The 72,089-nt window shown below is 37.9% G+C and overlaps 2 protein-coding genes across 5 annotated transcripts; one reads left to right on the forward strand and one right to left on the reverse strand.

Moving 5' to 3' along the window:
- The first annotated feature begins 10,383 nt into the window (after positions 1 to 10,383).
- SGCG (sarcoglycan gamma) lies at positions 10,384 to 31,114 on the forward strand. 4 transcript variants are annotated; one of them, XM_083361932.1, is made up of 8 exons: positions 10,384 to 10,971; positions 19,565 to 19,762; positions 21,046 to 21,147; positions 21,758 to 21,845; positions 22,758 to 22,883; positions 26,236 to 26,320; positions 28,747 to 28,870; positions 30,742 to 31,113. In XM_083361932.1, the coding sequence occupies exons 2-8, from the start codon at positions 19,568 to 19,570 to the stop codon at positions 30,910 to 30,912; spliced, it is 891 nt and encodes a 296-aa protein (XP_083218058.1). In that variant the 5' UTR covers positions 10,384 to 10,971; positions 19,565 to 19,567; the 3' UTR covers positions 30,913 to 31,113. The 4 variants fall into 4 exon arrangements, with proteins under 4 accessions (XP_083218058.1, XP_083218060.1, XP_083218057.1 ...); XM_083361934.1 differs by having other exon boundaries at positions 10,813 to 10,971; positions 19,568 to 19,762; positions 30,742 to 31,114; XM_083361931.1 differs by lacking the exon at positions 10,384 to 10,971 and adding an exon at positions 17,553 to 17,655 and having other exon boundaries at positions 30,742 to 31,112.
- A 3,488-nt stretch (positions 31,115 to 34,602) lies between these two features.
- Positions 34,603 to 59,043, reverse strand: SACS (sacsin molecular chaperone). Its single transcript, XM_083362796.1, has 7 exons — positions 59,031 to 59,043; positions 57,741 to 57,826; positions 55,599 to 55,710; positions 54,949 to 55,095; positions 52,020 to 53,502; positions 50,416 to 50,507; positions 34,603 to 48,097 (listed from the first exon to the last, which is right to left on the reverse strand). Exons 3-7 carry the CDS (start codon positions 55,612 to 55,614, stop codon positions 36,540 to 36,542), a joined length of 13,296 nt encoding a protein of 4,431 aa, XP_083218922.1. The 5' UTR covers positions 55,615 to 55,710; positions 57,741 to 57,826; positions 59,031 to 59,043; the 3' UTR covers positions 34,603 to 36,539.
- Positions 59,044 to 72,089: the final 13,046 nt, after the last annotated feature.

A 72,089-nucleotide genomic window follows, 5' to 3' on the forward strand; every position in this document is an offset into this window, starting at 1 on the left:
CGCCATGCCTGATACCGAGTCAATTTAATTAGATTAATGGAAGTGATAAAATTGCTGTTATCCTAAAATGTTTTATTGATCAAATCTGAGCATATAACTCAAGTATGCTGCAATCTGACTTCTTTCAGTGGCAGAAGATGCATCCTTTCCAACTCCAGGTTAAAAGTAAAGAACTATAAGTCTCTAAGGGCCAGAAAGCTCATCAGTGGTATCAACTCTTTTGGGAATAAACTATTCTGGACATAGTAATCTTACTTTTGAGTAGACATCTGTGGGCTAAACAGTAAATGTTTCTGATAGTACTTAAAACAATATTATGAGGGTCTCTATATTTGAGACACTCAGATCTGTATCACAAGAAGCTAATTATTCTCTTTATTGGTCCACTGTCCATTTTACTCATTATCTCTTCTGTTATATGGCTAAAAGCACTATGCACACCGTGCAGATAGATTTATTTAATGTTATTCCATAAATAGCTTTCTGCTGAGTTATTCAATATGCACATAAGTATATAATGTTCCCTAGCTTTTTTCTTTTAGAACATCTTATTTTTTTGCCGCAAAATGCTGCTCTTTATTTTGTGCTAATTGATGCATTCTATCTATTCCTGCAATATCTTTCAAGAGCTTTTAAAGTTATAATGTTAAATATAAAAAGACATTAATGAGTGCAGAATAGGCACATTAAACATTGTAGAAAAGAAAAAGAAATATATAAAATGATGAATAGGATTTTTCTTAATAATGCCGAAACATTATTAATTTTATTAGTAATGCATGTGGAAAAAATGTATAAAGATAGATTAGTTGTAAATTTCAGCATTCATGATAGCCTATAAAATTGAGTTTTGTCATAGAAACCTCATATCTTGTTAGCATATAAAATAGAAAAATGAATTAATACAGAAATTCATGTCTTGATACTACACAAGCTCAAACTTTACACAGGCAGGCAAATTGGTTTCTAACTTTCTTGCAGGCCATCTCTAAACGGATGATCACATTTGATTTTCTCATCATTTATATGATTCCCTGGTGGCCCAGTGATTAAGCATGGTATTGTAAGTTAACTCTGCCCACAGCCAGTAGTTTGATTCTGACCGGCTCAAAAATGACTCAGCCTTCCATCCTTCTAAAGTTGGTAAAATGAGAACCCAGATTGTTGGTGCAACATGCAAATAAGGCTTTGAATTGTAAACTGCCTGGAGAATGCTTTAAAGCGCTAAGGGGTGGTATATATTGTAAGCTTAAATGCTATTGCTACTGCTAATCAATTGATAAATTATGTGCCATCAAGTCATTTTCAATTCCTAGCAGGCAAATAGATAGATTTTCTCCATCTGTCCCTAACTTGGACTTTCAGGTCCTCCAAGAGTTTCCTCCTTACCACTGCAACTGAGCCCGTCCACCTTGCTGTTGGTTGTTCTCTCCTTTCTTTCCTTCTACCCTTTCCAGAATAAGAGCCTTTTCCAGGAGCTAGGTCTTCAGATAATGAATCCCAAACAGGATAATTTGAGACTGATTATTTGTGTCTTGTGTGAGAATTCTGGGTTAATATGTGCAATGGTTCATCTGTTTTCATGGCTATCCTTTGTATTCTCAGAAGTCTTCACCAAAAACAAAGTTCGAAAGTGTCAATCCCCTTCCTGTCCTGCTTCTTCTAAGTTGACCTTTTGCTTCCATAGGGTGTCACAAGGAATATCGTCGCTTACATGATCCTGATTTTTATAGGTACAGATACATCATAGAGTCATAGGGCTGGAAAGGACCTTGGAGGTCTTCTAGTCCAAACCCCCTGCCCAAGGCAGGAATCCTCATTCCACCCCAGACAAATGGTTATCCAGTCTTTTCTTGAAAGTCTCCAGCAATGGAACACACACACCTTCAGGAGGCAAGCTCTTCAATCAGGAAATTTTTGTTTAGTTTCAGGTTAGATCTCCCTCTGACAAGCTTCTACCCATGCTTCTTGTCCTGACCTCAGGTACTTGAGGGAATAAATTGACAGCCTCTTCCCTGTGGCAACCTTCCAAATATTGGAAGATGGCTATCATGTCACCCCTAGGCCTCTTTATTAGGCTAAACATACCTAGTTCCCTTAGCCATTCATTATACAATTTAGCTTCCAGACCCCTTTGTTGTCCTTCTCTGCACTCTTTCTAGGGCCTCAGGATCTTTCTGGTATTGTGGTGACCAGAACTTGGTTGTTTTGCCTGTTGTCATTATTTTGAACATGAGACAATTACACCTGCTTAATTGCTTATCCACTGTAACCCCTGACTATCTAAACATTCTTGTACAGTCTCTGATTGCCAGGTTTGTTCCACATACTCTAAGACTTATCTTTGTCCTAGAAAAAAGGTGCCACACAAATTATTTCACACTGCCAGCCTCTTCCTTTTCTCACAGGAAATGACCTTGCTGAAACAGTGGATACTGTACTGCTGGGAAATCTTTTGCAGATGCTCATCTTGTTTGTAAAAAAAGAATAACCTTTCATCTTGCCACGCTTCTCTGCTTGAGTGACAGAAATCAGGAGTAAGAAATAGTGGAGTATGTAAAAATGATGGATTCTATTAATACTTTATTCAAATTCCTAAATTAAAATGTAATCTCAAGAGTTCTTTCACTATTTTAATTCCCTCAGATGCTCCAGTTTGTTGAGTTGACTGCAGGATGCTGTGAAAAGAAAGGGCAGATGAGAACTTCATAGCAGCCATAGGTTGACTTTAACATCTAGTCCAGCTATAAAAAATAATTGCCTCATTTTACTATGGCTTTCTCTTACAATTCTGTTTTTCCTTTTAATGATATAAATTTTCCAAAGAACTCAAACTTCAGGCTAGTAATAGAATGTTTCTCTTTCTCTTTCTCCTCTATCATCTCAAGGAGACAAAAGTCAAACCCTGAAAGAATCTTTCCTCTTAATATAATTATCAGCATCATACCTAAGAGTACTGAGGCTCCTAATGATAGGTTTTTTACTTAATTTGATTGATTAATGGAGTATTTTTTTTCTTTTATAGATCTCTGTCCATCCTCACTCTTTTTCTGTGTTATTTCTTTACAAAAGACTGGTCTTTCCTATCAGAAATTCAGTTTTAGCTACATGATAAAACTTGAAGAATATTTATGCAAAGCCTAGAAATAAATAAGGCAAGGAAACACCATATGCCACTTTACAAATAGTTTTCCTCCAAAGAGACTAACATTATGCTACAATCAAATAATGAAATAGTTTGTTGAGATTCTATTAAATGTATTGTTACATCACTGAGGTTGACATGCTCTTTCTGCATTTGAACAATTAACAATTGATGTTTGCAGAGAAAGTGTAATCATCTATGCAATTTTATGTATTTATAATTAATACATTTAGAGAAACCAACTTTGTTGATTTTTAAATCTTTAACTCTGTTCCAGAAGTAGCTGACTCCATACAGTAATCTTACTTGGACAAATTAAAGCGTATTGTTGGTGGAAATGATTCTTTGTTGAAATTTAATTAAAGCACCTGCATGTTCACTTTTTACCAATATCCAGATTCAAAATAGTTTATGATCAATAAAACATACCACAATTGTTTTGTACTGAATAAGGACATGCGGCATATCTATAATCAAGACCAGGGCTTTTTTGTCATAAGAACGCACTGGAACGGAGTTCCGGCACCTTTTTTTGATGGATTTTCTAGAGTTGCATTCTTTTCCTATTGTTGCCCTTCCTATCCTTGTTTGCTTTTGAAAATGCCCCACTGGCAGTATGGTGTAAGCGGGATCCCCTCTGGTGCTGTCTGCCTCCTCTAGGGGGAGCCATGAGGCACTGGAGCACCACAGCCAGAGCGTGGCTTGATTGGCTGGGTCAGACCATGTGGTGTGGAAGCCTATGGTGGAGCTGGGGGACACATAAACATGGAGGCCATCTTTCACGAGAGGGTGAATGAGCTTTTTGCCTTCCCTTACAGAAGGTGGAGTGTGAGGTTAAAAAGAGGCAAAGTGAGAGGAAAGAAAGACGGCTGGCGAGGAAGCTTGCCCGACAGCGAAAGTTTGCTGTTTCAGTTCCTTGGGTAGTTCAAAAGCTGGGATGTCTACAAAAATCTGTTTTTAGTCTTTTATGCTTTATATTCAAACTGCAGGGGGGAAGAATAAGAATAAAGCCAATGTCTTGTGATTTGGAGGTTTTGTTAATAATAATAATATATATTAATTATGTATTGGTCAGGTGTAAAGGTAGACCTACAGTATGAGGTTTAATCAGATCTATTTATTAAATTGGGTTTAACTTAAAGGTAAATTAAAAGTAATCTGTTCACTGATAAAGTTTCAACTTTAATTTGTTTCAAGTCAATATCCATATTAAACTCCAAACCTAAATTTTTCCACCTTGTTTGACAACTTCTTAAAAATAATTCAATCTTTTACAAGCAACCAAATTTTGTTTTATTTGGCCAATTTCACTCCACATAGAAAGCTGACATTTCCACTCATTAAACTAAATGGGTATGCCAGTGGTAAATGTCCCAAAAGTTTAATAAAATGCCTTCTTGTAATTTAAAGCCACACAGTGCATGGTAACATTAATACTAGTATTAACTTAAATTGAACAAAATCCTAGTTTTTTATATACACTAAAAGTTGAAAGGGTTTTTTTCAACTACAAAGGTAAACCTTGTAGGGTAGGCAAGGCAGGTTGTATGATATGCATAAGTTCTGGCACCTTTCTTTCTTTCTTTCTTTCTTTTTTTCAAAAAAAGCACTGATCAAGACTTACTTTATTTATTTATTTATTTATTTATTTATTTATTTATTTATTTATTTATTTATGTATGTATGTATTTATTTATCATTTATTATTGGTCTATAATTTCTGACGTCTTAAAAAACAACCAAAAGCAGTATGGAAGATAAACAATTTAGACTGCAGTATGGAATTGTCCTTAGGCTGCAATCCTGCATGTCAAACACTCCATTCCAGATGAAGTGCAGCTGTTGAAGTGGGCTGGAGCTGACAAAAGCTTATTCCTTTTAATAAAATTATTTATGCAGAAAAGGGCCCAGATTTCCCCTATACTGTAGATAGTTTTGCAGAAGATGGGCCAATGCTTCAAACTTCTGTAAACTGAATCTGATTGAGCTACACTTTTATTATTAATAGCATAATAATGAATAAAGCATTCAATATTTAAAAGTTCTAAGAGTACAGATGGTCCTTGACTTAAGTTCATAATTGACCTGCCCAAGTCAGCACCCCCAGTAGATCCGCTGTAACTTCAAATGGTTGCTAAGTGACTGGTAAGTCAAGATCTACTTATGCCTCAGATATATGAAAGATGTACATAAAGCACCTCTATGTCCTGGCTGAATTCTTTATACAGTGGAAGTTTTTGTGGCAACCAATTTTGAATGACAACACTGCATTTAGTCGCCTCTTTGAAAGTCATAAATTAGTTATTTCTGTGCTTTCTGGGGTATTCCCCCCCTTTTGATCAATCATGTCTGATTCTTGGAGTCTGCCTGGACAAACCCATGCAGTTTTCTTGGCAAGGTTTTTCAGAAGGGGTTTGCTATTCCTTCCTTCCTTCCTTCCTTCCTTCCTTCCTTCCTTCCTTCCTTCCTTCCTTCCTTCATTCCTCCATTCCTCCTGTTGAGAGTAACTGAGTCAAGATCACCCAACTGGTTTTATTTCTAAGCAGGAACTAGAACTCATAGTTTTCCAGTTTCTAGCCTGGTGTATTAACCATTACATCAAACTGGGTCTTGCTTTCTGTTTAAATGGCAGTAATAAAATTGATGATGGTTTCATTACGTTCAGCACTGGATAACTGCATAGTACAGTTGCAACGAGAAATTATCTGCAATACTGAGTAGTTGTTAAGTATGAATTCTGCCCGGATCTTCAAGAAAAGTTGGTAGTCAGAACTAATAGTTTCCACGAATTACTACTGAATTGAAGCAGAAAGTCAGCAGAAGAGTGCACTCAAGAGAAAAATTAATATTGCTTCAAATAAAAATTGAAACTTCTGTGCCCAATGAGAGATCATTTTATACAAAGAGGGAGGGGAATTTCACATTCCTGTTACTATCTGCAGGTTTCCACTTGAAATCCTACAGTATTTTGTGCAGAATAAAATTAAACTGATAACAGATACTACATTTGATCTTAAGACCAGAGAGCGATGAAGATTAATTAAGTTCAAAATTTGGTTCCTGAATAGAATATAAAATAATTTAAGGGTCCTTTGAGCACAGCATTTCCCTTTATGAAAAAGAGATTGTGGTACAGGCTGTGAATGTTTCAAAGTAGAAAGAACAAAAATATTTTGTCAATTTCAATGGCTTCAAACCTCAGGAACTGATGACACAAGTCTCAGAGAAGGTGAAGTTAACAGCAGCAGGAATACTTGAACTGCATTTGAAAACCTGCAGAGGTCAGTACAGTAAAAATAAAAATCTCCAAGAACCTAAACAAAAAACATCTATAAGGGAATCCCAAAAAAGTGCTTTTTTCAAAAAGCAACTGGACTTCGTTTTTTCCTTGAAAATGTTTTGCTACCCATCCAAGAAGTTTCTTCAGCTCTTCACTGAAGAAGCTTCTTGGATGAGAAGCAAGATGTCTTCAAGGAAAAAACAAAGTCCAGTTGCCTTTTGAAAAAAAAAACACTTTGGGGACAGCCGTGACCTGGATGACTGAGAATCTCCAGACATCTATGAGGGAAGATTCTGGAATTCACAGAGCAGTGAACAAATAAGACTGGGTGGGCAACTACGGCCCCTTTACAACCTGTGGACATCAACTCACTAAATTCCTGAGCCAGCACAGGTAGTAAAGGAGCCATAGTTGCCCACCCCTAATCTAGAAAATATATTGAAAACATTTAACAAGGAATAATGTCTAGCAATGAAACTGGTGGTCATAACAAATTTAGTTTCGTTGCCTTGAACAGGGCCAGTAAATAAGTTTGACAAAAAATAACTGCTCTGCTCATGTGACTCTTAAATTGTTTTATACTCTATTGATTTATTGTTTATTTATCAAATTACCAAACTTTTTAATACAATATATTAGTTTAATATGTTAAAGTTTATTTATGAATGCTTACAAGTAAGAATTAGTTTGAATAAGCAGCACTGGATCCAGCTTGCAGTTTCTTTGATACTTCTCATTGACTTGTAAAATGGCTGACAGAAAAAGTTGCCTGAGATGGGCAGTAAATAAGTTTGATAAACAAACAAACAAACAAATAAGTTTCTCCTTCAACAAGACTGAAAGAAGCCCATTCTTTTTCCTGGCCATCTACTTAGTTTTCCCATTATTTCAGGAACATTTTCAAATTGGCTGATATAAAAGCATCTTGGATAATGAGGATGATGACTTCCAACCTTATACAGGTATTTCTCAATTTAGTACCATTCATTTACTACCCAAAGTTACAATGGTACTGGGAAAAAGTGACTTATGACTATTTTTTATACTTGTGACTGTTGAAGCATCCCCAGGGTCACATGATCAGAATTCTGACAATTGGCAACTGGTTCATATTTCTGTCAGTTTTGGTGTCCTGGAGTTCTGTGATCGCCTTTTGCGACCTTCTGATATACAACAGCATTGAGCGATTACTTCATTTTTATTTGTTCTTGACTGCAACCTCTTAAAGTATCTACATAATTATATATATATATATATATATATATATATATATATATATATATATATATATATATATATATATATATATATATATATATATACATTCAGGTTTTTCCCCACGTAGAATTGAAGGTATAAGAGCAACGTTTCGATGAAATCTCATCCGTCATCCTCAGGCTGGTGGCTTCAGCTTCGTTCTTCGTTCTCCCAGAAGAATGAAGCTGAAGCCACCAGCCTGAGGATGACGGATGAGATTTTGTCAAAACGTTGCTCTTATACCTTCAATTCTACGTGGGGAAAAACCTGAATGACCGAAGATCTACATACAAACACCCGCAAAAACCTCAGAAAACATATATATATATATATTTAATTTGCAATTGTCAACATTATTTTTTTTTAAATTTGGAATGGATTTTGGCAATCTTTCAGTTTGCAAAATGAATCAAGAGATTCCGTCATAAAATTCCTAGCCTAGAATTAGTGGGCAGTAACTCTAGGATGGTAAGTAGATAGGCACATTCATGCCTATTGAAAGTATGTTAAATGAATGCAGTGGTGGTTATTCCTAGGTACATTGGTACAGGATTGCAATAGAATTGTATAGCATTGCAATCAGAGCTCTGAGAAATTGTTCAAAAATAGATTTACAATGGTTTCTATAGTCTAAGACATATTTGTAGTTTACTTGAAAAGAAAACCGATGTCCTTGGAGACATGCAAATAAGTATAAATTTAAAAAGTACTTTTCTTGATGATGGGAGGAATTCCAGGTAAACATCAGAAACATGACTGTTTCAGTGGACTGGCAGTTCTGAGATGATGAAATTTTCAGGGATTCCAGTTGCTATCATTTGTCAATCCTGTTCCCAAACTGATGAACTTCAGCAACTGCAGTTGCAGAGAGATTTATTTCTGAAATTAATATAGAATCTGTGTTCATTATCACATATATCTTCAGCTGGACTGGATGGCTGTTCTTAAAAATGCCTAGCTTCCTTTCTAACAAAAACACCTAAATTAGAATATATATATATATATATATATATATATATATATATATATATATATATATATATATATATATATATATATATATGCATCTTTGGTTATTCGGGTTTTTCCCCGCGTAGAACTAAAGGTGTAGGGGTGACGTTTCGACGGAATCCCATCCGTCATCATCAGGCTGGTGGCTTCTGCTTCCTTCTTCTGGGAGAATACACACACACACACACACACACACACACACACACACACACTGCTCAAAAAAATAAAGGGAACAGAAAATAAGACATCCTACTATGAAATACAGTACATTGTGTTGTTTAAGTGTTCCCTTTATTTTTTTGAGCAATATAGCTAAACTTTAAAAAGCAAAAGCAAAACTTAAGAATGTAGCACTTTAAAAGCCCAGAGATGGGAATCAAGTGGTGCGCAAATTTAATACATACATACAGTACATATGTACATACATACATACTTCGATTCAGTGCAAAACCTATTCTTGTAGGTTACTTATTGACAGATTCTTTCAGAATATCTATTTACCAATGCAATTCACCAATGAAGATATGGAAGTTACAACTGCATATAAATAAATTCTAAGCTTGTTATATTTAACTTTTGACTAGGGCTTGTTTTTGTTTTGTTTTTTTCTTATTGTGCCATGGCCATTTGTTTAAGATAGGATTCAGTATAGAGCAGAAATCCAGAAAATGAGTTAATCTCAATAAATAGGTTAAGCATGTTGGGCAAACACAGCTATTGTAATTGTTTCTTTATCCATCTTTTCCCTTTTATGAATGCTCCATTGAAAGAAAAAGGTAAGAAGAAGTGGGACTGCAACAAAAGAATGTAACAACATCTGCATCCCATTCCCATTCATCAGTTGGGTTGACGGCATAAACCAATCTGTAAAGGAAAGCAGAATAATCCAGATTCAAAACTTGTTTTTTTTTAATCTCATGCCAGAAAATTAATAGTAATAAAGTTGTTTTCAAAAGAAAGAAACTTCTCACCTTCTTGGCATCTGCTTAGGTATAAGCTGTTTCTGTTGACTAGCTTATTTTAATCACTCAATAGAACTGGAGCTGTGCAGAACTATAGCTCCCAGCAGAGAATGGGGAGCCAGCGGTCAAACATACTAGGATTCATAATTCCAAAAGATATGGCATACATTCTCAAGTAAGTCAAGCAAATTGAGTATAAATAGCTTGATTCATGGAGATTGCAGGGAAGTGTTTTATAAAATAAAGTGTTTTATAAAATAAAATAAAATAAAATAAAATAAAATAAAATAAAATAAAATAAAATAAAATAAAATAAAATAAAATAAAATAAAATAATAAAATAAAATAAAATAAAATAAAAAATAAAATAAAATAAAATAAATAAAATAAAATAAAATAATAAAATAAAATAAAAAATAATAAAATAAAATAAAACAATAAAAAAAAATAATAAAATAAAATAAAATAAAATAATAAAATAAAATAAAATAAAATAAATAAAATAAAATAAAATAAAATAAAATAAATAAAATAAAATAAAATAATAAAATAAAATAAAATAAAATAATAAAATAAAATAAAATAAAATAAAATAAATAAAATAAAATAATAAAATAAAATAAAATAAACAATGGCTCTGGTTTGTTTGGGGGGTTCTCTCTGGAGGTGTTAAATTTACAAGTCCAGAACTAAAATTGCTTAGGGACACGTCTGTGGAGGTGTCAGGACCGTCCCAAAGGTGCTTTTCCAAAAGGCAGCTGGATTTTGTTTCTCAGAAGAAGCTTCTTGGATGAGAAGCGAAACGTCTTCAAGGAAAAACAAAATCCAGCTGCCTTTTGGAAAAGCGCCTTTGGGGTCGTGAAGGGGCGGGGAAGAGATGGATTTTCTTCCAAGCCGCTGACGGCCTTGGCTAAACCGCTGGCGGCGATTCTGTTTTTGCCGGCGAGCGAGCGAGCGAGCGAGGGGAGACGCGCTGTCAGCGCGCAGCCAAGCGTCCGGACTCTGCCGGCTAAAGGAAAAGCGGGCCAAGAAGAACCGGCTCCCGCTTTTCTCCAGAGGCGAATAGCGGGCGCTGACGGGGCGTTTCCCTCCTACGCGATGAACGAAGCTGCGCCGACCGGACGAAAAAACCCGCGCTTGTTGCCGGACGAGCTGGTTCGGGCGGCGAGGGAAGGAAGGGGAGGGACCGCCGCCGGAGGGAGGCTGCTGAATCCCGGGCGCGCTCGACGGTCTCCCCGGCGGGAAAAAAAGGGAGATGCGATGACTCCGCTCGCCCTCGTTCAGCCCCCCGAAGAGGACGCCCGTGGGAAGATCAGGTAAAAGCCCTCTCCTTTCTGCCACGCTTGGCTTTTTTCTAGCGGACTTCTTGAGGAGCCAAAAAATAAAAAAAAATACACTCGGAACGAGCGAGTTTAAGGCTTGCGGGCGAGCGGAGAAGTCGTGGGTTCCTGGTTGAGGATGCGGTGAGATTGAGGAGAGTTAACGACATTCTAGGGCAGGGGTCTTCAAACTTGGCCCTTTTATGACTTGTGGACTTCAACTCCCAGAATTCCTCAGCCAGCAAAGCTGGCTGAGGAATTCTAGGAGTTGAAGTCCACAAGTCATAAAAGGGCCAAGTTTGAAGACCCCTGTTCTAGGGCTTCACCTCGGGAGGCACCAAGATTGTAGATGCCCCACCTCTCCAGCGGGACCTTCTCTATTCCTGCCTGCTCCTCAACCCGAAAATCCTGGTTCCGGATTTGGGGAATGCTGATGTACTCCAAACTCATTTCCAGTCTTTGTACTTACCCTTCATTAAGGTGCCATGTCCAACTTTGCTACTTTTTTATTTCTCCTTTTGTCCATGGAGCTCCAGAAGTTGAAATGATTCTGCTCCTCCTTTAACAATTCACCTTCTGGCAAACCTGTTGGTCAATTGGGTGGCCAGTTCTCTTAAGCCAGGGGTAGGCAACCTTGGGTCTTTTATGACTCGTGGATTTCAACTCCCAGAATTCCTGAGCCAGCTGGCTCAGGAATTCTGGGAGTTGAAGTCCAGGAGTCATAAAAGAGCCAAGGTTGCCTACCCCTGGCTTAGGCCAAGCCCTCCCATCTGGTTCTGTGGCTACATTCCCCGTACTGAGTATCTATGGCAGACATGTCAAACACAAGGCCCGGGGGCCGGATCCGGCCCACAAAGTGGTTTCATGTGGCCCACGAAGCCATCCTGGAAACAGTGAGGGAATGGCCCCTACTGCCTTGGCCCTGGCCCAGAGACCCTCCTTTCTGCCAGAGACCCTCAGATCTGTCCCACTCCTGCCCAGGCCCCCATAGGCACCCTTGATGCGAACGATGTAGAGTTGGCCATGCCCATCCAGTAGGCCATACGCACTCTAGCCACGCCCACCCAGTAGGCCACGCCCACCCTGGCCATACCCACCCAGCCCCCTGAGAGCAACCGCAATGCTGATGCGGCCCTCAATGAAATTGAGTTTGACACCCCTGATCTATGGGAATGTAACATTTCCCTTTTCTAAGTATTTTAGTCTCCTTAAAAACATCGCATGAGGGGTAGCACCTAGCAGCTGATCCTGAAAATGTTAAGCAAGCACAGACCCCTTTACAACTTGAATGGAGACCAACGCAGAATGCCAGAGCTGTAAACTAGATTAGAAAAATCTGTGAAGAAGGCAAGGGCAAATCTAAGTTGCTTCCAGGGAAGCTACATATACCTATCCACAGTATGCCTCTTCTGATATATAAGGTGAATGAAAGTTAAGGAAATTTTAAATTCTTAACTTTGAATTTCTTCATTTACATATGATAAACAGTGTAAAATAAATATAAAAAGCTGAAAATATGTATCTCAGATGTACAGTGAGAGATAATATTTGTTCTGTACCAGCCTACTACCAGCCCTGCAGAAAAGGCAGGGACAACCCCTTTACAAACGGCAAGAGGCTGGAACTAAGCCTGCCAAATTTATTAACATAAAACAGAGCAAAACAAGACACGAACCATGAAACAGGAGCTATTCAAACGGTTGCCTTCAGCAAACCAGCCCTCCCACGCATTCCCCTTTTAAACAGTTCAGGGCGTGGCTTCTCTCTGCCTCCTTCCGAGGTGCCCCATTGCCTTCCTCTGTTTACTCCTGATTGACTGCTTCCTGCGTCGGGCGTCCTTGAACAGGGCCAGCTGTGGGACATCTTCATCCACGCTGTCAGGCTCACACAGCTGGGTCTGCGTCGTAACCAGATGGGAGGGGCCTGGCTGAGGGCTTTCATCAGCAAGCTCTCCAACACCCTCAGCAACCTCTCCAACACCCCCCTCCTCCTCCTCTGAATCATCCAACCCAACTGCCGAACCCACAGGCTGACCCTGAATCACAACAATATTGTTCAATGCAGGAGTCCTCTATTATACCATTAGCATCCGTGACAGAAGACCATCAGTTTAATACCTCCAGGAAAGAGAGAAAGACCACCGTCTTCTGAGCCCTATTTCCACTGTCGAAGAGTTGTTCCTATGTGGAACTTTTTCCAAATGTCCAATCAAAATTGATTTCTTCACTGTTTCAATACATTATTTCCTTTGTCCTCTCTTCTGGAACAAGTCTGCTCAGTTCTGCCCATCTTCTGCTTCTGCCATCCAGATACTTGCCATTCTCACACACAGTTTTCTCTCTTCTGGTTAAGCCTACCCAGCACACCCATAAATCACTTTTTTTCCAGGCCACTTATTACTGTGATTGCTTTTATCTGATACATTCCACTTCCTAAATTGTGGCATCTTTTTTAGATTATTTCAGAAAATTAAATTAATGTCACAGAAGAGAGCCTTGAAATTAGTGCGGTGTTACCCTCACGTAATTCATCATATCTGGCAGTTATCGTCTTTAAAGCCCTACATGGCGTGGGTCCAGGATACTTGAGGGACCATCTCACCCCAATGGAACTGGCCATCCCCATCCATGCCAGCAGAGAAGGCCTGCTGCAGACTCCATCGTTCAGGGAATTTGGGTTTGTGGGGTCCAGAGAAGAGCCTTCTCTGCAGTGGCTCTGACCCTTTGGAACATCTTGCCCCCAGACTGGCTGCCATCCTCTTGGCCTTTCATAAGGGCTTGAAGACCTGGCTCTTCCTCTTGGCTTGGGCACTCTATGGGAAGTATCACCAATAGTACATTTCACTCCTCCCCTGTACATTCTGTTTCCTCTCTCCCCATCTTTGAGTCATAATATGTATTTTAATCAGCACTGTTGAGGTTACCTTCCCCAACACCACAATATCCAGTTTTAGTCCTTGGCTCTTTTAGCCAGTTCCAAAGGCTACTAAATGGAAGGTGGAACCACACCAAAAAGGAGCCACAGTTTGCTCACTCTTTGGAAGCCTGGTCAAGTAGAAATAAAGACATTTTGTAGACGAATCACTTTTGTTTCGGCTTCCTCTCTAATGCCAGGACAGTGAAAAGTGGGATGCAGCTTTTAGTTTAGGTTTTTTTTTCTTAATTTGTCCATACAGTAACTTTGCTTTTATTTTTCTTTCCCACTATTCCCAAAGAAAGGGAAATAAAATGCAACAGGGTTGGCATCCTGTTTAAATAGTGGGTCAGAAGAATGGTAGTCTTGTGTTGTTTTTTTCTACAAGCCGTGCTTGCACTTGTGTTTCCTTGCATTTGCTGTATTTTATTGCATTTCCTTGTTTCAATTATTTCCATAATATTGACATGCATGTAGATTTGTGGCATCTTTCAACACTACCTTTCACCGCAGCATTTTTCTTCAGATGAAAACATGTAGGCATTTGTGTATGATTCTGTAATCTGAATTTGTTTTTTATTATAGAAAATAAATGTTGTGAGATATGAACTATATCACTAAACAGAAATACTTTAAGTTGACTAGGCAGTTGAAACTGTTAATCTAGGAGAAGCCAATGTGTTACTCAACAGAAATATAAGAGCTCTTTTTAATACCCATATTAGGGCAAGACTGAAGCTCATAAAATACTGAGGAGGTTTTCCAGTTATCCAAAACTCATTTAGCAATCCCTAAGCTTTCTTTTTATTTTTGTGAATTGAACGTTTTGGCTAATGTGATTAAAACATGTACTTTAAATTCCTTATCTTTGCAGGATTTCCAAATACGTCAAATTTGGGTGGCTGGCATAGAATGAGGAGACTGGGTAACTTTTATTAGTCTACTCTTTTTGAATAAAATTAGTTATTTATTGAGTGCAGGCAGTTTTTCATTAAAATTGCTTTTATTTCCAATATAGCTTAATACTATGGCGATTCTTCTTCTCCCAAGTGGAGATGTTAAAAATTCGGTTTAGTTACAGGTAGTCATTGATCTGTGACAACAATAGGAACTGGAACATTCATTATTAAGCAGTGTTTCAGGATCCAGTTTGAGTCTTTGCTGGAGCCCATCCTCCAGAAAATTCTCTCTCCAGAATGTGTGCCCTGAGCTGGTCTACACATTGTATTTATATGATGCTCAGTTGTTTGTGGGTTTTAATTGTTAGGGTGTTAAAAGCCTGCTCTTAAGTCATTAGTTGTTGTTTCCTGGTTCGCAGTGCCTTGTCTCCTAAGTGCCTGGTAAGCTGGTAATAAATCAAAACTCCTGTTTATGGAGATTCTCAGTCATCCAGGTCATGGTTGTCCCAAAGGTGCTTTTTTTTCAGGAGGCAACTGGACTTTCTTTGAAGACATTTTGCTTCTCATCCAAGAAGCTTTCTCAGCTCTGACTGGATGGTGGGGAATGGAAGGATTTGCAATAGTGGCGAATAGCTGTAGCTCGGGTATAGGATGAGGGTGGAGGTTTGTTCTATGAGCTTGTGGGTTGGTTTCTGAACGTTTTATTACCAGGCTAGGTAACATCTTCAGCAGCATTTAGGGGATGTCTGTGTCAGTGCTCTTCTGGTTATTTGAAGGTTATCTGTATCCTCAGGGTCACCTGAGTAGTCCAAATGCGGGTGGAGCCTTCTTGGCTGCAGGATGTTTTCTGCCCTGTTCCTGTAGTTTACAAGATTTTCTGGAAATCTCCAAACCTCCAAATGGCCCAAACAAGTCTCTGGAAGAATGCAAATGGCCAGCTGTCTGCAAGGATTATAAATCCTTCCATTTCCCACCATCCAGTCGGAGCTGAAGAAACTTCTTGGAGGAGAAGCGAAATGTCTTCAAAGAAAAACAAGAAAGTCTAGTTGCCTCCCAGAAAAAAAAGCACCTTTGGGACAGCACTCCTGTCGACTGACAAGGTGCCCATTTCCCAGGCTTCAATTGTTAAGCAGTTGTTGTCATAAAGCGAGGCATCACACATGATTGCATTCAATTTTGCAACCTTTTTTGCCACGGTGGTTAAACAAATCATCATGGTTGTTAAGTAAGATATCATGTGATTGCAACCTGTAACCTTCCCTGCCAGCTTCCCCATTGGCTGGGCTTGTCAGGGGTGAGCTGGCAAGGCTGCAAATAGCAATCATAGGACTGCAGGATACTGCATGCATTGTAAATGTGCAACAGTTGCCAAGTGTCCTAATTGCTATCGTGTAATCATGGGGACACTGCAACACTTTTAATTGTGAGGACAGGTTGTAAATCACTTTTTTCAGTGTCACTGTGTCTTCAAATGGTCACTAAACAAATGGTCGTAAATCAAAGACTATCTGTACTGTTGAAAGAAGATTGTTGAGACTTATTGATGTTCTGTAATTTGGGATATATTTATAGGACAGGATTCTTTCATATGCAGATGCAATATGCCACTCAGATGTCTGATTGTAGAAAGGTGCGCTCTGTTTAGTTGTTTGCCAGCAATTAGAGATATATAAACAAATAGACAATAGAATTGGCAGGAATAAATCTTCCTTGTAGCGTATCATCAATAGCAGAAAAGAGTGCTCACCAGTCAGTCAACCAATTGTTGGAGCAAATCACACTATAATTTTCCTGCTGCTAATGGAAGTAGAAAAACTGATAAATTGTTGACAAAGGAATGATTCTTGTGTTTCCAATGTCCTTCTTAAAAATGCTGTATGTATGTATATGTACGTATATGTATATGTATGTATGTATGTATGTATGTATGTATTTATATGTATTTCTGAGAGAAAAGAAAATTTGTACTTGAATGTTGATAACTGTGCGCAGTTTCCTTCCTTCCTTCCTTCCTTCCTTCCTTCCTTCCTTCCTTCCTTCCTTCCTTCCTTCCTTCCTTCCTTCCTGTTTTTATTGTGTTTTAAAGATGCTGTATATAACTCTTGTGAACCTTCCAAGTTGGGTTTCTTAAATAAAGACTATATGAGTTTCTTCAGTAAATAAATGTTTGCAACCCCTAGCCCAGCCCTTTGTACATTGCTCCAAACTGAGAAGGTTTCTCACTATTAGCCATTCTTAATATAACACAACAGGAAAATTATAAAATAGTTTTGTAAGTTGTAGGGTAATTGCATTCAATATATATTTCAGTTAAATCACATATAGTTTTTCTCCAGGGTTTACCTACTTCTTGGTCTTGGTTTTATCCATTTTGGAGTAAGCATATACTTTACTTCTAGAGACCAACTGCATGTTTCTGCTTCACCAAAAGTTGTGTGCTGCTGTTGTACATGTACAACAATCTCTGAACTTTTATTTTCATAAATTGAATATGAGCAAAATTAAGTCTTTTCTTTTCTTTTCTTTTTAATAGCTAACAGTTCAGTAGGATTTTTCCCCTCTTCAGAGTAGTGTGAGTAACATTCCAATAAGAGGTGTATACTATTCTGAAAATACAAATTATACCCGGCCTTTCACCTCCTAAAGCATTAGTGCAGCACCAGCTAGTTTGGCATAGAGTAAAATTAGCCCTGTCTGTGCCGCTAGTGAAAGGGGGTGGAATGTGAAATGTGGCCAAACATGTAAACAAGTTGAGCCACGCCTAAAATATTTTCCACTGTGGGTACAAGTGTAGAAATACATTGTCAGGCTGAAGGCGTTTCATCCGAGTTAGATCTGCAGTTTCTGCTGTTGTTTAAAATCTTCCAAGGTAAGTCTTTTAGGCAAGCATTATTTTGCATAGGTATTATAAATTATAAAACAATTAATGTAAAGGATTAATAGACTGTTTTAAAAAAAACCCTATGATAATTCTTTCAATTTTGCCTTCCCCCCCGCCTAACATTAGATTGTTATTATATTAACTTGAAACACAATACATAAGTTATTTTTGTAGTTCAGATTATAGTAACTATGTAAATGCGGCAACATCTGACGCTAACTTTGTGTCCTTGGCATTACATATGTGCAGTAAAATAAATAGCAATATCGTAATAACAAATGTTACTTCTTTGGTGGGACAGTATGCTTTTAATGCAATGAGCTGCCTCTTTGCCTTGCTGGTTTCTCTGGTTTTTTTTTGGCATGCTCCAACTGAAAGGCTGATCTTTTATGGAAAAAAATGATCATGTTACTTAATAATGGGTGCTTCTGCCATATAAGGGCTTGAGTATAAAATCATATGCTTTCAGTTGTCTCCTTCTGGAGACTGCATGTTTGTCAGTCAACTATCTTGAAAGATGCAGTAGCTACGCTTGAGTCCCACAAATACTTGTTACACTTTAATATTATAATTTAAGGAAAGTTGTTCTCATAAGTGGATCGCTATTCCTGCATTAGGAGTAATCTAAAGAACCGTCTCTTCATGTGGCACCCTCCAGATTTATGTAAATTCATCTGGAACCAACTGGGGTCGTAGGGAAGTAGCTTATCATTTAGATTAATTATTTATTTTTTAAAATGCTACTCCATAACTAATTTTTGTTTGGACACTGTCAGTAAATTGAATATTTAGGACCAGATTTGCAGTATTTAGGGCTGCAGTGTGCCTATAGATTCTTCCCTTGATGCCAGCAAGTCTCTCTGACCCATTATCATTTATACCTATTATTCCATCTATATCAGATCCCAGGAAGGCCGACTGCTTATCCCAGTCAGCCCTATATGTCAGTTTCTGACATATAATTATTGAATACCAAATAGATGCGCAAAACAGACATATGTATACTATACTATGTATACTAGGTGTACTGTGGCCCTAATGTTTTGCCTACAGAATGAGAATCAGGTTCTGTGATCTAGGGACAGAAATAGGTAGATTACTTCTTATCAGAATATATTGTTTCCAGGAGACTATATTAATTAGGACAGTTTACTAATTTTAAGATTATTCAATAGAGATAAAAAAGCAGAAATGTATCCATATATGCATGTGATGGATCATTGATTGGTTATTTGCCACCAATTTGGTATTGGCTTCTTAGTGATTACATTGATAGATTTTTCTCCAGGATGATCTGTCCCAGCTTGTCCCTTCAGGTCCTCCACTGGTGTTCCCATTACTGGTATAATTACTGGAATTGGGTATGTGTAGTTTATTGAAGAGAAGAACTAGGGGTGACATGAGAGCAGTGTTCCAATATCTCAGGGGTTGCTACAAAGAAGAGGGAGTCAAGCTATTCTCCAAAGCACCTGAAGGCAGGGCAAGAAGCAATGGATGAAAACTAATCAAGGAGAGAAGCAACCTAGAACTAAGAAGAATTTTCCTGACAGATTAATTAATCAGTGGAACAACCTGCCTTCAGAAGCTGTAAATGCTCCAACACTGGAAGTTTTAAAGAAGAGATTGGATAACCATTTGTCTGAAATGGTATAAGTCCCATCTAACTCTATTTATTCTATTCTCTTCTATTCTGTTCTATTCTCATTAAATGAAATTATATAAAAAAATTATTAATCAATAATGCCTCACTATTTTGTTTGGAAGGTCATCAGCTTGCTAAATTCTTAGCTCTTAGAAATCTACTTTTAATTATTAGATGTTCACTTTTCAAATTTGAAGTAGAATGCCGTTTGAAATATTTAATTTTGGTTAATTATGTCCATTTTTCCCCCTGTAGCAGATGGTACGTGAAGAGTATATTTCAGCAACACCAGGTACTGACATACAGAGACCAGAACCTCCATATGTCTACAATGTTGGCATTTATGGCTGGAGAAAGCGCTGCCTTTATATATTTATCCTCCTCTTGATCATCATTCTAGTTGTGAATGTTGCTCTGACAATTTGGATTCTTAAAGTAATGTGGTTTTCATCAGTAAGTGTTCTTTTTCCTTGAATTGAGTTTTGCTGTTGCTTTTGCTTATATTCTTGCTGTCACCTTTAAGGTTTTCCCAGTGATGGTGCTTTGTAAAATATCCTTCAGTCTATTTACCCTAGAGGAATTTTGGAAATAATTTTCAGATCCTGGGGAATACCTATATAAAAATCAACAAAAATACAATAACTTCATAATACAATTTATTCCTAATCTACAGGATCCACATTTTACATTTACAATAACAAAGTGACAGGCCAGCAACTAGATACATATAGAGATGGGATAGATCTGTGCTCAAGCTATAGATAGATAGATAGATAGATAGATAGATAGATAGATAGATAGATAGATAGATAGATAGACAGACAGACAGACAGACAGACAGACAGACAGAACACAGATGCTCTGACAAGTATCTAGTTTTAACGTAGTTATTTGCAGCAAATAAAGGTATTTCCCCCTGCTTCTAATTTCAGTAGATGAGTTTCTATATCACACCATCTTTATGTGTTTTTAGTTTTAGTTTAGCCTGATATATGAAATCCCACCCCCTCAGCTATGTACTTTTCAAATCACAGTACTGCTAATAGTCAATCATTTTGGTTTGTTAACCCATATTTTAAAAAAACATCACTTCATGTGATATGTAATCCTAGCCAGAAGCTGCAATCTTAAATATACTTTAGGGTAATTTGTATTTAACTCAGCATTATCATGCTTTGAATTGTGTTCATTGATTTGTATTACTTGAAATTCATTCTTTAATTCTTATGTGACTTTGTAATTTCTGAATTAGTTATTGAGATGCTTCATGTAGTGCAATGCTCAAATATCTAAATTCTTAATGGGAGAGATAACCATGTAGATTTAGTTGCATGCCAGCAATCATGAATATATGATTCCATTTCAAATAACAGCAACGTATGATTAACCCAAAAGGAGAAGAGGAACAAATGGACCACTTTTAGCTTTTCTGTTATGCAAATTATATTTTTTTTCTTGCTTTTTGAAGAGAGCTTGTGTATACATTGCTGGTATATGGATTGGAGAAGACGTCTTTGTGTGCAGATGGCTCTCATGAAAACCTTGTGTGAAAAAATGCTTGTTATGATAATCTTTTTTCCATCCATAACATATTTATCTTCTGACTTTCTTTTTCATTAGGGTTGTACTTCTTGAATAAATCATGCAGTATTTGGAAAAAATAAATGTGGCATCTTTGAAAACAATTTGACAATGTCTTACACAACTAATATTTAAAATGTGTTTTGTATTTGCAGTCTGGAATGGGATACCTACAGGTTAAATCTGATGGGCTTCATCTAGAAGGAGAGTCTGAATTTTTATATCCATTACATGTCAAAGAAATTCACTCCAGAAGGGTAATGATGCAATGTTATGCACAGCTATTTGTAGATAAATCCCACTGATTTTAACAAGGCTTATTTCTGAGTTAATACACATAGAAATGTGCTATGGTTTGTCATATTGGAAAAAAGTCATATTTACTAGAGTTATGCAAAGCCTGTTTTGATTTGATAGAATTTCAATAAAATTGGCCCTACAAAGCCATTTTGCTTTGAAATTGAAGCAAAGACCTGATTCAAAGCAGCAATACATACCACATGACTAAAAATACTTCAGGGTGTTTACTTTGAAGCACATCACAGATCTGATATTTTTTCTGCTTATTCTGGCATTGTTCCAGAATATTCAGTTCTATAATTTCTTTCCATTTCAACAAATATACACAAAGAATTTATTGGATGATAGCCCCCCAAGCATCATTGTAAGGAATTCTAATTAGCAGTCCTGCTAATCATATCATATCATATCATATCATATCATATCATATCTATCATATATTGTATCAGATTATATCATATCTCATTGTAAGTTATGGAGAATTGGAAAAGAGTGCAGGTATTTATTTTTCAGTAAGGTCTAGCCAAATGTCTTAAATATTTACATTCTTTTTTCTCTTAATCCTAGGATTCACCCTTACTTTTGCAATCTTCTCATAATGTGACTTTGAATGCACGCAATAGTGATGGAAATGTCACAGGCAGATTAAGTGTAGGTAGGTGTAATATATTTTTCTTTAGTTTGGATTTTGAAAGGTTTATATCCAAAGAAATGAATGTGTTTCTTATTATGAGCTCATATACTATAGCATATATATTGTCTAGATATGCCAATTGACCTGGATACTCAAATACTTGAAATAAAGAAAAATAATTTTACGTCATTATCAAAAAATGAATATATGAATAATTTGACTTCAATTATAAATCTCTTTAGTGATTCAGTTCCTAGGAAGATACGAATATCCAATTTATGTAAATTATAAAAATATTGTTTAGATATAGATACATTAAAAATACAGCCCTATTTGGATGAAAGATTCTGTGTAAAGAGACAAGATGCTGCCTATTAAGGATTTAATTTATCAGATCTGGAATTTTAATTTAGCTTACTTTGTCCACATTGTATATATTCACAAAGAGCTATATTTATATTTTTGCATGCTGGATCTAAAGTATTTTTCTTTCCGTTTGGTTTATAACATTCTGCTTTTTCTGATCAAATCAACCAGAAACTGAGAACATAACCAGATGCTAACCTTGCACTGTAGTTCAATATATGTATCGACCGATCAATGTAATGAGTTAATCACAAATTACTGAGCATAAGATAACAAATTTAATTTCCTAATTAGATAACTATATGTTGCATCATTGAGGATGCGTACTTATGTATTTTAAAGCTTCAGCAAAGAAAGTCCATTTTATAATGTTTTTTCCTTTTTAGATCCAGACATGGTACAGTTCCATAGTCCACAATTTCAGATCAACTCTATGAATCTCAATGAAAAGCCACTTTTTACAGTGCATGATTAGATAACTATATGTTGCATCATTGAGGATGCGTACTTATGTATTTTAAAGCTTCAGCAAAGAAAGTCCATTTTATAATGTTTTTTCCTTTTTAGATCCAGACATGGTACAGTTCCATAGTCCACAATTTCAGATCAACTCTATGAATCTCAATGAAAAGCCACTTTTTACAGTGCATGATGATGACACTATGATTGGTACAGAGAAACTTCGAGTCACAGGTTTGTTTGCAAGTCTAAAACTACAAAAACTGTTATTTTGAAAATGAAGACTATAATCTGAAATTGGTTATATAAATAACAGTAATCTGTTATTTTAACAATTTAAAGAGAATATTGAATATTTTATTACTCATATTTTTAGCTAAAATGTTACATTAAAATCTTCAAAACTGTATTTTACATTGAGGTCTAAACATATTTATTTTGATTAATTGGTAATTATTTATTATTAGCAATTAATATTTAACTAGATGGTAAGCAGCATCTGTAAAAAAAAAAGAAAGCTAAATATGGCCAGATGTTGGAAGACCAATGGTTATACTGGAAATCTGGAGCAAAAAAAACTTATCAGAAGAAGGAAATGACAGAGCATTTCTGCTCTGTTCCTAACAAAATTATGGGATGTGGAAGTAGACAGAGTAAGACAACATTACTCAGTTTAATACTGAGATTGTAAAAATCATTGATTTGGCTGATGAGTAAAGCACCTCATTGAATTATTTGTACAACCTATTGAATGACCTAGTGTGAAAGACGTGTAAGATCTTTGGATCTGACAATACTGCACAATTTTTGTTTTGGGAACTAGCTTCTGTTTTTGTGAACCAAGCAGATTTCATCACCTTTACCTTACTTCTAAAACTTTGTTTACTTACTTGCAAATTGGCTTCTGAGGATTGGGGAATGGTGTAGCAAATGTGCAATTGTCAAATGCCAGTAGGACTTCATGAGAAAAACCTCTTAACAGTCTCTTAATAAGGGATCATAATATAGGTTGGTAGGCTGAAGTGAGCAGTGAGTGAGCAAAAATATGGAACTGAAGAGGTTACAGTTGTCTGCTTCACTCCCTAAACCACATAGAGAACACATTGTGGTTTTCAGCCAAACAAGTTTACATATAGGTTAACATAGTTCCATATTAGCCAACAGATAGAAAATGGTCAAGAGGACTAGCAAATGGGGAAGCCCTTATACAGGAAGTCTTCAATTTATGAGCCTTTGTTTAACAAATTTTTAAAGTTATAATGGTCTCAGAAAAAATAATTTGCTACCTGCACTTGTTCTTAACAACCATTGCAACAACCGTCAGCTATGTGATTGCAATTGGGGCACTTGGCAACATCTTGCATTTAAGACCAGTTGCAGCATTGTGCAGTCATGTGAATTTCTGACCTTTTTCTCTTTTTTTTGCCAATTTTGAGGGGGGAAAAACTGTTGGGGAAGCTGGATTCATTTAATGACCATTTGATTGGTTAACAACTGCTGTAAAAAAGATTGTAAAATCAGGTCCAACTCACCTTACATTAGCAATAACTTACAATGGAAATTCTGGTCATAAGTCAGGGACTATGTATAAGTTACAAACAGTTATTGTTATCCAGTAGGTAGATTGCTCCAGTTAGGTTATCCCTCTAACCAGGATTTTTACTGCCTGGTAACTTCTATATCTAATAATTCTTCTCCATACATCTAATTTTTCATTTCAGTTATGTGAATATTTCATTTTGAATGTATAGGTTTAACGGCTTGTAAGGGATGCGGTGGCTCAGTGGGTTAGGTCGCTGAGCTTGTTGATCAGATGGTCGGCAGTTTGGCGGGTCGAATCCCACATGCCGTGTAACAGAGTGAGCGCCTGTTACTTGTCCCAGCTTCTGCCAACCTAGCAGTTTTAAAGCACATAAAAATGCAAGTAGAAAAATAGGGACCACTACGGTAGGAAGGTAACAGCGTTCCGTGCGCCTTTGGCGTCTAGCCATGCTGGCCACATGACCACGGAGTCGTCCTTGGACAAGCGCTGGCTCTTCGGCTTTGAAATGGAGATGAGCACCAGCCCCTAGAGTTGGAAATGACTAGCACGCATGTGCGGGGGAAACTTTACCTTTACCTTAAACATGCTCAGCAAAACCTCCAAAGCCCACAGTGTTACATTAGAACCTCAAATATTTAAACCAACCCAAATTATTATTATTATTATTATTATTATTATTATTATTATTATTATTATTATTATTATTATTATTATTATTATTATTATTATTTTATTTGTATACCGCCCTTCTCCCGAAGGACTCAGGGCGGTGAACAGGGCAATACATGTTAAAAGACAAGAATACAAAAATTAAAAGAGAGTAAACAAGATGCCCAAAAACTATAACAATAAGTTAAAATACATAAAAAGCAATAAAACCCAAACCCATCATCCATCAGGCCAGGCCAGCTTGTTCAAGCAGGTAGGTCTTTAGATCGCGCCGGAAGGAGCGAAGGTCAGGCGCTATCCGGAGCTCAACCGGAAGATGGTTCCATAAATCCGGCGCGCCCACAGAGAACGCCCTCCCCCTGGGGGCCACCAATCGATATTCTTTGACCGGTGGCACCTGAGGAGGCCCTCTCTGTGGGAGCGCACTGGGCGGAGGGAAGTTGATGCCAGCCGCAGGTGCTCCCTGAGGTATTCCGGACCCATGCCATGAAGGGCTTTGTAGGTCATTACCAGCACCTTGAATCTCACACGGAAGACAACTGGGAGCCAATGCAGCTCACGGAGCAAGGGTGTAACATGGGAGTATCGGGAAACTCCCAACACAACTCTCGCGGCTGCATTCTGTACCAGTTGGAGCCTCCGAGTGATCCTCAAGGGCAGCCCCATGTAGAGAGCGTTGCAGTAGTCCAAACGAGAGGTCACGAGCGCATGAGTGACCGTGCGCAAGGCCTCCCAGTCTAGATAGGGCCGCAACTGGCACACCAGGCGAACCTGGGTGAAGGCCCCCCTAGTCACATTTGCTATATGGTCTTCTAAAAAAAGCTGTGAATCTAGGAGGACTCCCAAGTTGCGAGCCCTATCTACGGGGGGTAATAACTCACCCCCCGTAGAAAGAGATGGAATATTCTGAATATCCCGAGATGCCGGTACGCACAGCCACTCAGTCTTGTCAGGGTTGAGTCGAAGCCTGTTCCTCCCCATCCAGACCCGAACCGCCTCCAGGCAACGGGACATCACGTCAAGGGCATCACTGGGGTGGTTTGGGGTCGAAATGAAAAGCTGGGTATCATCAGCATACTGATGATACCCAACTCCAAAACCACGAATGATCTCACCCAGCGGCTTCATATAGATGTTGAACAGGAGAGGCGAGAGGACCGACCCCTGAGGAACTCCACAAGCGAGAGGCCTCGAGGTCGACCTCTGTCCCCCTGTACTCAAAATATGGTGGAATCTTAGATACTTAAAAGACCGTAGGTACTCTGAATTAGCTTTGGATATTTTGTTGGGTGGTTATGAAAAACTTATTTTCCAGTAGTAATGCACTTAATTTGACACTTAAAGTGACAATCATTTGTCTTTTTTCTGCTTCAGGTCCAGAAGGTGCCCTTTGCGAACATTCTGTACAAACGCCCCTTGTCCAAGGTGTGGGAGATGATGTCAAAAATCTAACACTTAAGTAAGAATATCCCTCCGAAATGAGTAAACATTTATTATTTATTTCATTTTTTTGCTGTATTCCTCAGTAAAGCTAGAGTTGTAGAGCAGTAAGATGATAAGTAATCAGTAACATACTGAAGAAGAACCCAATAGGAAAAGGATTACTAGGGAGAAACAAGGAATCAAACTCCATATTATCACATTATTTATTGCAAACTAATTTAAAGACTAACTACGTAATATTACAGATAATACGATCAGCTCCCAATTGGCCATGTATATAGCATTGAAAATATCAACAAAAAGGATATCCACAACTTTGAGAACTTTAACACTAGCAAGAATGGTCAGTATTGGTGAAATAATCATGTTCTCAAGATCATCTTCCACCTTCATATTGTATAGTAAGACAGCTAAAGAAGCAATCTGAGAACGCAGTGCCACTAAGACATTGCCAAAATCTCAGGAATCCCTTGCACCGAATTACAGAAAAGGATGCTTACTGTGAAGGCATCCATGGTGCAAATGCTTTAAATGCAGATGGGGGTATTTTAATCTCATACAGATATGTCTTTGGCTTTCAACCATTCATTTAGTGACCATTCAAAGTTATAACAGCCCTGAAAAATGTGATTTACAACCAATCCTTACAACAGCTTCAGTATCCCCATGGTGATGTGATCAGAATTCAGGTGCTTGGCAACAGAAATGTATTTATGAGAGTTGCAGTGTCCCGGGGTCATATGATCACCCTTTGCAACCCAGCCAGCCAGCTTCTGACAAGCAAAGTCAATGGGGGAAGCCCCGATTCATTTAATGACCACGATTCACTTAATAACTGTAGCAATTCCCTTAACAACAGTGACAAAAAAGTCATAAAATTGGGGTGACTCACCTAACAACTGCCTTGCTTAGCAACAGAATTGTGATCCCAATTGTGGTTATATAGGTAAATCAAGGACTACCTGTAATCCTTCTTGTGATCCTTATTTACTTTAAAAGAATGTGTTCTTTTATACATTAACTAAACCAAAGTGAAGACTGCTAAGGAACCAGATGACTAAGAACATTTTATTTAATTTAAACCAAATAGGATCACATGGTGTCATATTAAAACTAATCCCAAAATACAGAATGGGTGTGAATGATTGTTTATATACTTCTTGTAAGATTTAAAGAAGTTGATTCCATGAAACAGCAGATAAATATAAACAATGAATCTTCACTGTTGGAAACCATGGGGACAGTGAATGAAGATACTTCGGTATCATTTCTATTCCATAGTTGATTCATATTTTCTAAGATTCAAATGGGTATTTTTCCCCCTCAGCTCAAAATTGTTGCTTGTTGTTTGCCAATTGACAAAAAAAACTGTGCTATCTTGAAAAAATGTTCCATTCAGAGAAAACATCTATTAGTTTTTGTAACATTCCTGTACTAAAAAGCAAACCAAATCGGTATATAAAACCAAGTCACCTTTACAAGTTCACCTCTACAAGTTGTTTTCTTAAAGTATATAGAAGTACTGGTATTAATTGTCCCTTAGGAATCCATTGGGCAGAAGCTGGATTATGCACAACTTCATTGCATTTAAGTTTGCAAGCAACCTAGCAAACATATCAAAAGTTTTGTGGTTCTTTTCTGGCACTTTCAGGCATTACATATTGTAATGACTGTTGTCAAATGTTTTTTTAAAAAAAATAGCAAATAGTTTTACTTGACATTTGAGATTTATTAGTTGCGAATTAATTTGTGGATAGGTTTTAAAAGATTAGTAATTACCTCAGTGCAACAGACATCGAATGCAAAGAGTAAAAGTCTTGTTGTTGTTATATAATTTGTCAAAACTGTAAGATGAAGTAAATGGTGCAGGATGTGTCATTTACATAATGACATTAACATGGCTGATGTACTTTCCAATTAAATGGACAATTGGGAATAATTGATTTTAAATGCCAGCTAGTCAAAAAGGGGCTTTCACTGTTTCCAAATATACAGTACATACAAGCCTCCAGGAGCTGCACCTCTTGTCTTATTATAGCAAATTATGTAATTTGAGTCTAGTTTCTAAAAAGGGATGTTTGACCCTTTGCAATCATAGAGTTATTCAGGCAAGCCAGATAGACCAGCTGTTTGGGGAATTCTGGGAACTGAAGTCCACACATCTTAAAGTTGGTCGGGTTGAGCACCACTGCTATACACAGAATATGATTCAGGCTCCCATTGATCAGGCTTGCAATACTTCCTAGGAAAATTAATATTCAGATTAAAATCCTACCATAAGAATTTAAGATGGCAGGATGACATCACTCTGAGGAAATCTGCCTCCAGAATCACTTTGAAAACATTATTATAAAACCCAGTTGTTTTTTTTATTTGGATTGAAGAAGAAAATACTTTTCTTTTTTATAATATTAAGATTACTCTTCTTATGATTGGTTTCAGACTTGAATCACCAACACGGTCTCTCACCATGAATGCTCCAAGAGAGGTTCACATCAAAGCAGAAAATGGAGATGTTATTGGACTCTCTCATTTGGATATCACATTCCATAGTACCAATGGCATGGTGAGATGTTAAAGTTTTATTTAAGATCAATACATTTCCTGCTCACAGTTGGTATTCAAGGGGTGGGGGGTTGCCGCATGAGTCAAACTATTAGTTTTAGTTCCAATAAATAAAGACTACTATGGCCTTGGAAAGTTCAGGTTTATGATAAAGGCTATTTGATCCTTTAGAAATTCTGTTATTTCTATATTTTTATAATTTATATAAAGGCTCACAATATTCTTAGATCATTATCAATGTTAACAAAATGCAGGAAGAAAAAAGAGGAAACTTAGTATACAAAGGGATTTTTCCCACCTTACTGTCTATTTAGTGTTATTAATTTCCTACGTTAAAATCCTTACTTTTTCAAATGTTTCATGTCTCAGAAATCCTTACATTTCCTGCACAGGGAGATTTGAAAGAATATCAGTTTCAGCACAAGATTCCTGTTTTGCACAATTTGATTGAGCAATACAAAGCCATGGTAATGCTGGGTGGAGAGACAGTGAGGGAACTTTAAAAGATGGCTAGATGCAGGTATGGGCAGTCCTTATAGTGCTCTGCAGGTGTTTGTCACGTGCTTGGCAACTGCCAATAGTACCAAGTATAGCATGCTGTGGTGCAACTTGACTGGATAAGCACTGGTGTGTGCACAGATCCATATTTGTTTCATTTGAGTTTGTTCCTAGTACTTTTTTTCCTTAACACTTGGATACCCAATATGATGTCAGCAGAACTTTCTTTGGAATCCACCATGCATCATCTAAGCCCCACCTGATTTTATTTTTATGTACTTTTAAACAAACACTTTTAAACAAAAATTAATTGGAAAGCTAATACTAAGTAGAGCAAAGCACCAGACTCAAGCAAATCCTTTATTTTTAAGAATGCTTCTGAATCTCACAAATGAAAGTAGCAGAAGATTTCATTCTTTATAAAAAGCCAGTTAAAGGGTAGAAGTAAATTAAGGTGACTGGAAGGCTAAAGGGGAACAAATTCACCAGTTTGTCTTCTGGTAAATTAATATTTTGTAACCAGTGACATCAATTGCAGTATCCAACCTATGAAACTGCACATCATCTTCTTAAATTCCCATATAAACCCCCTGACCCCCAAAGAATCTCTGCTTTACCAAGAAAAGCACCCTGGATGATGGCCTAGAAATGCATTAGAAATGTGTAATAGAAACTTTTTATGTATATCACGCATCATGCAGCCAACAAAACATGCTGATTGGAATAGCAATTGACTTTCAGATTAAGAATAGAGAAGATTGTCTTCTTAATATACTAAAATAGAAGACCTTGACCCAAACACTGTTCCTCAGACTGACATGTTAGCTGTGATTAAAAAAGCAGAAAAAATATACTTTTTTTCTCTCAACTCCTTGAAGAAATGGTAGACATGTTTTAAATAAATGAAAGTAGCAGCATGCTGAAATGGTTACAGTTTGGGACACATTTCTTTGGGTTAACTAAAGGGTCAATTTGAAATACTTTCCAAGCTTTGAGGCACAACCTAAAGGAGACTTTCTTCAACAATTTGACAGTGTTTTCAGAGTGGTTTTCCAGGCTATATTTAAAACATTTTTAGCTCATTAGGACATATTGAATAATGTAAAGGAGACTTTGAACTTTCATTTGCAAATTCATAGGAAAGCTTCCATTAAATTGCTCAGTAATGAATCAAAGGAAAGAGTGGGCTGACTGTAGCAGTGGTTTTTGAACATTTTTCCTTCCTAATATCTCTCTTCTTTTTAGACTGAAGTTGTTACTGGGGGTATATTTGAAAACAGTTGGATATTTCTACCTGGTAAATGTTGTACAGCAAGAGATTCTCTCTGTTAACAGTAAAGCTACAAAATAGATTGGTGTGCTTTTTCCTTGCAGATCTTCGATGCTGAAAATTTGCTACTGCCAGATTTACTTCAAGGAACAAATGGAGAATCTGAGAGATCTGAAGGACTTTATGAAATTTGTGCTTGCCAAGATGGAAGGTTATACTTATCCGTGGCTGATACAGTTTCTACTTGCTTACAATACAGTCATAATTGTCAATAAAGCACCAGAACACACCTTGATATTCTTTGGCATTCTTGCTTGGTTTGTAAAACCATCAAGTGGAAGATTAGGATAATGTAATTTAATTGTTTAGAAAACATGAATGATTTTAGGTTTTATCAGATATCAGGTATATAAGCATATGATTTGTCATTTGTAGCTTGAATTCCTTCTTTCCCTTCATCTTAAGTTTCTTGATTATATTATCTTTTCTGCTTTGTGACTTTGGCTTCTTTGTAAGTACAAGTAGTCCTCAATTTATAACCATGGGACTGGAATTTCCATTGCCAAGTGATGGGTCATTAAGTGAGTCACAACTGATTTTATGAGGGGTTTTTGCTGTGGTCCTTACGCAAATCATTGTGATCATTGACTTACTTGTTGGAAGGCCCCTGGGAAGATCTGATCCTGGATTATAAATACATGTTGGGGACCAGGCACCCGAATTTTGATCATATGACCGCTGGGACACTGCAACAGTCTTAAGTGCAAGGACTGATCCTAAGTCCATTTTCACAGCGTCACTGTAATTTCAAACAGTCATTAAACAAACATAAGTTGACGACTACCTGTATTTCACAAAAACTGAGTACAAAAGAATTCAGGTTCTTGGGTAAGAATGCTTTCCTTTCAGTCTTATTCACTTTGTCTTCTAAGAAAACAGCCATATCCACTCTGGCAGCTATTTTATGAATCTTTTCATTGTAGATACTTTTACTCTTGTTCTCTGTGCAAGCTGAGTTTTATCAATTTAAAGTCCTATTTAAATGAATCACAAAAGCTATTTTAGTTCTGTAAGAACTCCAAACTCTCAGTGATAGAATAGCAATTTACTGCCAAAATCTACGGAGATTCCTCAGGGCATTGTTTCAAGATACTCCTTATTTATCAAGCTTTAAAAGAAATATGAAGAAGGAACTTTGATCAATCTGCATATTTTGGTAACCTACCAAAAGAACACCAAAATGACTAAACATCTCAATAATCCAAACAAAGAGTGTTTTAATTTAAAAAGAATTCCCCAAAGCTGTTATTTCTAGTACGTATATCATGACTTTCTGCTTGTTGCGCATAGGACTATAATAGAAATCCTGTGTATTCTTATAACACTGTTTTTCTTTTAGGCTTCTTCACCTTCAGTCACCCCAAACCCTATTAATAAGCAGAATGTTCTTTGGGTTGTTCGCTAATAAGGTTACTAAGTGACAGGAAACAGATCTGAAAAATCCCTTCACTTACATTGGTCTCTGCATACTTGATAGTGACTAAGTCTATTGTGTAAGGAGTTGGGTTTAAGTAAGGGAATAGTGAAAAAAACTGCCAAGGTAAGCTACTCTGAAATAATTCCTTGGTTGGATTTGTTAATCATTTTTCATCTACTCCCAAGCTAGTAATTAAAAATAGGCATGGGAACATAGAGTAGAAGACAGGAGGTGAACTATTCCTGGGGAAAGCAGACTCCGCATTTTTCCTATGTTGCGTTCCAGTCTTTGTGCTCAGCCGCAGGTCTTATTGTGGGAGCTTTCATGACTGTGGATTTTCTCTGTTGCTGCTTAATGCCTCTAATGTCAGTTTGTAATAAATCCTACCTCATCCTCAATTTGTTCTCCCAGTTTCTATTGAAAATCTACACGAAGCTTCTGGTAGATAGAAGTATCATCAATATGCTGATAAAATTCAGTCTGTTCAAGTGATGCTGTCTTTTCCAGCGCCTGGAAGCTATGAGTCTGGAAGGAGAAAAAAGGCTTCGAGGCAAAAAAGACACCTTGCTATTCTTCTAAGCAAATTTCTTTATTGTTCCTTAGCTATAGGCAGAAATCTTGCCAAACTAAAGCAGATTACTTGCACCATAAAACATAAGGGAACTATTGGGGAGGAGCCATCCTCGCCCTCTTTCTCTCACACAAATTATGTTATGTCTTGCTCCTCTAGAATGCAATCTCTCCCTCCTGGGAAACTGAACAACATTCCATAAACCTAACTGGGTGGCTGTGGGTTTTAGTGCATGTACAAACTCCAATCTGGTAATCTTCCATAAAACAAACCTCTGAAAGGGGTAACATTCCCGCAGACAGAATGGTGTGCAATATGGGATACTTATGGACTCATGGCTGTTGTTCACAAATCCACTTGATACACCAATTATATTCCTATATCAGGAGGCACTGTTCACAGTCACACAAGGTTAAATCACTACCCAGTTGCACCCTAGTTGGGTTATTACAACATGCTCTACGCCCCTTTGAAGAACATTTGGCTGCTTCATCTGCTCCTAAATGTGGTATAGAATTTTGGGCACAGCACATGATGCCCATGCAATATTACTGCTACATGAGCTACACTGGTTTCCAGGTGCAATTCAAGGTGTCAGTTGTCATCTTTATAGCCCCATATAGTCCAGGCCCAAGTTAATTGTGGGAATGCTTGCCTATAGTGACTTCTGCCTATCGCACCAGATTTGACAGGTTAGGCACACTTCAGGTCCCTTATGTGAAGCAAAGTAATTTGATGGGACCAGGAGGCATGCTTTTTCTGCCTGCCTTTCTGCTGGACTTTTGCAATACCCTAAAGACTTGGTTCTTCCTTCAAACACTGGGGCCTGGTACGTGCATTTTGCTTTTATGCTGGTACAGGTAAGTATGCCTCAACTGTTTTGACAGATAGTTTCTACTCTTTTACACTGTGCGTATGTATACTCTTTTAGCTGCCTGGTTAAGAGGGATTGCTACATGAATTCGCTTGCTTGCGTGCATGAAAGAATAAATGAACAGAAAACAAAAAAAAACTTCACAAAAGAATGGGAATCAAGGTGCTAAAATAAAGGGCAAATCCAAGATATGACCTCCTTTCTCAAAAGGAAGAGACACGGTAATTTGTCCTACAGTGAATGTGTTCAAACTGTTAAACAACCAGCTGAATGTTTTAATCTGGGACCCTGCCCTGAACAAAAGTTTGGATATGATCACCTAAATGGCCCCTTCCCTCTTCAGTAGTTCTCATACAAAAGTTGCAACCTTGCAAAAGTGGTAAACATGGATCCGTATTTTTTCGGTTTGCTATCCTAACTCACCCATTTTCAATTTTTGGAAGCTCAAATTGACTCCCAAACTTCTATTTCAAACCCATGAATTACAATCTGGTAGTCATTCAATGTATGGCAGTGAAAGCTGGACCATAAGAAAGGCTGAGTGCCAAAGAATTGAGGCCTTTGAACTGTGGTGCTGGAGAAGACTCCTGCGAGTCCCTTGGACTGCAAGGCGATCAAACCGGTCAGTCCTAGAGGAGATCAACCCTGACTGCTCTTTAGAAGGCCAGATCCTGAAGTTGAAACTCAAATACTTTGGCCACCTAATGAGAAGGAAGGACTCACTGGAGAAGAGCCTAATGCTGGGGAAGATTGAGGACAATAGAAGAAGGAGACGACAGAGAATGAGGTGGCTGGATGGAGTCACTGAAGCAGTAGGTGTGAGCTTAAATGGACTCCAGAAGATGGTAGAGGACAGGAAGGCCTGGAGGAACATTGTCCATGGGGTCGCGATGGGTCGGACACGACTTCGCAACTAACAACAACAGCAATCATTTGGGAGGCTCTTTCCAGGACACTAAAAGCTAAGGCACCATTTGGAAATTGCTATTTTCTTCTCACAAAAGCAAAACAACAAAATAAATAAAAATGTTCAGGTGGGAGGATGAGCAGGTGTGTTCTCTCCTGAACACTACTGTAAAACAAATTATTTTAAAACCAACACACCAACAGCCTGAAGACTTTTTGAGTTTTATTATTAAATTTATTTTATGGCACTTAGCAGCAGAAATAATCACATGGCTTTGCAATCAAAGCCTTAAAGATTTCAAAGCCTAGAATTTGCTGAGCTATTTTTCCGAACACCTTTTTACATTTGTTTCAAGAGCTACCATTTTTTCTTCTGTATTGCAATTATATTTATTTTATTTTCTCTGTAATCATTTTTTTTGTTTTGCAAATTACATTTTTTAAGTGAAATGATAGTTTCAGTGTACTAATCAGTGAAATTTACAACCATTATATAATGGAATACAATACTAACTACAACAAGTTTATTGGTACAAGTTTGTTTTACAAATATTTAATAATTTACATGGCATTATCAAAAGTATAACAATTTATAAAAGAAACTGTATGAACTAAAAAACTCAAATTTCTTTATGTGCCACTGTGTGAGACAAAATAAAAAAGCATAACATTGCAGCACCATTTAAAATGTATTTTTAAAAAATACCCCACTGAATACCAAAATACTTTTAATTTTATATTATTTCTAATGGTGACTCGTTAAAAAAATAAATAAAACACATAGCTAAATCAAGGCAAGGTCTGAAAGATGGTCTGGTGTGCAGTTTTAAAAATTCGTACAGAAAGTGAAGTATTTTGATATGTAATACACATGCAATTCTCATCCAACCAAAGACGTGAACATGTCAAAAGCACCTAAAGTAAATTATATGGAAAATATATTGTGTTGAAAAGTCAATAAACAATTAGGATTAAAATTATATGCAATCCACAGTAACCTTTTCATGTAAGAATGCAGCAGAGGTATCACCATATTCCATTTGGAATAAAATGAATGTCCATAACAAACAAATGTATACAGATTGTTCCAGCAGAAATTTTCTCCATAGATTTTTGAACTTCTTAAAAAAGAATAATATACTCAGTCTTCCATTAGTACACTGAAAATGACACCTCTTGGGAAAAAGTTGGATGAATACATGCAAGCAAATTTTACCAACCATAGCCCAAAGCAGTGTTTCTCAGTCTTGGCCACATCCTGGTGTGTGGACTTCAACTCCCAGAATTCCTCAGGCAACAAGGGGAATTCTGGGAACTGAAGTCCAAACATCTGAAAATGGCAAAGGTTTAGAAACACTGGTCCAATGCTCTGGTTATATAAAGTGCACTTTAGACCTGTTAATTGTACTTTATTGTGTACATATTTTACAGCCCAGTCTCCAACAAATCTTTAAATACATATTCTACTATATACTAATAGGCTCAGATTTTTACAAAGTCTCTATATTCTTAACTCTGCATGCCTGAAGACAGAACATGGCATTCAGTGAAAGAGATTAAAGTTCTCATGGAAATGTTGCAAAGTAGCAGAGAATGGCACAACTTTTAGCAGGTAACGTTTTAATCATGATAAGCTACAGAAAGATTCAGGACTGTTCGTCTGCCCAACACTTCTCGACTATAAAGCCAGCCTCTGCTGCTTTCTTGTAATGGACAGAGTCACTTACCCAGGTCTGCAGGACCACCTACTTTTGCCCTAATCAACACAGAATATATTAAATTTACAATCTGCTAAAACCTGTGTATCCTCTGAAGTACAGTAACTACAGAACTAAATCACATTTTACTCCATCATATTTAGTTAATTACTTCTTGCTAACAAAAGTGAACTCAAATGTACTCTTATCACAGCTACAGCAATTACCTTCTATGGGGATAAACAAGTGACTTCCATTCCTGTTAAACAAAGGCATCTGACTGAATACATGATATACCTACAATAACATGCCACCAAAAAGTAGCTTTAAAAAAAGGTGAAAAATATGGTGCAAATACACCACATCTTTAACATCTCTCATATCTTCTGTTGTATAAAGTTTTCAAGTTTTATAATAATACACGCTGTACACTCCATTACTCTCATGGCAACTTCAGAAGTGAACCTGTCATTTGGAACCTGTGGGAAGGGGAGGAGGTCTGGATAGCGAGTTTTTAAGCTATCCACTCCATATGCTTCCAGTGTGTGGACATCATTTGTAAGACCTTCAAGCTGTTGGCTATATTCCTCAATTTTTTGTGCTAATGCGGTTGGTTTCACATCTTTATCTGACTTACCTCTTACTGCATAATCAGCAGCAATCAGAGCTAATTTTGTAGATAAGTAACATTTAAAGCAGACCCATTCATTGGCATTTTTATGTAGATCATTTCTGGCCGCTGAAAAATTTGCTCTAGCTTGCCTCAACCATCTACGTGCTTCAACAGGATTTCCAACAGACTTGAACGTAGGTGGCACAAAAAATCGCTGTGAGTACGAAGGCCCGGTAGAGGAATGACTTCTTTCTTTAGACTGCTGCCTTTCAGACTTGTGGCTTGTGGCTTCTTGATTCCACGAAGTATAAAACCTTTGAAATGAAAATTTGTCTGATTGAAATCGAGAAGCTGAGGATGAAAAAGTCCGCCTGGATGCCCTGTCTGCATTTTGATCGATAAACGCCTGCTTTTCTAGTCTGTTAATCTCATTTTGTAAATGCTTGAAAACCTCATTGGCTATATCAAGGTTTTCTGCATTTTTGTCTGGATGCCATTTAAGATAAAGCCTTCTTATAATCTTTTTCCTTTCAGATTCTGGAAGCTTCCAGGCTTGTTCTACCACTGATGTAACTTCCCTTAAAATTTCTGGTAGAGAATTTGCCTTACCCTTTTTGGGAGAATGATGTTTTGAAGATGATGATGATGATTTATGACTCTCCCGGCCAGAAAAAAGAGGAGGAATTGTCCTTGGTCCATGTGCTGGAAACTCAGTAGGACTTGTTGGTGTTGATGGTGCACTGTCCTTGCTCTGAGAACTCTCATCAGGTCTTGAAAATTTGTATAAATCAAGGGAACTTACAATTTTGTATTCACTGTATCCAATGTCGATCTGATAAATCTTCCCCAAAAAACTGGAGTTTTCAGCATCTTCTCTTACTACTTCTTGCACTATTATGGCATATGTATATGTTGGATGGTAAGATCCATAGATATCACCCCCTTCAGCATCAACAAGATACCCAACATATTCACCTGGATAAAAAACATTCATTGGATCCATGAGAAGAGTATAATGGATTTCAGACGGAATAGGAGTACCAGGCATTGGTAGTTCAAGTTTGGATGGTTCTGAAGAGTCATACTTTACACCTAAACTGTCAAGCTTTTCACTAATTCTGTAAATATCATTGCAGCCCAGCATTGCAATTAAATAGGAGGTATCAGAAATTAGATTATCAGTTGCAGATTTCAGGGTCATTGCTAAAGCTAGAAGGAAATTTATGTCTTTGCTATCTGAATGCTGTATGTAGAGCAGTATTACTGCATTTCCATATCGCTTTAAAAAGGCGAATGTTTCACTTTTACTATGAGGAATGGGAGCAAAACCTTTAACTCTCAAGGTTGTTTGCAACTTCTCAAAACAAGAAACTTTCAAGCCTTCTCTTAAGGTCTTGCAAAGTTTTATGGCTTTTTCTTCATTGGCTAAAAATGCGTTGTCATTTTCATGTTTCATAATTCTAATAAGTCCTGTAATGAACTGTTCAGAAGACAGGAGTAATTGAAGCCTGCCCTGAAGTGAACAGAGTGCTCCAAATTGACAAATTTTAGGTGATTCTTCATCCAACTGCTCTTCAAGTATACTACTGAGGAGGCGAGGTCTCAACTTCTGAGGAAAAAGCATTATCAGCTTAGTGTGAAAACCATGGTCTTTCCCCAAGTAACATTGGCTAAGATCAACCAACATTTGGACACCAATGTTTCCTTGTATTCTACTTTTATAATGTGGAGCATCATCAAAAACTAAGATGCTTGATTTTACCAATCTACCATCCTGGCTTGGAAGATAGAGCGCCAGTTCTCGCACGTTCTCAAGGTCATTTCTAACTTTAACAGAATCATTTTGAAGGCTTTTAAAAAGGCCAGAAACAACCCGCTTAACAGTTCGCATTTCATTCGGGTCAAGCTGTTTTCCTTCAGAGTTCTTGAATATGCGACTCAAAACCTCCACATACTGCTTTGTTGAAATGACATCTTCAGTGCCTAGGTGTTTAAATAGTTGGTGGAAGGTACCAAGTTCTAAAGGTAGCTTGTATAGGTAAGGTTTGAAGTCAGATTCATATTCCAGATTTATTACTACTTCCTCAGGTTTCAATAGCTTCCAGCCTTCTTCAACCATCACAAAACCAACTCCTCGAAGCTGAAACCGGAATTCCTTTTTCTCTGTACTAAGAAATTCATAGATGCTCCTTAGAACCTTAGCCCTTGTTTTTATCATATCTTCATCCAAAGTTGTTATATTGCATATATTTCTACAGTTATTTATAACTTTATCTAAAGGTGGATCTAAGTTAACATTAAGCATTGTTAAAACCTGCTCAAGTTGTTCTTGTGGACCAAGACTGCTTCCTTCTTGTTCTCTGATACTTAAAGGTGTGGCTTTTTCTGGAAGTATAGGACATGAAGTCCAAAGAAGTTGCAAAACATCTGTTTGTTTGAATTTAGGGTTTACTTGGGCTCCACTAAATTTTATAAGAGGAAGCGTGCCGTTAACTTCTTGATACTGTGGATGAAATCTAACAATTTCAGCAGGAGCACGTTCTGGACACAAGAATGCAATTAAAGATAATTCTTTCAGGAAGTTTCCAGATAATAAATCAGTTCTTTCTTGAAATATATGGTGAAGGAGGACATCCACTGTATTCTGCAGAGTATCCTTGGTCCAATTTTCAGTGTTGGCTCTCATGCTGATCTCTTTAGCAAACTGCAATAACTGCTGTTGGGAAATAACGTACTTTAGCCCCATATTTCGAAGGAATGCCACCCATGATGTCAGAAAAGCAGCACGGTTTTTTGGTTTTGTGAGCTGTTCCAACTTTTTAAAGAAATCTTGAGGTATGAACAGTTTTTCAGGAAGCATAGCTTCAAAGACTTTTACACTCCTGTCATAAAAATGTTTTGCAGGTTTTAGTCTATTACATGCATCATGAATGATCAAAAAGCTCTCTAACTTCTCAAACAGCTGCTCCTTCATTTCTGTCGATTCTTCAATGCTAGAAAGCCTATTTTTCAAGTGAATCAGATGTTCTAGTTTTGCATCGTAAGACAGGCTTTCAATCTTTGGTAAAAGGTGCTTTAAATAAACTTCAAGATCATCTACTGGAACACAGTCTAGCACAGTGTACAAATCTTTTAAGTGGATTTTTTCTTCAAGAAAAGCAACGAACGTTGTCTGTGTCCATTTATCCACTTCAACGGAGGGAATACTTCTTGTGAGTACATAGCACGCCCCACATTTTGATAAGCTAATGTATCGTCCACTGATAGATTTGTAGCATGGAAGGGACTTCAAAACTTTTATGTCATCTTCAGAAGTCAGATGATTTAGGTTGCAACTGAAATACATCAAGACGGCCTCAAAGTCATTTTCAGCTAACTTTTCTGTTTTAAACATTGAAGTTTGAATCATATAATGTATAGCTCTTAAAATGCTTGAAGGGTTATCTATGTTTGCTGTATGTCCTGACAGCAGGGGAACTAGAGGATTGTCTTTGGAGCAAATTTTGTTCAAGGCAAGTTGAATACAACCAGTTTTCATCAAAGCATGGAAAACTTTATCAGTTTGGGAATTTGGGAAGAGAGCTATGTGCATAAGACTGAGAGGCAACAACACATCGCAATCTGGTACAATGAGCTGATTAGAAGAGACAGTAAATTTTGTGCCTGGAAGCAATGTCCAATCCTTCAGGATCTCAATAACATTTTCAAATGTTGTTTTTTCCTCTTCCTGGTCATCTTTGTCATTTACAGATTCCCCAATAAAATGCCATGAATTCTTAAGCCAGGATTCTGTTGCAAAGTTCTCTTTCCATCTCATACACCCTCTTGCTTTGTATTCTCTTGGCAACACAGATGACAATAAATCAGCAAAACTGGAGATATCAAATATTTTTGCTACATTGCAATTAAGTAAGATATTGCTGTACCGCAGGTAAAGTGTGTTCATAAACAAATCTTTACGAGATGGAATTAATTCATGGTAAGTTGTTAAGAACTTTGGGCGTTTTGAATCAAATACTTGCAACACACTATCAAGGGTAATGAGCAGAGGCAATCCTTCAATCGGGATTATATTTTCTTCTGCGTCTTTAAAACAATAATCAACAAGAAGCTTTAGACTGTGGAAAAGTTTTAAATTTGTCTGTTGAAGACGACAGGGCAACTTTCCAATGTGACAATTAGAATCTGGAGAGGAAAATGTCATCAAGAATGATCGAACATCAGCAGGAGTTACGTAGCTCACAGGAATATCAGCATCCACAAGACAGTGATAAAGATTTGCAGTTTCATCACAGCTGTAAATCAAGTTAAATCCAATTTCTAAGAGAAGATGTTTGAGTCTGTACACATTTTCTGCTACAGTTTTACGAGTCGTGATGTTGTACTCTACATTTTTGAGGTGCTGCAGCTCATCTTGTAGCAAATTGTCAAAGAATGGCTTAGTTTTATTTGAGGTAGACATATTAACCCAAGTGATGATAATTGCAGAATGCAAATCAGAACCATCAACATTTGGGGTTCGCACAACAGGTAGGAGACGTTTGGATTCCTCGTGAATACAGCTGTAAACTGCTTTCACTAAGCAATACCAATCCGGTTGTAAGTCAAGTCTATTAACTGGGAAGAATGATAGAAATTTTTTCAAAGTATCTTTCATAGTGTGCATAGATGTGTTTTGTAAAACTGACACAGTTGGATCAGTTCCCTGAAAGTAACGCTTTTTCAGCTGAATTAGAAGTTCAACGTAGGCTGGTGCTATCAGTGCTGTCATTAAGCTATTATTCCAGTCACTTCGGACACCAACTCCGTTGTCATCACGCCACAGGTTTCGCCTGGCAGAATCCAGAGCAAAGTGTCCATTCACATGAAAAGGAAGCCCAGTTTCTAAAGACAAAGGTAAGAAACAAAATGCCCGATGTGGTTTTTTATAGTTGTGGGTGATACATGCTGCAACTCCCCCTCGAGGGAAAAGCGTAATGTCCTCGTTCTTATGTGCTGATACCACACTCTTTGAAACTTTGTCAATGGCTGAGAAACCTGACCTATTGCAAATCAACCAAGTTGTAAGGTTTCCTTCAGAGTCTTCCGTATCCATAGTGTATGTGATCTGCTGCACAGGTATCTCACTCAGCTGTTTCTTCTTTGTTACACTGTCAATTACAGACGCATGGAACTGCTTTCGTTTCAATCTATCTCCATCGGTTACTTTGCCAGTTACAGAATATAACACATTAAGGGCTCCTGTTGCTTTCTCTATTTCACAAATAGAAATTTTCTCCATGTGATTCAAAAACATCAGAAGTTCTGCACCATCTGTACGCAGCTTATCTAGAAGATTTTGTACCATCCTGTCAGAGCACGGGGCAGAAGAAATTTCAGAAACCTTTGCCATGTCTCCATTTCTAAGTGGAAACCTAAACATTGTGCAGTTGTCTAGCTTAAAGTGATCTCCTAAATAAAGATCCAACACATCAGAGAACTGGGTTCTGAAATCAGCATCCAAGTCCCGAAACATGCGTCCAGGACTAATGGATGTTGCCCCTGGAGCATATCTCGCATGAGGATCAAAGATACAAAGAATATCATTTCCAGAAATGAAAGATGGACAATCGGTTATATGATACACAGAATTGAACCCTATTCCATATTGACCGGTTTTACATGGATTGCCTTCTTTAGTGCCTTTACCAAGATTCTGAATCCCTCTAACATCATCTTCAGTAAATGGCTGGTTGTTGAAGACACACAATGCCGGGCCCTGAAGAGGTGACCATTTTTCATCAAATATTCTATTGACTGGGTGCTGCCGAGGATCAAACACAAAGCAGACTTCTGTAGCTTTTGCATCATCGGCATTCTGAAGGAGCTCTTTCAGCATTTCTTTCTCGGATGGATATGCATTAAGAATACTTTTAATTCTGCTGGTCAACTTTTCTTTCTGGCCAAACTCAGTTCCAGGAGCAGTGAAGCAGATATTTGATGCATACCGTTCTAAGGCTTTGTGGCGTTTAGGTATTGTCCCAAGCTTTACTGCTACTTCTCTAGGAATGTCTGCATGGCAATATTTTACAGATGTATCTTTCACTTTTATCCAAGGACAGTCATTGTAGCACAAAGAATTGGCTGGTAGAAGGGCAAGGCGAGTATCTGGTAACAAAATTTCTCCATACTTTTTTTCACAGAATTCCTGCTTCTTCTCTCTAATAAGACCCCATATTCCTTCACTGATGATTCTCCTACAAAGTTGAAAATTTGCTTCTGTGAGTGGATTATCTCCTCTTTCTTGATTAATCACTTCAAGAACTAGAGCAAAATCTTCAACCATAAAAGCATGGCGTACTCCTACACTTTCAAAGAGCTCACGAAAATTATTTCTGTATTTATTAGGCAGCTGGTGAAGATGTGGTGCTGCCTCAAAATTAAGATGAAAAACTACCTTTGTGGAGTCAACATAACCATTTTCAACCAGAATGAAACTGTAATTTTTCAATTCCTCAACAATGGTTGTTTTTGTGGTTCCATTTTGTAGTAGTGCTTCATGGAGATATTTATAGCAAGCATTAGTGATATTTTCCTGATACAAAGTAATTCCATCAAAACATTTTGTAACTTCTTTTAATTGCTTTATAACCATAGACACTGTTGGTTTCTTAAGCAATCCTAAAAATTCTTTGACAGCCAAGGAAATAGTCCCACATCCTTTAAAATAATGGGAATTTTCATTAAGAATGGGTTTTAGTAGACAGAGTATGTCTTGGTAATCAGCTGTGTAAAGGTCCATTGCAGAAAACATTGTTTCAGGCTCAAAATCAGAGCCTTTCCATTGTAAGGAGAAGCCTACAGGTTTTGTGAGAAACGGGAGAAATGGTATTGTTTGAAATTTTACTGCAAAATCTTTAGCTCTTGGATCTTTGCTTTTAAGTTTTTCATCTATGAGATTTAACAGTATACTGGTTCTGAGGCATGCTGAAGCATGATCAGTCCTGTTGATTTCTGCTACAGAATCTGCACGTTCTAACAAGTCTTCCCATAAAATATCATCTTTAGCCATGCCTAACTGAACTAATTTGACCAGAATTACTGGATTAAGGTAATCTTGGCTAGTTCCATGAGGAAACCTTCCATCTTCTTTAACATAAAGCTTTGCAACTCGACCTTCAGGATGGATCAATCTGGAAGGTACCACCAGAGGATATTCAATCAGAGAACAAGGAATGCATGGAGTAATACAAAGTATTTCTGAGAACTCACTAATTTTCTCATTCAATACATAGTGCATTAAAGGATCACGAAGTTCTGCCTCTATTTCTTGAATATTTGGAAAAAATACCTCAGAAAAAAATTGTTTCTCTGAAAACGTATTCTCTAATAACACTTGCTTGCACCCTGCTTCTTCAAAGCCTGTTTTGACCCAAGAAGGAAGATCCACAGCACAAAGATTCTTTGAACCTGTTTTTTTAAGATATTTAAGAAAAATCTTGAAAGCTGCAGTTCCTATGTCTGGACGTTTCAACAATGAATCATCCAAGAACCTTACATTCTTTACTGACACCCAAGATGAGCCATCGGAGAACACTCTGATTCCTTCTTTGCCTTTTGGGTGGGCGATTTCTTCATAAAATCCCTGACATATAACTGAAAAATCATCATGCACTGAATCAGGATCAGGCCACACTGCAAAGCAACTGTAATCTTCTAGCTCACCATTTATAGCCATATTGCGTAAAACCACCACAGCTTCCAAATAGGCCTTTACTATAACATGTCGCATAAATACAGTGTTCCACCTTCCTTTTGTGTCAGTTTTCCATATTTCTTTTCGATTTGAGGTAACGGCAAAGGAACCATTGATATGAACAGGTAGACCTGTTTTAATTCGAAGAGGTAAATAGCAAAATACTTCTCCTAAGTTGCAGAAATTGGATTTCACTGTCCATTTTTGATCCTGTCTTTCACATAACATAACTCCTACTGAACCACATGGGACAAGTCCTAATCTTCGTCCACTTTCATGTAATGAGAATTTTAAGGCCTCTCCGGTGTCCATGCAAGCACACAGAAGCCATGTGGTAGAATCTACTGTTTTTTGTGGCAGTTCATCAGGGGGCCTTTTGGTTTGTCCAGTTTTAGCCATTTCAAAGAATGAAACAGTTTCATCTTCTGGCCCTCTAAAAACCGGGGAATGCAAATCAGCAATCCGTCTAAATACATGATGAAATTCTTCTACGGTTATTTGTAATACGCATGAAGACTTTGGCAATTCAGTGGGAAGTTTTTTTGTGCTGCTACTGCAAGTTTTCATGAGTTTAGCAGCTTCCTTTAGAACGCTTGTAAAGGGTGTAGTAATTGCTTTGGAGGGACACAGATTTTTTTTAATAGTCACAGTGTCTTGAGCTGCCTCAGGATTGGCTTCTTCAGCTTTCAAATATTTTAAAATCATTGAGTTTACACACTGAGTAAAGATGATCAGCCTATGCCCACAAATGCTAAACTCGTCCACAAGAGAATAAATATCTGCAGTGTTGTAACAAGTAGTGCTGACCTCACTTACTTTAGCTTCCAGCTGAGTTCTAAAGGATAGTCTGAAAAGGGTCCCTTTATAACTGTAAGGTGCCTCCACAGTCAAAGGTAGCTGACAATCAAATACACCTATGAATGGCTTAAACTGATTAGGAAACTTTCTAAGTCTCTTTTGTTGTTTTTCCCAATTTATCTTGATCCCAGGATTAGATTTATCTCGTATATGTTTACTGAGATGATTGATGTTTGGATCAAACATGATCATAAATTCTCTGCTCATGATGATAGGAATGTCAGTGATATGATAAACAGAATTAAATCCCAAACCAAACTTTCCAACTTTGTCAATCTCTGCTCTTTTTAGAGACTCACCTAATCGTGTTATATTTAGAAAGTCTGAGTCCGAAAATTCAGAATTGTTGAAAGACCACAAAGCTGGTCCATGACAAGCTGCCATTCCTGGATCCAAAAGATTTTCTCTTATGTCATTATTTCTCCTCATGTCAATCAAAAAATTGCACTCTGTTGCATCAGCATCATCGGCATTCTGAAGCAGCTCTTTGAAGATATCAGACACCGAAGGGTATTCCTCCAAAATGTTTTTAATTCTTACTGTGAGGGGTTCTCTTTGGCCCGATTGTTCAAACCCCATATTTTCTGGATTAATCAATCTAGTACTGAGACATGGCACATTTAACCATTCTGCAGTTTTCATGGGAATATCTTCATGAACTAAAATTATTGGCTCCATAGCATCATCAAGCAAATCATTTAAGTCATCCACTTTGATATCACAGTAGCAGCATTCATGGATTGGCTTCATCGTAAGTTTAAAAGGTTTTTTGCTACAATATAGAGGAACAGGTGTATTTAAACTGGCTGGAATCTGGCTACTGTACAACCATCTTATAATATTCAACATAATATGAAGATTTTGCTTACTCTTTTCTTCAGTAAGAGACTGTTCGCTTTTGAGATATATTTTTTGAATTACCATGGAGACATGATCTGGGGTCAGTTCTTCAATTGACCCACAACTAATGAACAACTGATGGAACTTAGCCATGGTTTTTGGCACACTATGAAGATACGGTTGAAGATCAAGATCAGGTGGTGATTTTATTACTGCTTGAGATAGTAAGCAAAATGTTTTACCAGTCCAGACCCAGGGAAATTTCAAGGCCTTAAAAGCTTCTTTTCCCTCACTTAAATGATCATGCATAAAACCATAAATCTCAAGTAAGATTTGCTGAAACTGATAGTAATCTTCGTCACTAAATTTCTTGGAACTGTGCCAGTCCACTACTACTTTAAAGTGTTTTAACACTGACTTTATATTAGGCTTGATGGTAATCCCTAGAGCTTTTTCGATACTAGGTTGGACGCTTTCTACAAGGGGAACAGAAGAACCTATTAAAGTTGCTTGGGATATATCACACATTTCTGGTGGTGAACACAAATAGCAATGGTCACCTTTCCAAATTAATGAACTTGGGTAATTTGGAGGCCTTTGTTTGCAAGCTGGAACCCATTTAATTTTTTTCAGTGTAGCTTTTGTTTCAGGGGAATGCAGTAGTGAACGTCTGTTCAAAATCATTAACAAAGTTTTGGCTTTTTGTGTCAGTGCATCCTGACATGTACCAGCACAGTCCTTCAACTTCTCTATTTTATGGGCTATACCTAAAATATCTTTCTCTTCTAAACTGTTCTCAGATTTTAGGCCTATTAATCTCAGAGCATGTAGAATATCTGGAGAAGTTTTAAAAACTGTAGGGGGGAAACACAGCTCTTCTTCCCCATAAAACAGATCTTGTAATACTTCCACCTCATGATCAAAAAGTTCACTGGCAGACACCATTTTTTCTTCTGAAATTTTAATAAATTTCAATGGTTTCAACCAATCCAGCACCTCTGCATTTTCATTTTTGAGGAAAGTCAAATTTTCCAGAATCCATAGCATAATTTGTGTTGCTTCATTGGTAGAATAAAAATCATTCTGTATATCTTTTAAAATAAATTTTATGCAGTCAGTGGTTTTCAACTGTTCTGCTTTCAGTATCTTTACTAAACGAATGGTGGCTTCATCACTGCTGTCAACCAGTGAAACAGAGAATTTTACATCTGGGGGAAGTTTGGCATTGTGATGCAGTACCTTACAAACTTTCAGGGCAGTAAAAGCACTATCTTCATCAAGTGGTTGTTCAATTTTCCTAAATATTATTAGCTCATTAATGACTCTCTTCTCTTTTTCAGTAAGATCAGTTACACTAGCAAGAAAGCTTCTAAGTGCATTTTTGTGTGACATGGGCAATGAGGTAACCTGATTTACCAACTTCTGTAAGGGAAGTTTTTCTGCTATCTGTAAAACTACATGTGGAGATGGAGCATGTATATATTTCTTTAAAAGTGGATGTTGTACAGAGGGGTCAAGTTTCTTAACAATGATCCCACCAAGTTGCTCAATGATCTCAGGTAAAAATTCCGGAAGCTGCGTTTCAGATCCATCATCCAGAATAATTGGCGATGGAGCCCTCAATCGTATAAGTTCCACTGCATCTTCTTCATCGAGTAATGTCTTCGGAATAAGTGGCAGATCATCAAACAGAGACAAATCTTCAGGGAAAAGTACATACAAATTCTTCCATACCATTTTCAGCCATGAAACAGGAGGGCAATTCTTATCAGAAGTAGGAAACCACTGCACTGTAATCTCTGAACTGGGCCATAAAGTATTCATAACGTCTTTGATGAGCCGTGCAAATCGTTCAGGGTTTAGAAGCTGCAACTGTGTGCACTGCCTTCCTGAAATGAAACAAACAAACAAAACAAAAAAAAGCTAGTCATACTGAAAACTAATTTGGAAATCTTTTAGGAAAAGTAAATCAAAACAAAAGCAAAGAACATTGTTTCTTGGTGATGTTTTTTTCACCCCACACAAAAAGCAAACAAATGACAAAAACAGCACCCAGGTAGCCTTCTAATGCTATACTAGACAGAAGTATACCAATCAATTATATCTTGCATGCTAGAAACCCAAGAGAGATCATTAGTTATTGTTACCCACAAAATGACATGTAATAATGTGCTTGGCTCTAACAAAACACTCATGCTCATTTTTCATCAAACACATCACCTGCACTTCAGTCACGTATCTTTTCATAGCATGAAAAATGGCAACTACCCGCATGTACAGACTCTTGATGCCATCACAATTCATTCTATTTTGTTCATGTTAACAGACAATAGACTGTGTAAGATACCTGTACTGTCACTGCACTTTTCAAGTTTTTATTGTTCTTATTTGATCAGCCTATTTTGTTCTTATATTAATCTGGAAAGTTTAACAGAGGGCAGAGTTTAAATAATGGAATTCCATTAATGTTTATTTAGATATGCATATCAACAATACGTTCTAATTAGGTTTCACGTTTGGAAGGATGTCTTCCATTCACAGCTGAACTAAGGTCCAGGAAAGAATGGAGTCTCTCCTCTAAGTAATTCACAGATGTCCATGTGATATTATGATTATTTTGATATACATGTACTTATATACTTGTTATACTTGTACAGCTATTCAATCCAAGCAAGTAAACAAACATATATGTACAACTCTACCATTATTTTTAATATAATGCTTAAAAATTTGATTAATGCTATAAATTGGTGATTCATACTGTTATAAACCTTTAATTTTCATTATTACCAAAACTAAAAAAAATAACGCAGATATATTTTTAGTGCAAATGTAAATTTCAAAATGAAAGAATTGTAAACAGCAATGTCAAATCTATTGATAACAACTAATTTTTAAATGCCACATTTAAATCATTCATAAGGGCTGTCATAAAAAAAAATCATGTTACTTTTTACATTATTGACATCTAAATGTCAAGATAGCGTATTTCCTACAGAACCTGAAATGTATATGACAAATATACACACATATATGTTTTACTTTTTAGTTTCATCTGCATCTCTTCTAAAAATTAAGATGTAATCCTTAATTTTATTAGCTCAATATTTACCCATCTTACAAAATCCAAGAAGTACATTCAAAAACAATTATTCCAATTTTGCTCATTATGAATGTATATAAAATATGGATCATATATTTAATAATGCAATTTTGAACAATATTATAAAGCATGACAAGTTAATGGTATCAATTATATTTCAAATATGCTTTAAGTAGAGTTAGTCAATTAAATTTGAAAAGCATAAGTCAACCAGCATGGAAACCGTTATGAATCTGACATTCGATATGAGCAGAATATTCAATAAACCAACACACACAAATGTTAGATTTCAATTCAGCAGCCATTCAGACAACCTTCCTACCTTTAACTCCCCAGAGAAGCTGTTGGGCTAAAATACAATAAAATGCATTTTCAGGAAAGAAAAAAGCTTCATTTGCTATTTGGAGTTATAATAATGGCACATACTGATTGTGGGATCGAACAGTTCTGAAGTGCCAAACAAATCCATATAAGTAGCATTCAATCCATATACTATTTTGGTATTATGGAAATCTGATGTATTTGCGGATTCCTTGTTCTTGCAATATATGAAATTGTATGAACCAGAACAAATACAGTAAGTGTCCAAACAATGCTAATAATCAGTGTCTTTCAATTTCTGTATCAAGAAAACAATCAGCACTTTTATTAAGGGACCATCAGAACTATAAATCTAAATAGGTAACTTAAATAGATTATATAACCTGACTTTCTCTTTGTTCAATTGCACTTTATATTGTTTTGCCATTAATCAATTCACTTTGTGATTTCTGTCACCCTCTCTCTCAAGTTGGTTTCATTTTTACAGAGCATGTTTCTCATTTCATTTTAAGCCAATTATATTGCTATCATGAACTGGAACAGTTGATTATCAAGTGATATGGCTACATAAAGCCATTTCCTTTTAATTACATTTTTGAGTTTTATGCAGCAGTCTCTGTAACCTAATCACTTGACACTACTTGTGCTTCAGTTCACTGCAGGTTTTTTTATTTAATCTACAAGATTTTTTTTATTTTTTATTTTAGTTCCATTTATATCCCGCCCTTCTCCGAAGACTCAGGGCGGCTTACAAGCTTAGCATATATTTAAACATATATTTACCTCTACTTTTCGAAGCTTCTTTTAAAGCAGCTAACACTTGAGGCTTCAGGTTATCAGCAAGTAATCTTCCTTCAAGACCTGGGAAGAGGGACCTAGTAAGTCATTAAAAACAGAGTATTGATCATCTTGATACTTTATATTATTCATGTAATAATATAGGGATTTTGTTCCATAGAATCCAAGTGAATAAAAGGTTTTGTTCCTTTTCACAAAACCTGTCAATGAATTCTCTCAATGAACCAGATACTTTTCAGCCTCCATAAACTTCTTCCTCTAGTTAACTCCATTTCTAAGTATATTTTTACAGAAAATATGGAAATTGTTTACCGCTATTTTCTTCTCAATTTTTTTTTAAGATTTCCCAATATCACCTACATATTTGGGAAGGACCCGATGGGCTCCCATAAAAATACCAACTAGCCCTTACACTACATACCTTTTTCAGGATCAGCCAAAGATGGTTCTAAATCCATTAATATAAGCCACAACCTTGCCTGTAGTTCAAAGACGACAGGATTACATTCCATCCAATAGCTTCATACAAAGTTCTAATTTGTGATTCCTTGCTACAGAATTATACCATTTGTCAAATGATGAAAAACCTAGTAGTACATACTATGCAAAATAATTTTTTTATTATGTAAAAAAATATCCCGGGAGCTAATTAAAATAATAACATGTGCAGCGAGATGGGGCTTACTCCTTCCATCTAAGCCAAAGCTCTTATAAAAAGAGCCTTGGTGGAGCAGTGGGCTAATGCCTCCTTAAGTAACACCAGCTGCCTGCAATTAGTGCAGTTTCGCATCCCACCAGGCTCAAGGTTGACTCAGCCTTCCATCCTTCTGAGGTAGGTAAAATGAGGACCCAGATTGTTGGGGGCAATTAAGCTGACTTTGTAATAATGCCGCTTGGGGTGTGTGTGAAAGCCCTAATAAGCAGGCATATACATAGAATGAAGGCTACTGCTAAGCTTGTAAGCCGCCCTGAGTCTTCGGAGAAGGGCGGGATATAAATGGAATTTTTTAAAAAATCAATCTCCTCTCTACTGCAGGTACAACTAACACTTGGGGCTGGTGGGCCTCTTGAAGGCATCTGGCAGGCTTTCTCCTCAGTCTGCACAAGCAAATTATGCTGCTAAAGGCAGATTGAACTATTAAACATTGTAATTAAATATAGGTAGTCCTCAACTTACAACAGTTCATTTAGTAACCGTTCTAAATTACAACAGCACTGACAAAAGTGACTTATGATTATTTTTCACACTTATGACTGTTTCAGCATCCCCATGGTCATATGATCAAAATTCAGATGAATAACTGACTCATAGTTACGATGGTCGTAGTGTCCTGGGATCATGTGATCACCTTTTGCGACCTTCTGACAAGCAAGGCCAAATAGGGAAGCCAGATTCACTTAACTCTATCATTAACTTAACACTGCAGCGATTCACTTAACAACTGTGGCAAGAAAGGTCATTAAATGAGGCAAAATTCACTTAACAACTGTCTCACTTAGCAACAGAAATTTTGGGCTCAGGACTGCCTGCAGTACTATCAGTATTTCAATGAAACTCTCATTAACAGAGTTTATAAAACAGGTTATACCTTGGGTAAGTTTCTGAAGTGATATAAACTGCATCCTGAGCTGAAGCCGATGAAGAGAATGAAATAAAATCCCCATTTTGTAGTGGTAGAAGCTCCAATCCAATAAGTTCACCATAATTTCCGTCACCCAGCACAAACTCTAGAATGTGAAGTTTTTCATCAGCAGATCCTTTATGCCCAGATTTTCTTAACACATGTCGTACTGTTCCCGGAGTCACTTTCTTGATAGATTTTATACCCGAAATTGTAAGACTGACTGCATTAGCAATATTGTCTGGCACTTTAGCAACCTCTTTTCCCGAGTCCTGAAGATAGTTTAACACAGCTTGGGTAGATTCCAAGCTCTCATCCATTTCTGAAAAATACACCTCTTCCACCTTTACCCAATTGCCACTGATGGAATAAATAACATTGTGCTGGAATAACTTTTTCAGAAGAGGTTCTATAATTGGCTGCCAATGAACTTTTGTTGTATTTTTTTGTGGCCACAACCTGTAAATTAGCTCAGCTGACAAAGGAAAATCTGAATTTGTTTCTGTTTCCATTTGCTTAATGGCTTCCAATATCAAAGTTGCATAGGCTTCAGGGACCACATTGGCTACAAGAAGTTCATTCCACAAGGCTGCTGGATCTCGCCACTGATCAAGTTCTCGCCATTTTATACTTCTTCTGTTGTCTGTAAGGCCAAAAAACCCACTAACGTGAACTGGCAAACCAGTCTTACTTTCCTCACCAGGAGGCAATGGAAGAAAACAAAATGCACTTCCTGATAACTGGGCCTCAGCACCTTTCTCTTCTCCACTGCATGATAAAGACATGGCTATCCCGATAGTTGGAATATATTTCAAGTCATCAGCCAAGCAGTCCAATTCGTTACATATTCCTCGTCCTCCGACACTATTACATACCAACCAAGATGTCTTTTGTGCATCTTTAATGCTCTCATCTTCTAAAACGATGTTTATATGGTATGTCACACAGGTTATACTATTACTTGGAATGCCTTTACAATACTGGTTTATTGCACTTCCCAAGATTTTGATGGAGTTGGGTCTTTCGTGCTTCAAAGCCTTGTTTTCACTCGCTGTAACCCTAAAAATAAGCCGCTCAGTTCCATCGCTTTCTCTAACGTGTAAGGAGACATCTTGCACACTTTTAAGGAATAAAAGAACTGTGTCAGCATCCGCTCTGAATGAATCAAACAGTTCTAGAACTTTATCCTTATTGTATAGATTGCCACTCAGTTGGGAAGGCTGCTGGCGAAGAGGAAAACGAAAGAATGTGCCGGGGAAGTGTCCGTTTTTGAAGGTTTCTTTTGTGCTTCCAAACACACCAATAAATGGTGTAAATTGGTCTGCTAGTTCATTGATTTCTTTGATGTCATCTTTCAAGTTCCAACACTGGCCTGACTCAGAAGGTCCAAAAAGTTTTTGATGAGGATCCAACATTCCAATTTGGTCACCGCTGAATATACTAGGAACATCTACAAGATAAAAGCACAAATATGTACTTTGATGTCTGCATTAAGTACAAAAGTAAACATTTTGAAGACTTTTCTTTCTTTTCTTTTCTTCCTTCCTTCCTTATCCAACACACCTTCCCCACCTTTTATTTTCCCCCAAAAAAACCCCGCCCTGTCAGGTGAATTGGACTGAGCAAGAGATATTACCTCCCGTTGATAGAGCACGCAACCTGGGCGTCCTCCTGGATTCACGACTCAGTTTTGAAGATCATATTGGAGTCGTGGCTAGGGGGGCATTTTCCCAGATTCGCCTGGTACACCAGTTGCGCCCCTTTCTGGACCGAGATGCCCTACGTACAGTCACCCACGCACTCGTTACCTCCCGTATAGACTACTGCAATGCTCTCTACATGGGGCTGCCCTTGAAGACCACCCGGAAGCTTCAACTGGTGCAGAGTGCAGCTGCACGGGTAGTGATGGGAGCACCCCGATACTCCCATATTACACCCCTCCTGCGTGAGCTGCATTGGCTACCGGTTGCCCTCCGGGTGAGATTTAAGGTGCTGGTACTTACCTTTAAAGCCCTACATGGCTTAGGCCCAGGATACTTGCAGGACCATCTGCTGCCGGGAACGAATTCCCATCGCCCAGTACGCTCACACAGAGAAGACCCCCTCAGGGTACTGTCGGCTAGACAATGTCGGCTTGCGACCCCCAGGGGAAGGGCCTTCTCTGTGGGAGCGCCAGCCCTGTGGAACCAGCTCCCCCCTGAGCTTCGGATGGCCCCGGACCTCCGGTCCTTTCGCCGCGGCCTCAAAACACTCCTTTTCCACCTGGCTGACCTGGACTGACAGGGATTTTAATTATGTTTACAATTTTAACTCTAATCTTTAATTTATTTCAATTTTAAATTTTAATTTATTGTACAGAGACCTTTAATTTTTGTTGTTGTTAGCCGTCCTGAGTCCCTCGGGAGATAGGGCGGGATATAAGTCCCATTAATAAATAAATAAATAAATAAGTGACTGGCCCAAGGTCACCAAGCTGGCTGTGATAGCTAAGGCAGGACTTGAATTCCTAGTCTCTTGCTTTCTAGCCTGGTGCCTTAACCAGTAGACCAGACTGGCTCTAACACTATTAAGAACCATAAAAAATGACAAAACAATTCAGGACTGTATCCCCCTCTACCCTTTTTTAAATTATGTGCCACAATTAGCAACCACACAGGTAGCTTTTCTTCATGAAGATCTATTCCTAATCTGGTCTCTCAGGTCTTCCAATGGTCTAGACATCTTGTAATCTCACTCTGTGTCAAAGAGATCTTCTGATGGACATCTTTTTCCCATTAAATTCATGTAAAAACAAACTTTTTTTAAAAAAAAACACCCCAGAGCAAATCCCAGTGCATACAGAGATAACATGCCTTAATGTTAATTCTAAAGCATTCAAAAGCGTAATTGCAAATACCAGTAATGTGGTAAACTGAATTAAAACCAATTCCAAATCTCCCCACTTTGAGCGGATCATCTTTCTTTCTGCTCCTTGCTATCTCCTGAATGCCATGCCAGTCCTCAGGAGTGAAAACAGCATTGTTGTAAACATAAAGTGCGGGACCTAGAGGTGAAAAAGCAATATAAACTCAAAACTATTATCTTACCAGTACAATAACAGCATACAAATTTTACAAGCTGTGAAAGTAAATTTTGCAATGGCAAGAGTTACTTTGGGCTCCTACCTGCTAGTAAAATCCCAACATAAGATTCTTCCATCAGACCAGAAATGGGGTTAGAAGAAATATAACTCTTTACGTACATCTCAAAGGGAATTATAATGCAATTGTATATGAGCTTCTGTTTCAATATTACTATCTTTCACGAATGAAGGCGATTATACGTGTCCCAGGATAAAGTTGCAGGATCCAATCTGGGTTGGTCACCGGAACCAGAGGTTTTGTCTTCCAAGTTTTTGGACTTGTGCCAGAACCCATCCTCAGGGAACTTTTCTTACTATCTTTATATTGGCAGAGCCCTCCCACACATGGAATTTTACAGTTTGCTATGATGTCGCAAGAAAACAGTAATTCAGACATGAAAATAAAGCTCAAAAAAATATATTACCCTGGTACTGAGCCATGTCTTTAGACCAGAGGCTCTCTGTTCCATATTGAGTTTCATCATAGAGAAACCTAACTTCTGTGGCCCCAGCATCTTCTGCATTCTGAATTAATTCCTAGAAATAGAATGGAACAAATATTAAAGTATTCCAATTTATATTAAACCAAAGCTCAGTTGATTAGAATTAGGGACAGTTGTTACACAGGGACAAAGGTTAAGAAGGAATGTTGCAAAACACAGTTACACTAAAATTATATTAAAATTACAAATGGGTATCTCTTGTCAAAAGTGGTGATGACACACTTGGAAAAATACTTCAGCTCAGATTAAAGATTGAGGGATTAATTTTTTTTGTTTGAAGTTGGAAATGCAAAGCAGTTTGTAAATTTTAAAAAGTTAGTCCTTCATCTCAATCTTGTAATCTAAAAGTTATGAAAGGGAAGGGAATGCACAGGAAAAAGAAAGCAAGAATATTTTTTTTAATTGAAAAGTTTTACAATACATTTTTAAATATAAACCCCCCTCCTCCCCTCTCCCCAACCCCTCCCTCCCCTCCCCTCCCCCCTCCCCGACTTCCCAGAGCTGAATACAGGGTATAAAAATACAAACAAGCATAATCTAAAATATGCTAACAACAATAAAACATTAAATTCTGTCGCACTTTAACTCTCCATCGTCAAAATATTAATAAAATAACTACTAACTAGTTATACATCATATAGATCCACTACTTATTCAAATGCTAAATGAAACTTTTTAGTCCCATATTTATTCTGAATATATTCAATCCATCTCCTCCATTCCACAATGTATCTCTGTTGCGATTGGTCTTTCAAATACGCTGAAATCTTTGCCATTTCCGCCAAGTTAGAAACTTTTAAAGTCCACTCTTCTATAGTCAGCAGTTAGAAAGCAAGAATATTCAGGCACACAATCATGAATGACAGAAGAATTATAAAATTGAAAGGTCAGTTAGATTGCTGAATCAAATTCCATACTCCATAATCTGAATAAAAATAACAATATATATTTATCCATTAGGCCTAATCCAAGTATTTAGAGGGGTGCTTTAAAAAGCAACCACTGAATATCTTTCCTCCCCCCCCCAAAAAAAGGCCCCATCTTCTTGAATACTTACCATATAGTGTTTTTCAAACTTGGCAACAAGCCAACTGGCTGGGGAATTCTGGGAGTTCACACATCTTAAAGTTGCCAAGTTAAAAAAAAAACACTAGTCTACATACGTGAGGGCTTTCCTTCATCCTCTGAAGATACACATACATGAACAAAAAACTTCTCAACCAAGATTGCTGCCAAAGCAAAATAGGTTTGGACAGATACTTTGGTCACTCTGGGTAACTGGTTCTGCTACTAAACTGATCTTACTGCTAGAAAATATTCTACAATTTCAAACTGGAATTTGCTTTCCTATAATTTAAACTGTGCTGTATCCTGCCCTTTAGGATGACAAATAACAAGTTTTGGCTATTCGGTAAGAATCAGTCTAAGAATATTAATCTGTTAATTAACCACAACTTTATATAAATCCTGGGAAAACCTTATGGAAGGTCAGTGCTGACACTGTCTTTTTCTTCTCTCTTTGCCATAAATTGGATCAAATAATTTCTTATCAGCACTTCAAATTCTTCTGCTTCATATCGAAATATTTAGGCGTGGAAAAAGGCTGTTTATACTTTTCCTTCATAATTCTGCTTCTATATTTAAATTAAATAGTCAAATGAAACAACATCCTTCACATGACAAATCAGTAAGTTACAATTTTTGAAATTCTGTTATGAAATCTTACTACCAAATTTTAGATCTGCAAATAGCTATTTCTGTGGGGAAAATATATTTATAAATCTATCTGGGATACACAGTTTCATTCGGGGTCTGCTTGTGTGGTTAGTGAATTTGCTCTGCTATCACGACATACCATGATTTATCAAGATGGAAAAGACAGGAATAAGTCTCGCATTCCCTGTTTCTTTTAGCAAAGTGGCTAATTTTTTTTAACTACCATCTAGAATTCTAAACCTAAATTCCAATTTCTTGGAAACAGCAGAAAGGGTGAACTGACAAACAACATTACATGACTAACAAAACAATAACTTAATATTAGATAAGTACAATACTTTTAATTACCTTAAGAATTTGTCCTCCTTCTGGGTATCTTCTTAAAATATCTTTAAGGAAATCAACAAGTGGAGGAGTGGTTTGTCCAAAGCGACCTAAATCAAAGAAATAAAACTGGCCTTTACTCCTGCAATTGAAAACATTGGAAAATACACTTTTCATTGCAGAATTGGTTTTGAGTTCCTATAACAGTTTAATTGCACTTACCAGAAGCTGTTCTGCAAATAGGCAGGTTAAAAATCAAGTCAACAGTAATAACAACCAGAGAATTAAAACAAAATGTATAAGCCAGAGTGAGAAAGACATAAAACTTTAAATCCCAAACCTAGTTCCATATTATGAGGATCCTTAACAACATGAGTGTTCTTGTAGCTTTCATGAAAACATGTGCTCAGGAAAGCTACAAGATGCTTAGATGGTCCCTACATGTTCCTAGCTCTCATGAGCACTCCCTGGGTCAGTAGAATCAAGCACTGATACAATGCAGGAACAGCATTCTGAATCAAAGCCAAGTAAATGAAAGGCCTCACCTTAGTTTTTCATATTGCTCCAAGAGGCACTGCTATATCAGATGTATTGTGGGAATTTAAAAAAAAACTATCAAACCCAGATACATTTTAAAAAGCAAAGCCAATGCAAACATCTCCCCAGAGAAATCTGATTTTGAAATCTGCACAAAAATAGTACATAGTAACATCTGAAATCATTACAGAAAGCGACAGCCTATAAATCCACGGTATCTTAAAACATCAGAAACAACCAATATTAAAGATGAATAAAATATCTGTAGCTTATTTTGTTAAGTTACGACTTACATTGCATTTATATTTCTTTAGATTGATTAAAGGTCTTGGCAAAACATAAAAACAAGCTGGGAAATCTAAGTGCCCATATTCGTATAACTTTGCTATAGAAGCAATAAGTAAGCCAATATAACTATGGCCTCAAACTAATTTACTATCCTAAAATGAACCATAAATCACATATATGGGACAATTACTTTTGTGGGCACCTGAGAATTTAATACCGGTTGTGGCAAAGATTTTTTTGATAATATGTTACATTTGAACATCAATATTTAACAAAAACTCCTGAAACAGAATAAAGCTATTGCTACTATCTACATCAAATTACTTCAAACAAACTTCATTTATAATACACAGGACTGTCTACTGTATTTTTTCATTAGAATAATTCAATTTTTTAAAAATACAGGCAGATGGAATACTGGAAGCACATGAATAAAGAAAAATGAACAGCTAAAGTAATGAATGGATAGCATATTATGGTTTACTATACCTCCTCCTTTTAGCCCCTTGGACAAAAGATTTAGAAATACATGATTCTGAGAAGACTGAAGTTCCCCAACCTTGACACAATCAAACAACTATAAGAAAAAGAAAAAACACATTTTAATGTTATATATTTCTAAATAAGCATCAACAGTTAATTACTTTATATGATATCAATCAATCAACGTCCACAGTTATCAAGTGCCACCTCAAAAAATCATTGGGATACAGAACATTATATGCTGATGAGAAAAGTATTAAACTTTTATTGATATGTTGTGAAGTAACAGGTAGTTCCATTAATAAGATAAAAATGTTCACTACAGGTAGTGTTCAACTTATAATCATAATTGAGCCGAAATTTCTGCTGAGAAGCAAAACAGTTGTTCAATGAATTTTGCCTCATTTTATGATCTTTCTTGAAACAGTTAAGTGAATCACAACAGTTGCTAAGTTAGTAACACGGCAGTTAAGTTAAGCTGGCTTTCCCACTGAGTTTGCTTGCCAGAAGGTCACAAAACGTAGAATAGGATAGGGTAGGGTAGGGTAGGGTAGGGCAGAGTAAAGTAGAATAGAAACCTTATTGTCACTTTAAATGTAAACTAATCAACATACATTAAAATGAAATTTCATTGCATTAAGCTCTCAAAAAATATCATTTGCATACACTTACATACACACACATATAATAATCACGTGACCTAATATGAGCCAGTTGCCAAGAATCTCAATTTTGATCATGGGGATGCTCCAACAGTCAAAAGTGTGAAAAATAGTCATGTCGCTTTTTTCAGTGCCATTGTAACTTTGAACACTCACTAGACAAATGGTTGTAAGTTGAGGACTACTTGTATTCAGTTTCACAAATACAGGTAGTCCTCAAGTTATCACCCTAAAGGAGCCTCCCCATCCCAGTCATAAGTTGTAATGATCACAAAATGAGTGGATCACCTGACCTCATTTTGCATTTTTTATGGCGGTTGTTAAGCAAAAGCTGCAGTTGTAAGTGGAAACACCACAGTTATTCATTGTTCACTATGGTCCGCTTTGCCCAAAATCTGGAAACGCTTGAAATTCAGCAAAATCATCATAAAACAGGGTGACATGACACTGCAAACAGACATAAATGTGACCGTGTTGCCAAGTGCCTGAAGTGCAGACATGTGACTGCAGGTGTGAAGGCGGCCTTTGGAACTTCTTATTTACCTCTCTTCCTTGGTAGAACAGACACTGCTCAGCTACTGGAAAACCCGTCTCAGGATAAATTAACTCTTTTATGGCTCCCACATTTGTTGAATAAGGTACCTCAAAGGTTCTGCAACCCACATAATCATGGAGAATAGTCACTGTGGCTGACCTTAATTGACAAGAAATAAATACTATCAGATTAAAGTCTCATCAAATACAGTACTAGGAACAAATCACAAAGTCTTTGCAAAGTCTGTAAATTAGGTTCCTGTTATTTAACCCTCAATGCATAATTCTTTCATATTAATATCCATAGATACTAATACGGTATCCAATTCCGGTTACTATAAATTTTAGGCATGAACCATGTTTTAAAAAGTTTTTCATCTATTCTGAAGTCAATTACATTCAATCACACATTTTAACTTTATGAGGTAATTATAACTTCATTTAAACTTTACGTTTATGAGATAATACAAATTTATCATATATGCTTTCTTAGCTTTGAGAGAGCAGAGAAACTGACAAAATGTTAAATGAGACCATGTTCCATTTATTACATCGTTGTATAAAATGGGTATATTTTGCTGAGGAATTATTGGATTTTGTCCTAGATATTGCTTTTGCTTTCGTAATCTTTTTCAGAACTTATCAATAATTGTAAATATTTTCTTCATCTTTTAACTGTCTTTGAAAGAACTGTATTCCAAATCTACTGTAACCATATTTTCCCATTTTGTATATCCTTCAATTCTATGCAATCTTGTCCTCCCTCTCTCTCTCTCTCTCTCTCTCTCTCTCTCTCTCTCTCTCTCTTCCTCCCTTTCTTCCCCCTTGCCTTCCCATTAGGCAGGTAAGTGGATGCTGCTGGGTGGGGGAAATGAACAAGGAATTGAGACTGGCTGGGAAAGTTGAAAATAAGATCATGTCACTGCAGCAGCAGCCCACCAGCAGCCAGAAGCATTAAAGCAGTCACAACTTTCCCTAATTTCACTCCCTTGAGTGCCTGATTTTGGATGCATTCTGTACATTAGCCCATTTGACGTACCTTGGTTAAAAAAATAGTGTGTGTGTGCGCACACACACACACACATATATATACACACAAACACATACAAACATAGCCACATCTCATAATTTTAAATATAGCATACCAAGGATATATTCTAAATAATCATGGTGTTTGCTGCTTTAAAATTCAAAATTCTCAATTTCCTTATTTATTTATTAATTGTATTGACCACCCATTTTACCACAAGGTAACTCTGGAAAGTTCACAATATTAAAAAGATAAAATATTGCAAAATCTATACACAATACTCTATTTATTCTATTTAAGGTAAAGGTAAAGGTTCCCCTGCACATGCGTGCTAGTCGTTTCCAACTGTAGGGGCCAGTGTTCATCTCCGTTTCAAAGCCGAATAGCTTGTCCGAGGACATCTCCATGGTCATGTGGCCAGCATGACTAGACGCCAAAGGTGCACGGAACGCTGCTACCTTCCCACAGTAATGGTCCCTATTTTTCTACTTCCATTTTTATGTGCTTTCGAACTGCTAGGTTGGCAGAAGCTAGGACGAGTAACAAGTGCTCACTTTGTTACGCGGCACTCAGGATTCGACACGCCAAACTGCCGACCTTCTGATTGACAAGCTCAGCGTCCTAACCCACTGAGCCACCACGTCCCTATATTTATTCTATTTATTTCCCCTCAATTTTCTATAAACTGAACTACAGCCAAAAGATCTTTTTCCTAGCTCTTTACAAAAGCCTAAACAGTATGGGCTAGCAAGGAAGCACTGAACTTAATAGTTTGCCTGCAGCTATAGGTAATAAAGCATTATGTGCAGATAACCAAGTAGAGTCGGGATGTCAAACTGTCGACCTGCGGACCAGACGCGTCATCCAGAAGTCACGCCCCTCCCATAGCCAGCAATGGCAAAACCGTCCCAATACGTTGCGCAACGTCGCGTGACGTCGTGCATTTGACATGTCTGAAGTAGACTAACAGAAAACAAATAAAATGCCTGTGTTCTCCACCTAACTCAGAAATGTCTTAAGTGACCTGGCAAAGGAAAACATTAATTTCCATGCCAAACAATGTAAGAAAGCAATTGCGGAAGATAAGGAACCAAGTGTTTTTCTTAAAACACCTCAGCAAGCTATTAAAAATTGGCAACCTGTTGAAATTACAGTATTTATAAGTATACAATGTAACTATAAATCTTCAGTCAAAATAATAAAGTAAAGCCCAATGTTTATTGTGATGAGAAGGAAGCAAAATAAGAGGTGAAAAATAAACTACTGCAATAGCAATGAAAGAATACCAACCGATAATGATTAGTTTATTAAGAAAACATTTTGAGGAGCATTACCATATCTGAATGGAACATATTTCACACTTATATGTCACAACCACAGAAGACAGGAATCAAGACAGATCAGCATTATATACTTTGTTTTTCTTTGTTTCAGAGATTATCAGCACATTTGCCTCAAATTTATATTGTTCCCAAAACTCGCAACATTAAGGCATACTTAAAAATTATACATACATATATGTATATATCTCTTTCTTATATATATGTATATACACACACACCAAAATTTTAAACATTATATAGGAAATATGTACTGAAAACACAGGAAAAAATTGAATAGGTAGGCCTTGACTTACAACCACAACTGGGACCAGAATTTCCATTGCTAAGCAATAGTTGTTAAGTGAATCATGCCTGATTTTATGACTCTTTTGTGCCAGAGTTAGGTGAATCACTGCAATTGTTAAGTGAATAATGCAGTTGTTAAAACAAATCCAGCTTCTCATATTGACTTTGCTTGTCAAAAGCCAGCTGGGAAGGCCGCAAAAGACAACCACAACAGGATGCTGCAACTGTCGTAAACACACAGTGGTTGCCAAGCATCTGAAATTTGATCATGTGACTGTGGGGATGCTGTAACCGTTCTACAGTTAATATGAGGACCAGTTGGAAGTGTAATTTTTTTCAGTGCTATTGCTGTTTTGAAGAGCTACTAAACAAATGGTTGTTAAGTGAAGGACTACTGTAATATAGGTATTTACATGGGAAATTTGACTACAAACCACCATAATCCAAAGGCAGTGTGGCACAGTGAACCAAGTATAAGTTTACCCTCAGTCTTTGAAGCCTATACTATGGGGCCAGATCTATTTTTTTACTGACCATACTTTCTAGCAAGGTTGTACATATTCAGATTCTGTTCCATGAAACTTCTTTGGAGCCACAGAGTTCAGACACGGTACCTGTCTGAAACCCTTTAAAGCAGCCATATCTTTTCCCAGGACCATTTAGCAGCTGCCAGAGTTGCATTTGCACTTCTGCACTGCACAGATCTATTTTCAGAGGTTGCTGAGGGGGAAAAAAGAGGAAATTGCTTATCACCTTAAGCACTCCTAGGAAAGATGGGATAAAAATAGATTAAATAATCTCCTGTTCTATGACTGTGTATGATTAATTATCAGCTTATATACCTTTATACAATTTCATCATCTTTCAACTATTTCTCATTTCATTTCCAAGTTTCTTTGTCTTTGCAAACACCAGAGGAATTTGTCTCAAACCTCTGGGGCGGCCTTTCTGCTCTATGAAGATAGTCACTTGTCTCTTATTCTCCAGGAGTTTTGCATTTACTCCAATCCGCAGAAGCGTCATTAGGAGGGGAGTGGTAAGAGTGCCAGGAGTAGCACTTTCAGCTGAGTAACAATGCAGAGGTGGGTGTGGGCCTTTCACACCAGAATTTAAAATGTGATATATACCTACATATATACTCCTTACCCCTACCGTACTAAGCATTTATATTAAAGGGAAACAAAATACAGAGAGATGGGAAGACCTTCTGGGCCATTCTAAAATCCAATACATTTTATACTGGGGTGTGTGCTTGGGTTTGAATCTACACTTTAAGATGGAAAAGTTCAATTCAGATAGCCACATATACCCACCCACCCACCACCCACCCACAAAGTGCCTCTTCCAGGTGCGCTTACCGTCCGGTAATTCCCCAACAGTATTAGGACACTTTAATTCTAAAACAGCCGAAGAGCACAAAATTAGCAACGGTTACAATACCAAGCTTGGCAATAAGACCCAATGTCCCCCTATGTCACGTCGCCAACCCGAGGAACCAGAGGCGGCGCCCGGTTTGGGAATCCTGCCGCAGGAGACGGAGAGGCCAGGGCTACGAAGCAAACCACATTTCCGACCAGGACATCCTCTCGAGGAAACACGGCTCCCATTGTAACCGGGTAACGGCCATTCCCAAGCTGCAGCAGCCTTCCCCGCCCCATTCAGCCGACAGCCGCAGCGCCATCCTCGTGGGCTAGAGACGAGCACCAGCCTGGGACGCCAGGAACGCGCCGGAGTCTCAAGCGGCTCCCCAAGGCGGAACCCCACACGCGCGCCACTCAGCTTCACTCACATGCCCTTCCAAAGCTTCCTCGCCGGCCTCCTGCGCGGGCCGAGCCTCCTTTCCGTGACGGGCAGGCTGTTGAAAGTCACTGCTGCGCCCGCCTATCGGGAGGCAGGCTAAAAATCCGCTAGCCGCAACATCAGACAGGCCTCGCGCCTCCCTCCACCCAGCGCCGCGCCGCGCCGCCGGTTCCGCACATGGGGAAAAGGAGAGACCGCCCTAAGAGGACGGACGGAGGGACGCCGCGGCGGTGGGGGCGGGTGGCGGGGGAGAGGGAAGGAGGGGGAAGGAGAGCCTCTGCAGGAGGGGAGGGAGCCGGTGGAGGGAGGGCCTGAGGGTCAAATGGAGGGTAGTGAGGGAGAAGGAAAGGAGTGGCAGATGGCGTTGCCGTCGGCCTGCGACAGCTGCAGAGTTTATAGCACTCAGCTCTCTGGAGTGCGAAACGTGGAGGAATCCTGACCCTATGTGTCATGCTTCTCTCTCTGTCTCTCTCACACACACATCCCTCTCTCTCTCTCTCTCTCTCTCTCTCACACACACACACACACACACACACACACACACGAGAGAGAGAGAGAGAGAGAACATATGCCTCCATACGGTTTGCCAGTTACTCATTTTCCCTCCACCACTGAGTGACTCTTGACCAAAGGAGGCTACGTACACAAATGCCCTAATCTTGTACGGCCGTTGTTTTCTAAATGACAAAAGTGTATTGATTGAGTTTCTTGCTGGGCCAGATAGATAAAGGATCCCATCTCCACACCCCATTGTATTCATTCAGCTTGCAGAACATGCGGAGAACTGCCTGTCGTAGGCGCGAGAAAGCTAAATTCTTCTAAAAGCTAAATTTACATCTCCCGAGTACAAAAGAGAGACGTTTCTTATCAGTGCGGTGTTAACGCTACAGGTTTAAAGCCACTTCTTTATTTTTGCTTTTAGAATCTGCCAAGTATAATGTCACTTGGGGTGCACTTTTTCAGAAACATCAATTAAGAATGCAGTATAGCATGCAAAAAAAAAATCCGTTGCTATAAGTCTTCTCAGAAGTGTTACTATTTTCAGTAAGGTTTCCCTTGCTATGGGCTTTTAAAGGAGCAGCTTTGAATTTACATTCAATTCTATCAGATCTGCAGTGTACGTATGTAGGAAAACAAATGCAAGAAACTTTAAAGCCTGAGCCATCTGCAAGTATATATACCTCTCAAACCTTATATTGGAGCTATACTTCCTTATATATTTGGAGATCTAAAAACCTAGGTCTAAGTGGGAATGTTATGATGAATTGCCTATTTGCTAATGTTTTGATTTCAACATATGACAAGAGAAACTGAGTTTCTAGATCTTTCTCTACTCAGGATTTCTCAATCTTGACAACTTTAAGGTGTGTAGACCTCAACCCCCAGAATTATCCAGTAACACTGCTCTACTTGTATTGTTATACCACTATTTTGGGTCTTACAAAAAATAAAATCAAGACATTCACTACTCTTAAGACTTAAAATATAGACAGTCAAAACACAAAAGGAAAGAAATGGAAGAAGAAATAAAATGTCATGTCATTTTATATTGTAATTCATATAAGAATTAAGACTGCAAACAAACCAAATAGTTGATCAGCTATTGTACCTTGTCATGTTACTTAATAATATTCGATTACCTACTTTTAGCATTATTTCTAAGCGTATATTGGACTTACTGGCAATATGTATCTAGTCAGTTGTCCTAAAGGTGCTTTTTCAGGAGGCAACTGGACTTTCTTGTTTTTTTCTTTGAAGACATTTCGTTTCTCATCCAAGAAGCTTCTTCAGCTCTGAGCGAAACATCTTCAAAGGAAAAACAAGAAACTCCAGTTGCCTCCTGAAAAAGACCTTTGAGATAATTATGACCTGGATGATTGAGACATAGACATATTTAGTCAGTTATATCCAGTTCTTTTTTTGTAAAAGAAAAAGGTGCCGGAACTCACACATGTCATACAACTCACCTACAAGGTTCCATCCAAAAAAGGTGCCGGAACTCCGTTCTGAGCGTTCTATGAGAAAAAAAGCCCTGGTTATATCTAAAAAACTTTGAGCCCTTATAATTTAAAATCTGAAATAGTATCTAGCATTTTCAAAAAGAAAATTGAAACATTCCTTAGGTAAAGATTTCTTAAAACTCATTTATATACTATAATAAAAAGCTGTATCTTTTATTTATAATCTGGAATAATAGAATGTAAAGAATGTTAAATTATCAAAAGAAGCAGAGGTGAAAGTGGCATTAAGGTAATGAATATGAAAGTGTCAAATGTCTGTAATATGTTTAACATTTGTTTCCAAACCAATTAAAAATTATAACATTTTATTTGGCATTATTCTGAGAAAAACAATATTAGCTAGAGCCTAGTTTTTTTTTTATTTAAAGAGTTTTACAATACATTTTGACTTTAATCCCCCCCTCCCCCACCCCTATCCCTCTCCCCCACTCCCCCCCCCGACTTCCCAGAGCTAAATACAGGGCATAAAATCAAAAAACAAACATTAACACCCCTATATTATCAACAATAAACTATAAATTCTATCTCTCTCTAGCTCATATAAAATGAGTACAAACAATATTAATATTACAAATAAAGTAGAAAAGAAAAAGAGGAAAACAGAAAAAGATCTTTACTCAAAATAAATTAAGAAAAGAAGGAAAAAAAACAACTTTCACCTGCTATTTGCATTCTCCCACCTTTTTCTAATTTCCAAACAAATTCTCAGTTACGCACCAAAAGCGCTTATCTCTATTAATCTTAATAATCTCCAACCAAACTAAACTATAGTCAAAAATAGTTCTTGCATATATCACGCCAAATGTCTCACAGTTCCAAATCATCCTTAAGTTCAAATAAAAGTTCAAATAAAAAGAGTATATATAAAAAAAAATTAGGCAATCTCTAAGACAACTTGTTGTTAATTAGGAGTTTACATACCCACTCTTAGTTCAACACATACTTTAAGTCCATAACCCTAATATACTTTTCTAGCAAGCAAATAACATCAATCTTAAATTGTATAAAATATTAAAAAAAAGAAAAAAAAACTTTCTTTCTCCTCTATAATAATTTTACTCCATTGACATTCTAATCTAAAAATTTAATCAGCAATCTTAATGCCCCAAAACTTTTGGAGCACCTCTGTCATGACCCCCAAAACCTCTTTAGACCGCTCTCCTCCTACATCTTCATTGTAAGCACACTTTGAAGATTCCATAACTTTCCGCTGGTCTTGCTCTTGCTCTCGTCTCGCTCTTCTTAGGGCGGCACGCGTCATCTTCTGGCCTCCTGCAGCAACCGATGAGACTGTAGCTTGATCCCCTCCAACACCATTGTCCACTATCTGTCTATCTGCAACATCTTGAAACTTTCCCACACCGTATCCTTTTGCAGCTTCCAAAAATGATAGGGGGGTTGCTTTTAACACATTACTATAAAAATCACGTGCCAACTGGAATCTCCCATCTGAACTTAATATCACGTTTCTTAAGTTCCTGTACTAGAAATGCGAAATCTTTCCTTCTCCTTAAGATCTTCGGAGGAATCTCTTTTAAAACCAAAACTTCTTGCTCAGCCACTACCAAATTGGTATCATAAGCAGCTTGAATGACTTCATCTCTAATTACTCTCTTTGTAAAATAGACCACCACATCTCTGGGTAACTTCCTCTGTCTTGCAATCCATGAATTTACACGAAAAACTTTGTCCATATTTCCCTCAATTTCAGATGCTGACTGGCCCAGTACCCCTTCCAGAGCCTCAGAAATCAGCTGCTTTAGATCTTCTTTACCATTCTCCTTTAAACCCCTAATTCTAATAGCATTCTGCATCTGATTATACTGAACAAGGCTCAATTCTTCGTCCATTTTATCCCTTGTATTTTCATTTTCTAATACCTTTGCTTCTAATATAGAGTTCTTTTGACTGAGATCCTCCACTTTTATATCCAGCTGTAGCACACATTCAGCTACGGATTCAACCATAGACAAAATGTCCACCCTCATTGCTTTCAGCTTCTCTTCCATCTTCTTCTCCAATTTCTCCATTTTCTCCTCCATTTTCTTCTACAATTTCTCCTCCAGCTTTTTCAACTTTTCATCCATCATATCAGACATCAGTTGTGCGTGCTTTCCAAGAGCATCTTGTAAATCCTTAAGCGTCAATACCGGGGGAGATGCAGGAGGAAGCAAAGCTTGCAGTGAGGTCTCTTGCACCAGGGAAGACCCTGCATTCCGAAAAGCTTTAGAAGTTTTAGCCGCCATCTTCCCCCACTTTCACTTATTACGCACTTTCACTTTAAAGCTATAAAATCCATTGAGCTAGAGAGTAAAGATAAAGAGTCCACTTCACCTTGACCTCCTGTACCGCTCTGCCTGCATCTTGATAATCAAAAGTATTTCCTTTTGGCAGGGGTGGTTGCTAACGCCTGGCTCTGCTCCAAGAATCCCAGAGCAGAGGCGCTGCGCAACTCGGAGCAACCCAGGCTTCGGGGGGGCTCATCTTTCAGCCGCCCTAGCTCTCAGCTCAGGCGGCCCCAGAGAGCTCAACCCCTACCTGGGGCCTCACCCCCTCCTCTTCTCCCGAGGAGGGGGCTTCAAATCCATCTAAACAGCTGATTGGCGCTGTTTACGATGGAAAAACACAGCTGCGGAGCGGGCAGCCCGAAAACGGCTGTCTTTCGACGTCGCGTCGCCACCGGAAGTCAGAGCCTAGCTTTTTTAATTAGGAAAGGTTTATATTGTTACACCTCAAACTTCTTCCAATAAAATAGTTTCTTCACAATTGATATAATGACTTTTCTTAATACAAATATACACAAGGGAATTTAATGAAATGAATTGTATTTTCTAAGTTGCATTTTTTTTCAAGTCAGAAACATTCCTGTAAACTGCAGTGAGATTTATTAGGAATACAAATCACCATGCATTTCATCCTTCCCTTGAATAAATGAAGTTTTAGAGCTTCTGCTTCATAAAAAGATCATTACCTAATCTTTTGTTCCAATGGTGAGGAAATAAAGTAGGCCTAGAAAATGGCTGCATCGCTTATGCTTTGTTTTCTGTTTAGGCAAGGAAATACTAAGTGTTTAGTAGCTCTAGCCAAGTTGTTCAGAATAACTTCCCCAATCAGGAATGAATGAGCCACTTCTCTTTTAGCTCAGCCACTATCTCAGTGGGCTACATTGAAAGTGTCACAATTTCCTATGCAGAATTTCTAAACAGGGTAAAAACTGGTACCTGTATGAGTTCTTACCCATCTGTTTCCTCCTCTGACGTATCAATTATGAATGAGCTTGTTTTGCAAGAAAGAAGGATATTTATGATAACTAGTTTGAGCATCTGTTTTTACTTTTCATTGGCAGTTTGGAGATAAAAGCACCAATAATATGTAGATGGTGCCTGAGCATCCTTAAAATAAAATCTGTATCCAGCCATCATCAGTCTTGCTAGAACATGGTATGACAACTGTTTATGAAACCTAGAAATCATGAAATGAATGGATCCACACACTGTAAAACCCTGGTTTGTGAAATAAATCACAGTTTGCAGGGTTTACTAACCCCCTAGGCCTAGCCAATAAAGCATGTTTTTGAAACCACAAGAGATTTGAATCACATTCCCAACCAAAACCATACAAGCTGCATTATTTATTTATTTGTTTGTTTGTTTGTTTTATATACCGCCCTTCTCCCGGAGGACTCAGGGCGGTGTACAGAGCAATAAAGTAAGAATACAATAAAGCAATAAAGTGAGAAAATTTTAAAACCCAAATCCATCAGGCCAGGCCGGCTTGTTGGAATAGATAAGTTTTTAGATCACGCCGGAAGGAGCGGAGGTCAGGGGCCATCCGGATTTCAGCTGGTAAGCGGTTCCAAAGGATTGGTGCACCCACCGAGAATGCTCTCCCCCTGGGGGTCACCAGCTGACATTCTCTGACCGGTGGCACCCTGAGGAGGCCTTCTCTGTGGGAGCGCACAGGACGGAGGGATGTTGACGCTGGCAGTAGGTGCTCCCGTAGGTAATCCGGACCCACACCATGTAGGGCTTTGTATGTCATCACTAGCACCTTGAATTTCACCCGGAAGGCAACTGGAAGCCAGTGCAGCTCACGGAGCAGAGGTGTAATATGGGAGTATCAGGAGACCCCCAAAAGCACTCGTGCAGCTGCACTCTGCACCAGCTGAAGCTTCCGAGTGGTTCTCAAGGGCAGCCCCATGTAAAGAGCGTTGCAGTAGTCAAGACGAGAGGTCACAAGTGCATGGGTGACTGTACGCAAGGCATCCAGGTCCAGATAGGGTCGCAGCTGGCGCACCAGACGAACCTGGGCGAAGGCCTCTCTAGTCACAGCTCCTATATGATCTTCTAAGGAGAGCTGTGAATCTAAGAGGACACCCAGATTGCGAGCCTTATCTACGGGGGGGTAATAACTCGCCCCTGATATTAAGAGATGGAATAATCTGAATATCCTGACATGCCGGTATGTACAGCCATTCAGTCTTGTCCGGGTTGAGTTGAAGCCTGTTCCTCCCCATCCATTCCCAGACCGCTTCCAGGCAACGGGACATCACGTCGAGGGCATCACTGATGTGGTTTGGGGTCGAGATGAAAAGCTGGGTGTCATCAGCATACTGATGATAACCCACTCCAAAACCACGGATGATCTCACCTAGCGGCTTCATATAGATGTTAAACAGGAGAGGTGAGAGGACCGACCCCTGAGGAACTCCGTAAATGAGAGGCCTCGGGGTCGATCTCTGCCCACCCGCCAACACCCACTGTGAACGTTCCAGAAGGTAGGAGGAGAACCACTGAAGAACAGTGCCTCCCACTCCCAATCTCCTGAGACGCCGCAGTAAGATACCAAGGTCGATGGTATCAAAAGCCGCAGAGAGGTCTAATAGGACCAGGACAGAGGAATGACCCCTGTCCCGAGCCCACCAGAGATCATTCATCAGAGCGACCAATGCCGTCTCCGTGCTGTGTCCGGGCCTGAAACCCGATTGGTACGGGTCTAGATAATCAGTATCTTCAAGGAACAGAGGAAGCTGATGCGCCATTAACTAAGCATTAGGGCTTAGTTAATGCTACAGATCAATTAATGTTTTAAGTAATCCTTAATGCATTGATCAAAGGTAACTTTGATAGCATGTACAGTAGATTATAAGTTTTAGAACTGTACTTATTCTTCTCTCAAGGAGCAGATACTTCAAGTAGTTGTACATATACAAATCCTAGATAATAGTAACAATACCAGGGGCAAGAATGTTGTTTAAAATTAAATTTCAGATGTAAACCAGTAATGAGCTGATTGGTTAAATTAAATGCAGCATATATACCCACTTGGGACTGTATATCAAGCCCAGTCTTGTTATGTTTGACATTTTAGCAGTAAGAACTATTATTATA

Source organism: Vipera ursinii, assembly GCF_947247035.1.
Source record: "Vipera ursinii genome assembly, chromosome: 4".
Lineage (NCBI taxonomy): Eukaryota > Metazoa > Chordata > Lepidosauria > Squamata > Viperidae > Vipera > Vipera ursinii.

Coding starts and splice junctions, on each gene's coding strand:
- SGCG (XM_083361932.1), top strand. CDS start 19,568: ATGGTACGTGAAGAGTATATTTCAGCAACACCAGGTACTGACATACAG. Junction 21,846..22,757: donor CACAGGCAGATTAAGTGTAG/GTAGGTGTAATA, acceptor TTTCCTTTTTAG/ATCCAGACATGGTACAGTTC. Junction 26,321..28,746: donor GTCAAAAATCTAACACTTAA/GTAAGAATATCC, acceptor GATTGGTTTCAG/ACTTGAATCACCAACACGGT.
- SACS (XM_083362796.1), bottom strand. Junction 53,503..54,948: donor TTCAGTTTACCACATTACTG/GTATTTGCAATT, acceptor TTTATCTTGTAG/ATGTTCCTAGTATATTCAGC. Junction 50,508..52,019: donor ACTTCAGAAACTTACCCAAG/GTATAACCTGTT, acceptor ATGACTTACTAG/GTCCCTCTTCCCAGGTCTTG.